Source organism: Carassius carassius, chromosome 9 (assembly GCF_963082965.1).
Source record: "Carassius carassius chromosome 9, fCarCar2.1, whole genome shotgun sequence".
In the NCBI taxonomy this organism is placed as follows: domain Eukaryota; kingdom Metazoa; phylum Chordata; class Actinopteri; order Cypriniformes; family Cyprinidae; genus Carassius; species Carassius carassius.
Window position 1 is genome coordinate 23,419,021 of NC_081763.1, and position 60,948 is coordinate 23,479,968.

At 38.2% G+C, this 60,948-nt stretch overlaps 3 protein-coding genes across 4 annotated transcripts in view; 1 reads left to right on the plus strand and 2 right to left on the minus strand.

Moving 5' to 3' along the window:
* The window catches only part of LOC132149357 (actin, cytoplasmic 1), a 3,651-nt gene extending 805 nt beyond the window's left edge, over window positions 1-2,846 (minus strand). The window contains exons 1-5 of the mRNA XM_059558524.1: window positions 2,694-2,846; window positions 1,354-1,483; window positions 1,012-1,251; window positions 270-708; window positions 1-180 (exon numbers count right to left, since the gene is read on the minus strand). The exon at window positions 1-180 is cut by the window's left edge and continues 2 nt beyond it. Of these exons, the coding sequence (XP_059414507.1) occupies window positions 1-180; window positions 270-708; window positions 1,012-1,251; window positions 1,354-1,476 (982 nt within the window). The 5' untranslated portion in view covers window positions 1,477-1,483; window positions 2,694-2,846. The remainder of the gene's footprint in view (window positions 181-269; window positions 709-1,011; window positions 1,252-1,353; window positions 1,484-2,693) is intronic.
* Window positions 2,847-21,189: 18,343 nt separating this feature from the next.
* LOC132149358 (fascin-like) lies at window positions 21,190-28,171 on the plus strand. The gene is made up of 5 exons (XM_059558525.1): window positions 21,190-22,242; window positions 24,879-25,035; window positions 27,061-27,182; window positions 27,369-27,536; window positions 27,629-28,171. Exons 1-5 carry the CDS (start codon window positions 21,420-21,422, stop codon window positions 27,832-27,834), a joined length of 1,476 nt encoding a protein of 491 aa, XP_059414508.1. The 5' UTR covers window positions 21,190-21,419; the 3' UTR covers window positions 27,835-28,171.
* A 6,421-nt stretch (window positions 28,172-34,592) lies between these two features.
* Window positions 34,593-60,709, minus strand: LOC132149359 (E3 ubiquitin-protein ligase RNF216-like). Of its 2 annotated transcripts, none has more exons than XM_059558527.1 (17): window positions 60,580-60,709; window positions 59,619-59,756; window positions 59,377-59,513; window positions 52,230-52,802; window positions 52,057-52,133; window positions 51,870-51,972; window positions 51,584-51,745; window positions 50,650-50,764; window positions 50,423-50,559; window positions 50,233-50,283; window positions 49,856-49,993; window positions 48,855-49,003; window positions 48,563-48,641; window positions 39,622-39,719; window positions 38,423-38,645; window positions 35,224-35,299; window positions 34,593-35,140 (listed from the first exon to the last, which is right to left on the minus strand). In XM_059558527.1, the coding sequence occupies exons 2-17, from the start codon at window positions 59,680-59,682 to the stop codon at window positions 34,851-34,853; spliced, it is 2,472 nt and encodes an 823-aa protein (XP_059414510.1). In that variant the 5' UTR covers window positions 59,683-59,756; window positions 60,580-60,709; the 3' UTR covers window positions 34,593-34,850. The 2 variants fall into 2 exon arrangements, with proteins under 2 accessions (XP_059414510.1, XP_059414509.1); XM_059558526.1 differs by lacking the exon at window positions 60,580-60,709 and adding an exon at window positions 60,209-60,342.
* Window positions 60,710-60,948: the final 239 nt, after the last annotated feature.

Consider the following 60,948-nt stretch of genomic DNA (forward strand, 5'->3'; position numbering starts at 1 on the left):
TGATTTTCATTGTGCTGGGGGCCAGGGATGTGATCTCTTTCTGCATCCTGTCAGCAATGCCAGGGTACATGGTGGTACCACCAGACAACACTGTGTTGGCATACAGGTCCTTACGGATGTCGACGTCACACTTCATGATGGAGTTGAAGGTGGTCTCATGGATACCGCAAGACTCCATACCTGCAAGAGGAAGATGAATAGTTCTTCAGATGTTCTACTCAAATCTAGAAGAACATACAGACCAGGAAAATGTCGGTCAGGATACCTACCCAAGAAGGATGGCTGGAACAGGGCCTCTGGGCACCTGAACCTCTCATTGCCAATGGTGATGACCTGTCCGTCAGGGAGCTCATAGCTCTTCTCCAGGGAGGAGGAGGAAGCAGCGGTGCCCATCTCCTGCTCAAAGTCAAGAGCCACATAGCAGAGCTTCTCCTTGATATCACGGACAATTTCCCTCTCGGCTGTGGTGGTGAAGCTGTAGCCTCTCTCGGTCAGGATCTTCATGAGGTAGTCAGTCAGGTCACGGCCAGCCAAGTCCAGACGGAGGATGGCATGGGGCAGGGCGTAACCCTCGTAGATGGGCACAGTGTGGGTGACACCATCACCAGAGTCCATCACGATACCAGTGGTACGACCAGAGGCATACAGGGACAGCACAGCCTGGATGGCAACATACATGGCGGGGGTGTTGAAGGTCTCGAACATGATCTGGAAAGAGAGGGAGTTTGAGAAGTTAACTTGATGCTTGGAGACAGCTATAGCACACCACCCACACATCCATGCAGGGGTTAGTTGGATATCTGGAGTAAAGAAATGAGTACAAAAAGATAAGTGTCAGAAAAACTGCAAAACAAGCAGGCAATTTATAGATAACCTGCTGCTTCCAGCAAAAGACGAGAAACTCAGGAGCTCAAAGAACACAAAGCCTGGAAGTGGATGAATGAAAAAGGAGAACTTAGTGAGGTAACAAAAAGAGACTTCAAAAGCACCATTTGGCAGCCAAAAACCAACCTGTGTCATCTTTTCCCTGTTGGCCTTGGGGTTCAAGGGGGCCTCTGTGAGCAGGACGGGGTGCTCCTCTGGGGCAACACGCAGCTCATTGTAGAAGGTGTGATGCCAGATCTTCTCCATATCATCCCAGTTGGTGACAATACCGTGCTCGATGGGGTACTTCAGGGTCAGGATACCTCTCTTGCTCTGAGCCTCATCACCAACGTAGCTGTCCTTCTGTCCCATTCCAACCATGACACCCTGTAGCAAGACAGAAGCATGTTAGGTTAAATAGACATTAAGGAACTAGAAGTAATTAATTCTCATCATTGGGCAGCCTGAAGTTAATCCTCAGTTTCTCACCTGATGTCTGGGGCGACCCACGATGGATGGGAAGACAGCACGGGGAGCATCATCTCCAGCGAATCCGGCTTTGCACATACCGGATCCGTTGTCAACAACCAGTGCGGCAATTTCATCATCCATGGCTGAACTGTAAATTAATAAGAAAACCCGCTTAGAAGTGCACAGCTGTCAGGGGAAGAACACTTCAGTGAGCATGTGACCATGTGGAGTCAACTTCCTGTTTCGTGCTGCATTCTACAGTCTGACCGCTAGTGGGAGCTACAGTGACAATGCGCGCCTCCGATATGCCAGACAAAGGAAGTCCCTCTGCATTCTCATTATTACCATAAAAGGCAATGGTTTGAGACGCTTTGCGGCTGTCGGCGGTGTGGCACTCAGCCAGAAACATAGGGTTCAGTAAAAGGGAACAGATTTCGACATTCATCACACCAGGACCACTCCCTAAATTCTACAGAAATTAAGTTCTAACGTACATCCTCCATCCTCGTCTGGTTTCAATCACTCAACCGAATTTCAACGGGGTGTCTGCCCGAGATTACTGCGTCACAGATCTGCAGTCACTTCAATGACTGCTCCCCAGCAGACTTCACACTAAAGCACCTGTGAATCATCTTCCTCAGCCCATTCGTTTTAGATTTTAGCCTTTATCGATCAGGTTTTCCTCCGACACAATTATAACCACCAGTACTATTAAAACTGACTACCTTACATTTAGTAACGCTTTAAAAATTGAATAAAGGTCTGCACAATACACCATAAAATGCTATTTTTACTACAAGTGCGGAAAGCAAGCTAACGGACTTGTTTCTGATCACTTCACATCAAATGAGAGTATATTAGACCCATCAGGTTAGGGGCAGATGAATGCTGGTTAGCCGGCTAACGTTAGCTGAAGTAGGTCACACCCTGCTGCAGCACTGCCTACATAAAGAGCTTCCCAAGCCGGCTATCCATCAAGTTTGCAACGTGCCTCAATAACAGATTTAAAGATTTAGAACACACTCATAGCCGTTAAAACAGTTAACCAGAGAACATTTGGAGGTTAAAAGGGTTGAAGATTTAAACACCGGTCCATTCAATGTCGTGCCTACAATAGTTAACGTTAAAGCTATTGTCATTTCCACCCAATATATCCAGAACAGTTATAACAAAGCAAACATATATAAAAAATAACCACGTTAATAAAGAACAACTAGAATTTTTAAACAATGTTCGCACGTAACGTTAACTGAAAAAAGACCGGTAACTGAGCCCAATAACGTAATCCAGCTTTATTTAAACATTTGAATTGATATTAGCGAGCTGAAAACAACTGAAAGGCTTCAAAACCAACTCACCTTAGGTTTGGGGAGTTTTGTCGACTTTAGAAAAAGGGTTACAGGCAGATGATATTCCGCACTAGCTGCGTGTGGAGGAGCTCAAAGTGAGGCTCAGAAGCTGGGCGCGCTCTTTTATATGACAGCAGATGCCCGGCTCTAGCCATAAAAGGTAAACTTTCGAAGCTCTACGCTCTGATTGGTTCAGCGTCACACACCCGGCTGTCGCGTGCACATTGCTACACTTGCTTCTTGCAACTTGAGAGTGAAAGAAGGGGAAGCTAGTTTGTTTGAAGAACAAGGCCTAAGCGATTTTGATCAAAATTGCTGTTTTTATTTGCGAAGTTTAATTTTTGCGTATTATTTTTTGCATATTTTGTTTTAATAACGCCAATTAGGTTCTTTTCAGCCTTTCAAAGAGTCTGTGCAAAGGTTACAAGTGCTAGTATTGGTCAAAGTGGTGGACACCTCCTTGATCCTGTGTTGTGTTTACAATCTAACAAAGCAGAGGCTCTCTAGGTCATTTACCTCTTATTGTATTCGCAATAATGTCATAATACTTATCTGTGTTTATCTACCAAGTACCTCTCAATGCAAAATAGGGGTATTTTTTATTGAAATGAGGATAAGTGACATGACTGCATACTTAAGGAGCAACTAGCTGGCATGAGTTCATTAGGTAATGTTTTCAAAGAAAGTGTAGTGAAACTTGGAATGAAGTTTCCAAGTTCCAAGTTAACACGACGTTAACTGTTAACATTCAATCCTAGGACTTGGTCACTGAAATGCTTTCTTGTAGATGTTTCAAGGCAAGTCTGGTTTCTCATTAAAAATATATCACAAAATATTGATATGTCAGCCTTACAGAAAAAATAGCTTTGACTTAATCTGTTGGGGAGATATATAATTATGAATAATCTTGAGAACATTTTTTCTTTGTGAAGTGAAGGCATCCAGGGTCAACTTCATTAAATAAAAATATTTCTGGCATATTTTAGATGGTGCCACAGTTTGAATAATAGATAAGGCTGTGCTTGAACAGCAGTGATGTTGGGAAGCTACATGTGACTTTTTAATGTGTAACTTGGGAGTAATGCACATGGCTTTCAATGGCAGTTATAAACAAAAACAGCTGATTATATCAACATCTCTTGCTGATACCAAGGACAGTGTGATTTAGTGGCTTATATATCAATTTTTTTTATTTTGTCTTCAATACATGTACAACATATTTAGCAGGAAACTTTTTTTTTTACATTTTGAGCACATGAGTTTCTCTGAAACTGAAGTTAAGTTATAGTTTAACAATGCACAACAATTATAAAATTTTAGATTCAACAGTTAAACCCCAGTAAATATGAGATATTTAAAATACTTATATAATCCCAAAAGTAAGAAGGTCCTAAAGCTTTTTATCTACAAGCAGAACACTCATCAATAATGTCTCTTCCTCTCATTCCATCAGGATTTATTCAAAGAATGCCAAATGTCCATTCCTCCTCATAAACACACAAGTTGCTGTGAGATAAGCAAATCTTGCAAGCATTTTTTTACTTCGAACAACCATGCTTCTCTTTGTAAATTTTGTAGATTGGACTGGGGTCTTGTTACAGCAGATGTGCTTTTGGGAATCCATAGCTCCCCTGAGGACCACCACCCTTCCCTGATAGCAGCCTGCCTTCTCCTACTTCAGCGTTCCTATTCATCTCTAAATAAGGTGCCATCCTAATGATCCTCAGCTTTGCCCTATGACATAAGACATCTATAGCAATAAAATTATGTTGTGGGCCATCGCCACGATAATGCCATTGTTAGGGTTGGGAATCGTTAGAAATTCTCCGGTTCCGGTTCCACCTAACGGTTCCAATTCCAGTTCCATTAAAATCTATAAACAACTTTTAAAATTACTTACAACAAGATAAGAAACATATCATCCTCGGAACACAGTTTAAGATATTTTAGATTTAGTCAGCTTAGCAGCTCCACTACAATGTTGTGAATGTGCTCACAACAGACCCAGAAGAAAAGACAATGTTGAATAAAGTGGTATTTTTTTAATTATTTTTGGACCAAAATGTATTTTTGATGCTTCAAAATATTCTAACTGACCCTATGATGTCACATTGACTACTTTGATGATGTTTTTATTACCTTTCTGGACATGGACAGTATACCGTACACACAGGTTCAATGAAGGGACAGAGAGCTCTCAGACTAAATCTAAAATATCTTAAACTGTGTTCCGAAGATGAACGGAGGTCTTACGGGTTTGGAACAACATCAGGGTCATTAATGACATAATTTAAATTTTTGGGTGAACTAACCCTTTAAGATAGAAAGGAAGTCACATTTATACTACCAGCTGACCTCTTAGTCTAGAGACTGGGTTATCACCCCACTTTATGACCCAAATGGATTCATATGTGCTCCTCCATCTTTTTATGCATGTAAACAAATTAGATACTTTTCTGACTCAAGAATTATGCAGTAATGTTTGATTTGAGATGCATCTATGATCAAATAGTGTTCAGAAATTATTCTAAGCTGAACTACTGCAGACAGAGAAATCTTTTGTATCTTCGTTCATGCTGTCAAACCACGTGCAACAGGATTTGATACTGAGCATGAAGAAAAACACTGTTCCTCAATTGTGTTCCTCAGCATAAGAGTCCTTTCTTACCATACCAAAGCTTCACTTCCTCTTTGCTGTAAAAACTGGTAGAGGACCACATGTCCCATTTATGGTTGTTTAGATGTATACAGTTGTCAAACATATAGCTTAGCATATGTGTTGAGTTTAGGTTTGTCACCGTTCATCATATAGTGCAGGGATAGGCCATGAAAAAGAAATTCTGGTATTACCTACATATCATTCTGGTGTTATATATATATATATATATATATATATATATATTTTTTTTTTTTTTTTTTTTACTGTTTTTCTGTAAAATGAAAGTCATTAGGGTTCAAAAAAAAACCTTTTTTTTTTCACAGAAGACAGAAAGTCATATGGGTTTGGGAATTTAAATTATTGGATGAACTATTCTTTTAATGCTGCATTTGTTTTGGCACTTTCTTGTAATGTGTATGTGATGCATTATTTTACCTTCTTGGATCTTTGAATCTCATTCAGGAAAATAAACAAAACTTAATTCAAGTCATGTTGTTTATTTGAGCGGAGGTATTTTTCCCCCAATATCCAGATAACCCGAATATGTCTGTTTTTGCAAATTTTCATCATATTTCGGATTAGAAAAGCATGATAATGCAGCCAAAGGTAAATTAATGAGAAATGATTGATGACTACTTGACCACTCAATTGGGTCTTCGTTCTTTCATCGCATGACAGCCACATATGACGTGTACATTAAACAGAATTGATTAGTTCACCTGGGGCATTTTGTTGAAAGGATTTTACACATGGGTGTTAAGTCTCATACAAAAAAGGAACAAATCACTCTCGAGTCACATAAAAAAATCGATCATGAGATTGACACATCACCCCACTTTGACTATTGCTAACGGACTATTAATGAGTTGTAACATTTTACTGATTCTCTGTTTTATACATTTTCTTATATTGACTGAATTTCTCCAAAGATTGCATATAATACATCTTTACCATTTTAAGTCAAGGTATTATCGCTGCATGCTTATGATCAGACTGGAATGTAGAATTAATTCATTTAGTTCCACTACTGTGTAACCTGCAATTTTCCTCTTCAAATGCATTGGGATTTACCCAGAGCTGAAATGGTACTACCATATTGGTCAGTTTTTAGCAATATCTGCTTTTCTACCAGGACCCTTGGCCTGCTAATCTATCCTTCACCATCTGTCTGCTCATGAGAGGAGGGCTGAGCAGGGATTGGGCCTAGAATGAGTCAGACGTGCATGTCCACACTCCAGACTCATTCAGCCTTTAAACCAGCATGGGAGAGATTATCGTGCCAAGCAGCATCGTCTAAGCCTGCTACAGGAAGTTGAGTAATACTAGCAGGAAAGAGGTCTTGCACCGTATTTGAATTTAACATATCAGAGAGCAGTTTCATCATTCATGACCTCTTTAAACATACACTTAATAAAAGATTAAAATGATCCTTGCAGAATGTTTGCTCATATCAGTATCAGAACCTGAATAGCACATACAAAATGTCATGATTAATGGTGTATACGTACCACTATTGCTCAGAGTGCTCATTTTCAAAACCCTTCAGCCAGTAACTTGTCCTCACAATTAGTTTTCTGGAAATGAAATGATATTTTAAACTGGTGGTGTTTTGTTCTGTTGAATCAGACAATTCTAATAACCACAAAAAATATCATAGAACAATTTCAGCAAGTTCAGCTCATGAAAGCTGTAGATTTTCTTTAGAAGAAATTGCCAGTTTAGTATCTACAAAACATAACAGTCAGGTAGACTACACTGGAACCTTTATCTAAACATTGTAATGAAAGCTTGCTGTCATTTTGTCATTACCCTATTCATCAGACCTTTTATTCTAAAGAGTTTCGAATTAATGTCTCTTGTGCATGAAATATCTGCCATTCCTGAGTGATGTCTGTGTGAAACTGATGAGGTGTGGCACTCTCAACATCTTTGGCTAGACTGACAGAGTTGTAATACGGCCCAGCTCCAGCAATAATATTGGCAGAGATCTATGTTTGGGTCATTTGTGCACAAAACATACACTCAACCTTCCCACCTTTAATACCACTGCCAATCTAACCAATAGCTGAACACTGACCTAATTAACTATTAAACAAATATGTCATTTACACAGATTTTTATTTTCTTTGAGATTCAACAGATTCAAATCTGACCCAGGCAAGTAAATGTTCATTGAAATATAGCTCCTTTCTTAAAATATTAAAATTCCACAGTGTGGAAACCAAAGACCATTGTTAGTTGCCAAATAAGGGAATGATCTAAGCATGTCTTACAGGAAGTGAATTTTTAAGGGATGTCATTTCATCTGCAAGTTTACACAGGAAATCACATTCAAATATTCTGGTGTGGGAGAGAGCCTAGCCAACTCAGGAATGTACAGCTGAGTAGTACATACTTAGTGTTTTCCATCATGCCATGCAAGGCACGCCTCACTCTCAAGGATGTGTAAAAGACAGCATTACAGCACACAAACAGGTTTTTTAAATTAGTTGGTAAACAGCTGCACACCTCATCTGGGTGCTTTATTACTTTTAGTAGAATTGTTGAGGACCTCATAAAGACCATGTTTATTGTCAAATTGTATTGTCTGATTTTTTAATTAATATAATTCCCTTTACCAGAAGGCATTTTATTATTTGATAAGTTGTTTTATATGTACATTTCATTTCATTAGTCATTAATGTAAAGCTGAAAATAGAAGAAAAAAAAATCATTTTGTGACTTAGCTTAACATAACATTTTGTATAAAAAAATGAGAAATTGAAAGGAAATGCATATGACTTCTGTTTGTAACCTTTTGCCACAGTCCTTGCAAGTCTTTTGGCCTTTTTTCAGTGACTTGAGAAGCCCTGATTGTGCATTGAGAAAGAAATAACAAGTCCTTTCTTGTAGAGCAATTTAACACCCTTTTGGCTCAGGTGTGGCCCAAAGCTCAGAATAATACCAAGCAGAAAGAGTTGCTTTTGTAAATGTGCAAAAATGTACACGTTATGTACATTTAACATAGCATAATATAATATCATTTACATTTACTTTTTTGTAAAAGTTAAATATTTTCATTCATAGGCCTGTCAAACTATTTATGACATTTGAGCATGATAGAAACCATTGACATCACCAGATATGTAAAGAATTTACATGCAGAGAGATAAGATAAAATATAACAAGAATTTCTGCTTAGCTTGTGCTGCATTTTTCCTCTAACTTTGTCTGCAAAAGGATTCTTCATATTTATTTCCTCAAGGGCTTTTACTGTAGACGTTTTGTGCACTCTGGCTGTGTAAGGCCTCGCCCTCTGGTCGATGTAACAGCAACCGCCATAAAAGGAAATCTTTAAGTGTGTCACATGGTAGCAATGTCAAGAATTCAAGGCCCTTGTCACATGGGACTTTCTCATGGAAATCAGATTGAAACTTCTAGGCCTAATGAATGAAGCAGTGCTTGGTCAGAGATGCTGGGGAGTTTTAATTAAACAGAAGATTTTTACTTTTTTTGCTGCAGTTTCAGATTGCACAATGTGAGTCTCTTTCCTTCACACATGCTTGCATATTCAAGTTTTTTATGTAAATTCAACCATCACAATATACAGAAACGTTTCTGATATTTGTTTATAGCATGTCCTTTAGGTTACAGTTGGATTTCTGTTATGTTTATTTGAGTTTAAAGCAACAGTGTTCCTCATTCATGTCTTTAGTAAAAAAATTCAAGCTTACCTCCAATCTGCCTCACTATGAGTAAGAAGGAAGTCGTTTTAAATAATGACAGCAAGGTCTTATCCATATATAGTCAGCCTTGGCAAGGCAATGATGACTGATGTTGTCTCAGCTTTAGATAGCTGATTTCATCTCTCAGTGTTTTGCTATGTTCTATCAACATCATTCACTCACATTGCACTTTCACACACTAATGCTTGACATAATCCAGAAAGCCCAGATATACTATCAACAGTTTCTTGTTCTTTTTCAACATCTCTCTCACTTTTACTCTTAATCTAGTGCTCCCAAACACGCACTCATTCTCATACTCGCACTGTCATTCTCATGCTTGGCCCCTCCTTGAAGTGTTTAGACAGCAAACAATTACTAGTACAAGAGCTATTGGGCGGAGCTTAGCTTTATCTCCAACTTCTCAGCCTCCATATATGGAGAGGACTAGCAGGTAGTGATTGCCAAACTTAGTCATCAAAGCATGCGTCTCATTCATTGCACACTCCACTTGTGTTTCGCTTGGGCTCTGAAGACGTGCGACTCTTGCCTTGTAAGCACTGACTTCTTTCTGAGCTCCATTTTTCTCCACAAAATTCCATGACATAATATGCTAATGGATATTCAGCTGCTGAGGTCTCTAAAGGAGTTTGGGGTCACTTCCTTCAGCTGGATTTGCAAGAGGAAATGTCATTGTGCTGTAGCAGAACCATAAATCTTCTGAATTGACTTGTGGATGTGGCCAGAGCAGCTTTTCCTTTGGTTTATGAGGTGGTAAATTCCTCTCAGCAGATTGTTATATGTTGTTTATTGACCGATCCTGTGTCATGTTGATTGAGGGACACAAAAGATTTACCCTCTTCCTTTTACTAAGAAAACAAAAGCGAGTGACCAAATTTGTCAATAAAAAAATCCAGTCTGAATTATGCTTAGATTTCAGTATGTTCATTGCCCAGTGCCACAACTGTTCTTTAGAGAGGAAAATTACACACTGTGCCCATGACTCTTGACTTAAAAGTTTTGTTAGGGGGGGTATGGTTGAGCCCATATGCATGGTAATCATCAACTTGACATTGTGGGATGAAAGTGTTTTTTAGGTGAATTGCTTGCCCATGTCAAAGTCTGCTTTCATGGAGGCACAACAAGACGTTCTCTGAGCACTACTAGAATTACTTGCAGCTCTTATGTAACTAAATCTTATTGGCTCATGGAAAGCTGACCCCGATGACCCTCTAATTAAGAGTTAAGCTCTTGTATCATTCAACAGCCACTCAAATGTACATTAACCATGTAATGTGTGTAAGCAAAGTGTACAGAATTTAGAAACATCTTGGGGAAATTATATATTTTTTAAATCACACGTAGCTGACCAAAAGAACATAAGAAGTATACCTTCATGGATTCAAAAAGATCTCTTTTTTGAAGCCCTCCTAAGGTGACTGAACTGTGTTTAAAAAAGACTGAAAGTGAGCACTGTAGTTTATGACATCCCTCAGTGCAGGCGTTCCCAACATCAACAGGTCAGGAATAACATCCCCCTTTCCTCATGTTACATAATGCAGGTTTTGCACAGCTGGAAGACCCAGGCCTGTTAACCATTTAATGAGGCAGAAAAGTGCATATAAAGGCTGCTGATATTTAGAAAGCTTTAAAATTCACTTGCAATTCAGGAATCATGCATTCAAGTGAGGACTTAGACATTTTAAGCCTACTAATTTGATTCACATCATTCAGGATTTAATGCTATTAATTATTCACATTCAGAATTTGTTAAAGCTGAACCTTGCATATTGTGACCTACTTTTTGACTGTTATGCAACCAGTTTTTTTTTTACACACCTTCTTTGTTAGGCATGGGATCTTTCCTCTTTCCAATGCATGAACAATTAGAAAAGGGGGAGGAACGCCTGCTTTTAGGGGCTCTGCTGTTTTATGGGGTATTGAAACTGAGATGCTTAGTATTCCGGCTGGCACTTTGCCTGGCCTCTCTCTTTTAGCTCTGCCTCTGCACTGGGAATCCTCTCCACCCTGACCGCCTCTCTTTCAGCAGCATTTCATTCTCTCACTCCCTCCCGAAAAACACAGCCAAGCCAACTGCCGCAGGCAACAGAGGGTCAGTCAGGGGCCTTTAAGGGTACCATGACTGCAGCAATAATCTTGCTAACCCATGGAAAAACAATGTTTTTTCCTATAGGCCAAGTCTGGGTGGGTCTGTGTTCATACAGTGTGATCATCCCACCACTACTCTTTATGTCTGTCTGACTGACTGGCTGATACTCTGTTTACTGGATGAGGGCTGATGTCATTTCACTTGCTTTTGAGTCTATTTATTTCTGCCTGTTAGAAAGGAAAAAGAGTATTCTGGAAAACCATTGTCATGTAAAGTCTGGATGGAGGTGATGAATGATTAAATGGAATATTCAAAGTATATTCAAAGGTTTCTTGTTGAATATTGATGAAACATCAAAATTTGTTTACTAATAATACTAATAATAAATATTAATGTCTTTGTGTTTCCATAAGTTTTAGTTCTTCTGTCAAAACAGCTGTTTTCATACAGCGATAGCTGGACGCTGTTGCCCATATTAGGAGTTTCCTGTTATGACTTTCTGCGCGAGAGCGCGCTCTGGCTTCGAGTATAAATGAAACACACACTGCAGGAGTGTTTAGCGCTACGTTAAGTTCATCTTCTTCTGGGTCCGAATAAAATATCAGGTCATGCGCAGACTATCCTGTCTCTTTGAGTTTAAATATTTATTTATTCACACCAGCTCTTGAAAACCTCTATGCGAACACATTTGACTGAAAAAGTGCTGAAAAAGCCCCTTCAAAAGGATGGCCATTTACCCGAACTATCACTTATCTGACATTTACAGAAAAACTGTTGATTTAATCACTTAAAAAAAAAAATACTTTCAGGGACTCCCATATAAAAAAAAAAATATTGCATGTTATATTAAACATTACAAAATGTGTGCTCAGGTATGTTTTTGCTTTTTTATGTTTTTAATACATTGTCTAAAAATGCTGTAAACTGTTATGCTGTAATTGTTGTATATGGTATTGTAATATAGTGCGTTGTTCAATAAATGTTGTAAATGAAACTAGTTTTATTGTAAATAAAAAAAGAAAATGTAATTTCATAAATTTCAACAAATTTAACCTCAACTATGCTGTATCTTCTGTGTCCACTTTCTTATCTCAATGACACAGCCTCATCTCTGAAACTCTGGTCTCAAAGAAAACCCCACTTATAATTGTGACATTTTGGTGGTGTTCATGTGTGTTCAACGTGACCTCAACACACTTTTATTTTGCAGTTCATATGTGTTTCTTTTTTCATTGATGGGGGGTTTTGTTGCTGTTTAGTGTTTTGAAAGAAAAAATGGTCTTCTGATTGTGAGTAAAGCAGTTTAACATGCCAGTATAACAACTTGAATTGAATGTGAATCTGAGAGGGCTTTCAGTCTAAATACAATTCTAAAAACTGCATCAAATGTCATGAATTGTACCTGTTCTAGAATGTGTTTGGTAGCAGGCTTGTTGATAAACAGAAAATTGAATACATTCTGACAGAAAGAGAGAGATGATGAAGGAAACAGGGTGAACTGAATAAAAAGGGGAATGCAGAGCTTGCTTCAGGTCTGTGACAGCTATGTCCTAAAAAGGAAATCAAGTCTGTGGGTATGATGGGAAGGGCACCAAGTGAAGAGAGAGGTGGAAGCTTAGGTAAGGTAATGACAGACAGGTCTCCCTCTTGGTGCCGGTGGTCCCAGCCAATTAGCTGCCACTTTATTTTACTTTATGACTCTGTGAATGAGGCTGGGGGAAGCTACAATCCTCTAATCTTATTAGCTATCCCATGACCATTTACCATATTCAAATATTTGTTTGTTTTTCCAGTGATTAATATCTGTGAGGAACAAGGAAGCTATCTAGAGCATACAGTCAGTTTTTTTATTTTTTCTCTCCCACAAATGGAGTCTGATATAATCTCAGAAAACATTAAACAACTAATCTCTCAACTCTGTGTGTTAAAGTTTACATATTAGCAACAATATTTATTTTCTTTCATAATGTGACGAACGTCCGAAGGGTTTGTTGAAAACTACATTTTCAATATATTTAGACTTTCAAAGTACATAATGCACTTTTTTTTTTTACATTGGTATAGCCAATGAGTTCATTTTAGTGTAGTTACTATGAGTCTCAACTATTAGTCTTTCACCTAAGAAAATAATAATTTTACTTGCTACCATTGTGATGATGGTCAACAGACACTTTTAAAAATGCTTTGGAGCCTTATAGGACACAAATCTCCTCAGCCTCTTGAATATATCACTCTAATACTACAGAAAAGGTTTACTTTTTAATTTAAATGCTTGCACAATTGCACAGTTAAATGTATGAAATAGAAACCCTTTTTTACTTTCAAGTATGTTTTTAGTACTTTGTTTTACTTCAGAGCATTTATTCCATGATTCATCCCAAAATGCCTGTTGGTCCAATCACACACTCACATTTGACCTATATTTCGTAAACCATCAGTTTGTATAGAAGGAGACTGGCTGGGCTCATGTTTTTTAGTAATCAGGTCTTCCCTTCAACCAAATATTGCTTCTCTGATGGGATGCGATGAGAACACAAGTGGATTGCAGCCAGGTAGATGTGTGCCATGGCAAACAGAAAACTGTTTGACTAATGAATGAGAGAATGTATGTTGTTGGGAGCTGGACAGATGGGCAGTGGTGAGGCAGGATCTCAGAACACAAAGACTTGGCTCAGCATGAGTTGAGAGGGTGGTGCCTGCAGGCCCCTTTCCTCCACCAGCTTCAACCTAAATGACTACAGCTGGCCTGTGGTCACCCCACTGATTTCTGATACATGTGGAAAACATGGATGGGCTGCACAAAGACATTCTGGGCTATTAATAATACACTTTCAAAAACAAAGGTTCCAGAAGGGGTCTTTTGGAGCAATTCCATAGAAGATCTATTTTGGGCAATGAAAAGTTTCCATGGAATTTTAAAGGTTCTATTTGGAACCATCAATACCGATAAATAACCCATAGAGAAAGGAATTTTGGAACAGTTTCACAGTACTTCTCTAAAATGAGACAATGGACATGACCCTTACAGATTGTACTCTGACATCAGTAGTGTATGTGTGTGTTGGGCCATCTGTGCCAGATGTTAATGAAACATTACTCTGAACAGATGGTATGTGTTTGTCCCCACATATAAAGGATATGACACTTTTATAAGTTAAGTTATATTTATTATCATTTAGACAGGACAGAGGAGAGATGACAGGAGAGTACTGGGTAGAGAGGGGAAGGTTATGACGCTTCATGAGAGAATCCGGCTGGTATCAGTTTCAATGATAATATAATTCAAATCATGACAGTGAGTTAAAACATCATGCTTTTTTTAAAATACCATCGCCATGGAATCTCCTCTAGAAGTGCTATAATCTGGTTCTTAAATATTTAATTTAATTTAATTTCTCTGGCCCAATATGTGTGGAGAAAGCGAGCAAACAGCTGGTTCTGAATGGTGTAAAGAAACTGACCCACATGAGAGCAGAAGCTCTTTGTTGGACCAGAGCATATCATTAGCATATAAAATACCTTATTTACCCTGTGGAGACTGAGAGCTGAGTGAAGACAGAGAGGGAAGGAATCCAGCGGAAATCTTCAGACGAGCACATGATTTGAAAGCTTTTAGTTAGACCTCAAATAGTAGATACGTCATTCACAGACCAAATTCACAGCATGAGTGACAGACGATGCTGTAGGGCTTGATATTTAACATGCGGTAATGAACGTACTTATTATGCAAAACATAGCATGCAAAGCAGTATTTTAGTATGATTATCCAAAAATAGTTTCAAAAGGTTTTATATATGTATTTACAGCTTTTCCAGGAAGTGCCACACTTTAAACATGGTTATGACATTACATAACATTTCACAACAAACGGCATATGAAATAAATAATTCTAGACCTTTTCCTCAGAACTAACTACTTTATATATATATATATATATATATATATATATATATATATATATATATATATGACTTTGCATCAACTTGTGTCAGTGACGTTTTAGTACATGTAAGAAACCATTTCCACTCAAGTTCACACAGATGCACAGATTTTCACAGTAATCGTGGACATTTCAAAACCAGGATGTTTTCGAATTATTTTGTCTATATATCAAACATATCAAATGTTTCTTATTGATAACTAAACATTATGAATTGTGGAATGTTTTGCTTGATAAGTGTGCTTGTGCTTTAATAAATTCACTTGGTTTGATATTTTGATATATTACATTTTTGCATGTCTAAGTGTGACTTAAATTTCCCAAAATCCTTCTTGGGTCCCTTGTATTCAGAGTCCGACGTGTGTTGCCATGCAGTGGTTATGATAAGTGATGCAGTTGAGCTAAAGAGTCAGTAGATGGCGCAGCGGAGCCCCAAACTGCAACAAAATCCACGTAATGCTGCACCCAAAAAGACTGGTTCAGTCAGACTTTGTGTTTGCACTGGAATTTACTGTAAATAATGGAGCTTAGCCTACTGTTTTTTAATAATAACTTCTTAATGATGACACATCATGTATTAACTGACTGTTAAAAGTTATTGTTTGTGCTTCACTGCCACCCTGACCTTGAGCTCTAATATCTAAATATCAGCAACTTCAAGGACTTGCAGATCCTGTTCCCTATCTATCCGACACGCTCTGCACATGAAGACCAGTGGAGCCAAGGGCCGTGTGTAAGCGGATCCAGGGCCAAGAAGGAGAGCACATCTGTGTTTTATTTGTTCTGTGGTGCAGCGCCGTTTTTGATATGACCCTCTCCCATTTCATTCATCCAAAAAATGTATGAGTGTAAACTGGTGGAGTGGGTCTCACTAAATACTCCGATGTAATGAGGCACTCCCAGTCATGTTAAAGGGACAGTTCACCCAAAAATGTAAATTCTGTCATCATTCACTCACACTTTCTTTCTTCTGTGGAACATAGAAGATTTTTTGAGAAATGTCTGCCTGTTTTCCGTCAGGGTCATCTTACAGTTCCAACTGTGTAAATATTGCTATCTTTATAAAGGTGATGATGTGTGTAATTTTCCTCACGTTTTTCTAAATTTCATATGCTTAGACTTAGACTTAATTTTATTTAGCCCTCAACACAGCAACACTGACTCAACCAAAAGTGTGACTCTTTTGTAGACCAGTGGCGGACAACCTTTTGCACTTTGTGATGTTAGTTTTGCATAAATAGCACAGAAATCTCACACTTTTTAAGTTTCTATGGAAATAGACAACTCCATAAAACAAACAAAAAGAAAATGAGTTTGGGGTCTCCAAAAGCATTGTAGTGTGCATTGCTCATTTAGACATGACAGAGATATGACTGTAGTCCAGTCTTTTGTAATTAACCCCCAAGCTTTCCTGTGTGCTCCTAATTACTCATAAACAATGTGGGCTCAGTGCTAATAAATTCAGTATCACATTAAACAAACTGGTTCGAGACAAACTTGCTCGGGTGCTTTCATGAAAACAAAAAAAGGGGCAAATTAGAGAAAAGCAAAATAAAAGCATCTTTTTGGCAGGTGGCGCAGATGTTTGGATCACAGTATATCTTAGAAATGTGTGGTGAAACTAAATACTGTAGTAGACATGGCATTGTTTTCCTCTTCTTTTCTATGGTAATGTTTTCTCTGCCATCAGTTGTTTATTTTGACACAGGATGATCACCTTCTCTTTTACATCATGAGATCTATTTTATTTTTCTATAAAGAGCATGTAATCAGCAGCTGAGAGGACATTCATTCATTAAATTCATTAAAATTCATTAAATCATAAGTGGACATATTTCTTTTTTTTTTTACAAAGTCACAACACCCTGGACCAGGAATGTAAAAATATTTTTTACCCATTTTTGGGTAAACTATTTCTTTAGGAATAGTTATAGTATAATATGTGAGAACTGAGACTGTACTAAAAAAAATGTTTAAACAAGCACAATTTTTAAAAACAAACACTTTTGACATTTTCATGTAAGACAGCGGGGAAAATAATAAATGCATTTCAGTGCATTTACAATCTCCTGCATCACACACCACACTATCAGAATCCTTGTATAGTTTTAACTGATCAAGTGATGTCCGCTCTGTAATCCAGCACCCCTTTTTGTGTGTCATGAAATTTACTGAACTGGAGCAGGGTTAGTAAATGTGATTATGATGCTCGACATCATAAAGAAATGTCTGCATGCTGAGTCTTGACATTGAGGAATACCTGCATCTGCAGGTACAGAAGCTTCCTTTCGACTGACTCGTGCATTTACTGGTTCATGCGGTCAGTGGCGCATACACTGCAGTCACCCCACCCCACATGTCTCTGCCTCACCGCCGCGCCGCCCTGTCTCAGGGTCTGACTGACCTATATCTGCCTGCTCGGAGTGTAATCTCTAGCACTCTCATGGCACTCTCTGCTGCCTGCTGTCTCATCCCTGACGGGCTCAGGCTCACTCACGCCACACTCTGAGCCCATGCAGAAGCCCCTGCTGCAGATGTAGGGCAGCCCCGTCAGTTATTCAGTACTTCAGAGCACTGCAGTCTGGGTGGAGGGGCTAACCCGCCGCTGCCGGACTGATTAATTAACAGGACACTCACTCCCTGATGCTCTCTTTGAAGAGGCTTTGCTACTTTTGCCTCAGGCTGAGCAAATGTTTTCCTGTCAGCATGACAATGGCGGGAGGGAAGGAGGAAGCAAGCACTCTAGCATACTTGGGGACTTCTCTAGTGCCCGGGAGTTAAATGTGCTGTTGAAATTATAAATTGCTCATCATGGTGAACACAAAGAAGCTCTGTAATGCAGACTCTGATGGTTTCACTTCAAGGGAGGGGCTACACAAGGCTGTGTCTGTCAGCAGCTCTGTCTGACTGGCTGGGCTCCAGAGGGGTGAGTGTGTCAAAGATGTGGGCACTGAAGGAGTCTGAATCTGCTCAGAGCGCTGCCAGGTCGCATACTGACACAGTACTGCAGCATGGCATCAAAATGCCGGGTACTGCACCTTTTCCTCATATTCTACAGATGAAAGAGGGGTGATGCAAAATTTTTCTAAAGTTTTCTATGCGCACATCTGCTGTTTGGAGAGAGAGTGATCGAGCATTCAGCCACTCAAGGGTTTGTGTGCTGTTGCCATGCCACGTGGCTTCAGGCATCAGCAAAGTCAGTCTCACATCACCAGCCGCCACCACGTCATGCCCACCCTGCTATGTCTCTCTCAGCAACACAATCTTAGCACACAAAAGACTCTTTTTGGATTGGACAGAACATTATGCACAACAGGGCCACAGTCATTGCTTTGAGTTGCTGTGCTTACTTGATATATTTGTTTTTTCCAGTGTGCTTATTGGGGCTTTTCTTAAAGGAATAGTTCAATCAAAAAATAACATTTGCTGAAAATGTACTCCCCATCAAGGCACAAAAGATGTAGATGAGTTTATTTCTTCATGCAACAGATTTGGAGAAATCAATTGCTCACCAGTGAATCTGCTGCAGTGAATGGGTGCCACCATAATGAGAGTCAGACAGTTGATAAAAACATCACAATAATCCAAACAACTCCAGTTAACTTCTTGTGAAGCAAAAAGCTGTGTGAAGCAAAAAGCATTAAAAAATATAGTAATTCCCTGTTATCCTCTCACAAAAAAACCCACCGACATGCTTCTTTAGAAACTGTTTTGGACTGTTTTCACTTTGAAACAGTGCTTGGTCTGTGTCTATTTCTCTCCTGATTTGGCAGCCATTCACTACAGGGGATCCATTGGTGAGAAAGTGATCTGATGCTACATTTCTCCAAATCTGTTGAAGAAACTAACTCATCTACATCTTGGATAGCCAGAGGGTGAGTACATTTTCAGCAAAACTTTCTAGTGTGGTTTTGAGGATTTTATTAAGGTTTAAATGTCCTCCTTGCCCGAAAATGACAGAACATGGTGTGAACTGCCCTTTAAAACACCATATGTTGGTGCAAGAATCATTTCTGATAAGATGTTTTGACCAATATGCGATTGCTTTCTACAGATTGTGTGTCTGAAAGTCCTGTTGTGTCTGCTTTGCTGTGATCAGCTTTCATTGTGCTAACACTGCAGACCTTGGTTTTTTGTCTTAGCACATCAGATTGGAATATCGTCTCCATGGCAACTGATTTGGCTACACACAAAGATAGCTTTCACTTAGAAAAGCAGATAGATTCCTACCCATTCAGAATCCAGCACTATGGGTGTAGCTTTAACCTCAGCATCTTTTGAAGGATTCTGTGTGGTAGACATAAAATGATTTACACTTTCTCTCTTTAGGCAAACATCAGTGTAGACAAATGCACAACTGTCTGGCATTATGTATGAGGATCAAAAAGGGAGATGGCTTTGCTAAATGGTCATTTACGCTTACATTTGTGTAAAGCAGACAGCCATTCTCAACTCGTTAATCATCCCAGATAAGTAATGGAGGCTAGATTGCATATGACTTGAAGCTTTTGTTGTCATTTGGAATATTCCATTTATCTTTCTTACACTCTATAGTTGTGTCCCAGATGTACTATATACTGTGCACTTATGCTATGCACTATGTACTCAACTGTCTGTGTATGCGCATTATTCGATTATTTTGTCATCCAGCATCAGAACCTGATAGCCTTACAGTATGTAATAAAGCTGCACCAGTTGAGTGCACAAGATCAACATGTCTCATTTTTTAAAGGTTTTAAGTTAATTAAGTGCATTATCCACATATTTGAAGTGCACTTATTCTTTTTCGAATTTTCAATGTCAACACAATATACCAAATAAATTTTTTTTGAAAAAAGCATTATGTAATAAAACATAAATATTCAACATGACATTAATGATTTTTAATATTTTTTATGTTATATGTTTACAGCAGTGAATATGGTGATCAAAGCCTTCATTGGTTTCTAAAGGGTGTGCAACACTTTAATTTGTCTAACTAATTTTCCACAGTTTCTGAAAAACTCTTATAATTATACACAAAGATCCACGACTTTCTAGAGATGAACTGTCTTATTTGTATACCTGTTTATACTTTGAACTGCTCCAAATATGAATAAGCATAAATTACTCTTGAAATTCCCTTTCAAACAGCCTTATATTCACCTATTAACAGAGTCTCTGATAAATATCTAATCTGATATGTAAATGAAACTGGTGGCTCATGGTCTGTTCCAGTTACTCTACACAAAATGCATTTGTTTCATTAATCTTATATTAGCATTTGTTCTTTTATGAAAATTGTTTTGTATTGAAATATCTATATGATTTTTTAAACAAGCTCTAATGTGCTTTCATGTTTACACTAATGCATTTTGCATAGTTCCTGTAGTAAATGTATGCCAATAAAGACATTTCAAGCATTTTAAAGGAATGTGTGATGAAGTTATATGAAAGAATCAAAAGAACTACAAAGACAGACACAAGTTCATTTTCACAAATCATTTTCTCATGCCTGTGCGCTGCTGTTGAAACGGTGCCAGTGGTATTTGGATGAAGCTGCTGTTTATTTGACTAGACCTTCCTGAACCCATTGAACAACATGTGCAGCCTGTGAATATATCTGTGTGCAGAATAAACACTGCATTGTGTTTCCTCATCCTCTCTCTGGCCAGTGAAGTGGTATTTGTCCTGGAGTAAAACAACTGCTGAGAGATCATGGAGAATGAACATTATATGCATGGTTTATGTAAAACGTTTACCAAGATCTGTTATGTGATTTGCCAACATTTAGCGATTGTGTCATTAACTCATTAACCCTCATGTTTAAAAAAAAAAAAAATATATATATATATATCTGTGGAACATAAAACAAGATCTTGTACCTTTTTTTGTCCATACAGTTTAAATACAATCGATTTTGGTTTGGACAGGTTTGGAACAACTTGAGGCCAGCGTGAGTCAGTTTTCGGAATTCTTTCAAGTGCACGCGAGAGTTCGACATCTCTCAAACGCGCATGGATCCTCACGTCTATTTTACGCAATAGCTCAGTGTATTTGGAAAAGCAGTAGTTCGTTAAACTCTTTCACTAAGGGGAATATTATCAAATTCTGTGTTTCCCAACTCATTTTGGGATGTGTGAGTGTGCTGAAGGAAGGCGGGACAGGCGCGTGACATCACTCATCTCATCTGTATAAAAGCCCCAGCTGTGTCCGTGCGCTCGCGCTCTGAGGCTGCAGAGAGAGAGAGGCGCGCGCACGCTCGCTCATTCAAACAAAGAGACCCGTCAACATCATCCACAGGGCACCAGCAGAACCCATTCCAGCAAGGCCTAGAAGAATCATGACTGCAAACGGAACCAGCGACATGCTCAAAATCCAATTCGGATTGATCAACTGTGGGAACAAATATCTCACGGCTGAAATGTTCGGCTTCAAGATCAATGCATCAGCCACCAGCATGAAGAAGAAACAGATCTGGACCTTGGAGCAGAACGGCGACGACTCGAGCACGTTCTACCTGAAGAGCCATCTGGGGAGATACATCGCGGCTGACAAAGACGGCAACGTGACGGGTGACAGCGAGACCCCGAGCGAGGACTGTCGGTTCGTGATCACTGCACATGATGATGGGCGCTGGTCGCTGCAGTCTGAGCCTCACAAGCGCTACCTGGGCGGCACCGAGGACAGAATCACCTGCTTCGCGCAGACCATCTCCATCGCAGAGAAATGGAGCGTGCACATTGCCATGCACCCCCAGGTCAACATCTTCAGCGTCACCAGGAAAAGATACGCGCACCTGAACTCCGAGCAGAACGAGATCGCCATTGACCGAGACGTTCCGTGGGGCGTGGATTCCCTCATTACCTTGGTCTTCCAGGACCAGAGGTACCACTTACAGACGTCTGACAACCGGTTCCTGAAGAACGACGGAAGCCTGTCCCAAAACCCTGACAAGAACACTGGGTACACGCTGGAGTTCAGGTCCGGGAAGGTTGCCTTCAGAGACTGCACTGGAAAGTACCTGGCTCCCTCTGGTCCCAGTGGAACCATGAAGTCCGGCAAGAGCTCGAAGGTTGGCAAAGACGAGCTTTTTGTTCTGGAGCAGAGCCACCCTCAAGTGGTCCTCACCGCTGGCAACGACAGGAATGTGTCCACCAGGCAAGGTAAACGATGCTGCTTTATTGTCAGTTACTAATGTGTTCATCTATCCAAGGGTAGCCTACATCAGTCCTCCATAATTATACAGCTCATTCTTTATTATAGATATTCAGCTCTTTTTCTTTTTTTGTGGTTGTGTGGAAATGGGCAGAGCACAGGGGTATGGGGGGAAAGCCACATGCTTTACTTTGATCCTAAAATTTGGTCTATTCGCAGATGTTTCCTGGAAGTATAATTTTTAATGATTAGTCTGGTCGTGCATCCAAGTGGGGCTCCATTTTGCTTCCAGTTTTCTGTCTGATTACGTCCTGTGGGTTACAGTACTCTGGTTATTGTCACAACAGAAACCTGTTAGCTGAGAATGAAATCAATATTCAAGCCGTTGTCTGGAGTTTTGCACAATCGTTCTTCTGTAAATTTCATAACAACTGTATTTTGGAGAGGTCATTGTACTGTAATTAAGTTAAGAGTGAAGGCAATCATTACTGTAAACGCTCAGAAGAATTGACCTGAGACTGGCAGACTGAAATAATATCAAATTATATAGTGGATTGGTGAAATATTGCGCTTTTTAAGCGTCACCATTACAACTCCACTAGCCTATTACTGCTAAAAAAAAATGAAATGAGATGATCTGCTATATTTTAATAACTGCTAAATTGAAACAAATAAATTGAAAGACCTAAATGGCATCATTAAAAAGGATGTCTGGGATTTGCTTTGCAATCCCAGCTAAATGAGGCAGTACAGACTGGTGTGTTGGGCCTGTGCCAGGAGACACGTGGTTTCTTCAGGTCATGATTGGCTCTTCTGTTTTGCCATTGTTTCTTAGACTTTGCTGATTTTATGTTTGTGATTAATTTAGCCTTGTGGTAGTGCAAGATTTCATCTGTCCTCAAAAAGCAGTTCATGTGATTTGCTTACAGCAATCTGGACTTTATTATGATGCACAACATCCAAATCACATGTGATTCATCTTGCATCCAGACCCCACCAGTGCTCATGCTTGCCTAGTTCAAATATTTGCCTTCAGGGATACATTCCGTAGAGGAATAAGGTTCATTGTTTGTGTCATGTTCCTTTTAGAGAATTTGTGAGGGGCCGAGATTTCAGGCGTGTGTTGAGGATAGAAGGAGAACAAAGACAGCGTGCTCTGGGCCCCAGCTCACCATGCAGCCCAACTGCTGAGAGTCTTTAGGCAGCCCAGCACACAGAACAATGGAGCCTCGCTATGCATAAGTTTAGCCATTTCAACACACACAAAAAACACTGATGTACTCCCGCTTAAATGCATCTGACTAAAAAGATGAAATCTCTCTGCTTGCTTGCCTGCTTTTCCTTACTTTGGGGCAAGTACATCAGATGTTTGTCATTTAATAAATGCAAACATGGTTTCCCAACAGTGTCTTGCATTTTATTTTGTATTCATTTGAATTGTTTGTTTGTGTTGCTATATGATAACAGCTGGTTGACTCTGTTGGCCGATGAGCTCGTTTGAGTGTTTGACGCTATTGACTTAAAACATTTTAAATGCAAGTCCCTACAATATTTTGCTGCCAAGGTTAAAGGCTTTTCACTTGGGAATATAAGCCCTGCAGTTGTCTTGTGGATGGATCGACAATTCACAGTCAGCCGTCGACAGCTGGGGGTTGGGGGTGTGTCTGTTGGTGGCTTAAAAGATCCTCCCAAACCATTTAAATGCCGGGTGAGGATACATACCTCCCTAGAATGATTGATCCCCACCCCCGCATCCTCCCCGAGACTGATTTAGAGCAAGTCTCTGGGAGTCTTAGTCATTCTCCATTGCAGATCTTCCATTTGCAGGCATGGGTTTCTCATCTTGGTCACTTATTGTCCTTCCCCATTCTGGCACACATTTTTTTAGGCGAAACTCCGTCTGCTTTCCAGAGGCCAGGCCGTGTCGGTGCTAATACGCAATTTCGTGTAGCTGTATTATGAGCTTTGTGAAACTGGAACATGAAAGCAATCATGGTGAATTGCAGATTAAAAATATAGATGACGTGTTTGATCATGTATATTCCAAGAGATTCTTGATTTCACCAAACAATTCATTCTTGGAGTCGATGTTAATACAATTATAGCTGTAACATCATCTTCTAGATGTTTGTCTTAATGTAGCTTTAATATTTCCTTTCAAAAACCTGTCTGTTTTCCTCTCCAAAGAAGTTTAGACCATAACGCTAGATTTATCTGATGACTGTTTTTCTAAATGCACACAATGGAGTTTAATTAGATTTCCTGCAGTAGAGGACTGATGGTCTGGTCTTTCATTGAGCTCCATGAATCTAAACTACAAACCTGATGCATTGACTGTTGTTGTCCTGAAGCCTTCCATTAAGCATCCTGGCATATATGCCAGTCCAAAATTCTTAAGGGGATTAACTTTCTGCCTCTCTCACACACACACACAAAGCAATTGCCAGATTGATAGTCCATGGCATTCAACACTCTTTAGTCAAGTAATCTCAAAGATCAGCATCCCAAAACTGCCTGGCTCTCTGCTCACTCAGCATGGCTGATCCAGATCTAAGATGTGTTGTGAGCTCATGCTGATGAAAGCCAAGTGTTTGGTGGTTTTTATAGTGTGGTTTACAGAATGCTGTGTTTTTGTGTTTGACAGGCATGGACCTCTCTGCCAACCAGGATGAAGAAGGTGACCAGGAGACTTTCCAGATGGAAATCAGTAAAGACACGAAGAAGTGTGCATTCAGGACCTGCACTGGCAAATACTGGACCCTCACAGCTAATGGTGGCCTTCAGTGCACTGCCTCGACTAAGTGAGTGTAATTCACAGTAACATGCCATAATGAAGATGGCTTCGTATTGTCAGTATTTTCATACTAGCACTCTTTAGATGTACGGCTGTGTACAATATAAATTTAATTAGATTGTAAAAGGCATCTTACATGCTTTGTGTTGAGTTAAAATTTTAAAACCGAAAATTAGCTCCAATTACCCTAAACCAGTTTTCTTCAACATCAGAATTAACACATTTTCATTAATAATCACATTAAATACCCTTTTGACCTTTTGAGAAAAGACTGACTACATTCAGTTTTAGACTTTTTAATCGAAGACATGTTTACACTGCTGTTCAAAAGTTTGAGGTTTAAGTTTTTAAAGGGGTCTGTGCACTTTTGAGTCCATTCTTTTTCACTTTTTAACCCAGAAATCAAATCCAAAAAATGTTTTTTTTTCTTCAGTGGTTCCAACACTGATGAATAAAATAAGCAGACACAAATTAATTTTCAATATTAAAAAATTGTATTTAGATAAAAATAAAAAATGATATAAAGTTTGTTTTTTCCATTTATAATAATGCTAAATTTAGTTTGTAGTTTGTTTTTTGTTTTTTTTACCGTCTCCATACATATACCCCAAGCGCCCTCTCGCGGTACTGACGTGGCTACCAGTAACCTAAGCCTTAATCAAAACCCTTGACTTAGATATTTTTATGATCATGTATTGTTCATGCCTAAAAACATGTATGAAATACATATTTCTTTGCATTTAAATGTATGCAGGACAAGTTCTACGGGAGTGCTAGAGGGAACGAAATGAAAGCAAGAGCACCTTACTTGTAGCTATAGAAATGTATACTGATGAAACCGATTTTCCAGACGCCCCAGTCTGTGTGTATTTGTGTTTACACTCTGGAGAGCTTTAAAGGTTTCTATTTTCAGCGTGTTTTTGTAGCATTTTTATGATGCTAATAAGAGGACCAGTGACCCCATTGCAATGATAGTGATAACCATAAAAATGGACCGGGCAAAACTGTCAAGAGATGTGCATTAAGGCTAGAGCACCCTCACATATTTCAGAAGCACCCTCAGTAATTTGATTCAGGAACTGGGCAAACCTGAATCTGGAAATGTAGGAGAAATTATTATTTTATATTTGTTATATTTATACATTTACCCCGTATATTAAAGCCTTGTGTGTAGTGCTCACAGTGAACGTGCTTTAAGTGACCATGCATGGTCCTCTCCGATACCACGACCCAGATAGCACACAAAAGTATGACCAAATTGTACCCCAATATTTAATATTTATAAATATTTTTAAATAATTTTTTAAAGTAATGTATTAGGTCTCTGCATTGTTCCAGAGACGGCTCTTTTTTTATGTTTGTTAAAGGTGAAAAAATTCATAATCAAAACTCTGAAAAGAAGTCAATATTTTTTTTTTTTTGGGCAGCATTTTGGTGTATACAGTTCTAATTTTAATTTTGGTTTTCAGCATAGCATTTAAAAACACAACAACCGTTCTTTTTTTGTTATGGTTAAAAAAACTAAAACAAATGGACGCAAAAGCACATGGACCAAAAAAAAGCCTCTTCTGCTCCCGAGACTACATTTGCAAAATTCTTAAAAATTATTACAATTTACAGGGTGTCCGTGGGGTCTTAAAAATCATTAAAAGTTGTTGTGCATCAAAAAAAAAGGCCCTTAAAAGGTATTAAAATGTCTTAATCCCAGTTTTATGAGGTATGAAATTTTGTTCAAGCTTGCTTACTGTACATAATGTAAACAAATATATAAAAATTGGCGTAGCCTCGATGGGCATCAATGCTGTCAAGTCTCATGTGCACCGTGCAAGCCACAAGTTTTTAGTGGCTCATGATCCTACAGAAATCCTTCTTATATACTGATTTGCTGCTCAAGAAACCTTTATCAACGTTGAAAACAGTTTTGTTTTTGGATTATTTGAAAAGAATGGATTCATTTGAAATAGAAATCTTTTGCAACATTATTAAAAAAAATTATAATGTGTTATTGTACATGTATCATTTCTTCGACCAGGTCTGCTAACTGCCACTTTGACATTGAGTGGCGTGGGAAGAAGATAACCCTGCGTGCCAACAATGGAAAATATGTGGCTGCCAAAAAGAACGGACAGCTGGCTGCCACGATTGACACGGCAGGTGGGGTGTGGGGTTATACACCATTTCCGCTGTTTCAACCTTTTGTTTGGAAACCCTGCTGTGATTTAGTAAACTTGATGGCAGATTGCCCCTCAATCTGTGGTCAGGTTGAGTGGAGCATTTCAATAGTGCAATCATATTCTCGCTTGGCTATTGTGGCTCAATTCTGAAAAACTGCTTTTTCAGGAGAGACTGAGGAGTTCCTGATGAAGCTCATCAATAGGCCCCTCATTGTGCTGAGAGGGGAGCATGGCTTCATTGGCTGCAGGAAGGTCACCGGCACCCTGGACTCCAACCGCTCCTCATATGATGTCTTCGGGTTGGAGTTTAGAGATGGAGCCTATAGCTTGCGAGGTTTGTTTACACTTTAATAATGTTTTTAGTTTTCTTGTTGTAAAGGAAATTTTCGCATAAGACTTTTCTTGATACCTTGAATCCCTTCTCAGACTCCACCGGGAAATACTGGATGGTGGGCAGTGAATCGAACGTGCTCAGCAGTAGCGACACCCCGGTGGACTTCTTCCTCGAGTTTTGTGACTACAACAAAGTGGCCATCAAGTCAACTGAGGGGAAGTATCTGAAGGGCGATCACGCAGGTGTTCTGAAGGCCAACGCCGATGATCTGGACACCTCCACTATGTGGGAGTACTAAAAGAACTTAAGTAACCACTGTGGCTTTTTCTTTCCATTATTTTCCCTTTCTGTTATCCATTTTGAATATGGTTTTTGAATACGAGTGAGCACACAGGCCAACAGCAGAGAGAAACCCAAAGGTGGAGGGTCATACTTCTAGTCATGTTTACTCGATTCTGTCTAAATACTTCAGAGGTTGTGTGCCACAGTATTACCAGTTTCACTGACGACGACTGGCCAAAACTGGGACTTAACTGGCATCCATATTTGTTTTGTGTAGTTAAGCACATCTAATGTCATCTCTTAATCTGTCATAATAATTGACTTGCATTCAAGTCAGTTCGCTCTCTGGAAGATCGACTATGCGGGCGCCACACGTCGAGCAACAGGATTTTGATTTTTTACCAGATTGTAGTTTGATCCTTCCTAGTCTTTGCACAGTCCTGTATGAGCCACAAACTCTTAATGTTAACACGTAGCGAAACATTAAAGAAAACCTTGTGACTGTGAGCCATTGATGTAATGCCTCCCACTATATTGCCAGTCATATGCACCTACCCTCATGATCTGAGGACTAAGGCAATATTTACAGGTAAATGTATGAATGTTGTTTTATTTTTTCTTTCCAAGTAAGCTCTCAGACCACTGAAACTAGCGAACTACACAGTTTTGTTTTCTTGTTTGAAGTTTGGCTTTGATTGTGTACTGCCCCACTGTCTGCGCCATTAGAATAAATTTTAATGTTTAAAAAGAGGAAAAACCTAGAGAATTGGGTTTGTACCATACAGTCCCTCATTTCAAAATTAGGGTTACACCTGGAATTGCGAATGGGCGGAAAAAAAAAACTCAAAAGTGATGTTTATCATAACGTTGTGTGATGTAGCTGTGCGTGTGAAGATACCGACGTTAGGTATGTTGTTGCAGGTTCAACAAAGTATTTATGCTGAATTACACCACTTTTCCTTCTTAAACCTGACAAATCTCAAAGGAATGGTGGGTTCACTGGACTTCTGCAGTGGTCTAATCTGGAAAGGTGTCTAAAGTCAACTAACATATATATAGTTTTTTTTTTTTTTAATTGTTGAAGGCACAGACATTATCATAAACCTTATTCCTTCATACACATTACAGTACATAAGGAAGACATTAACACCAAACATCAGATTGATTGAAGATTTAAACCTGAGGATAGACTGGGTCTTGATTACGTTTCTGGTGTCCATCAAACTAACAGAGCCACTCTGAGCTGAACGCATTAATAACTTTAAGAAAAAAATATTTAAGAGCTATCATTTCACATGATGATGATCCTTCTAAGTGAATGATAATGACTGTGTCTTAAAAGGTCATTATGGGGGGAAAAGACATTCCACATTATACTTTGTAAAGTCTTTACAGATGTCTTTTTATATTGTTTTGATATTATGTTTCCTCATGTGCCATGGGTACAAATGAAATCCGGAAATTAAATATGGTTTGAATATGAAACTGTCAGTGTTTTTTTTGATGTTGTATAAGCATCAACCTGTCCGTACATACATGCATGCAACTGTCATAGCTAATTGTCACCAAACTTGAGCAGAGTTTGGTGAATTATGACCACAGCTCACGGAGTTTATTTTGAAAGCTTACCCCGCTGCAGCAGAATGAGAAAATAGTTTTCTCCCGAGACCGCTACCCAACTTTCTTTTTTTTTTTTACTTTTGGCGCTTCATCAATGAGGCTTTTGTTCTGTTGTTGCTGGAGCAGCAGAATGATGTAGATCCTATCTGCTAAGTTATTAAAACCACAAAAAGGTTGTTTATTGAAGTGAAAGAAGCCTAAAATTGTAAATGAATGGACAGTGTACAATGAAGAGCTTCAGTATCTAAAATGCAGATAGAAATACAAATTGAAAGCATGTGTTCTTTTCTATAAAAAGATTCAAAATCCTCAATATTTCAGTAAGATCCTCAGAGAAGCCACTCAATGAAAATAGAAAAAATAAAACCCTTTTTTTTAAATGACTACCCAGATCACATACTATGTAAAAAAACAAAACAAAAAAACAATGCAAGTACCACAGTGAAATATGATTTTTCTAGTCAAAATCATACATATGATCTGATACATAATCTGATAACTTTGCAACTGTAGACTGACCCCTTGGGTATATACACCCATCCCAAAGATAAAGAGTGTGCATCATATTCTTTAAGATGGAAAATTAGGTTTATTGAAGTGTAATAATTTATTACCTAATTTAAGTTTATTGAAGTTTAATAAATAGGCATGCACCAGATTGACTGGTAGACTAATTAATCTTCGTGTGTTATATAATATAAGATTACAAATACAGCCTAAATGTGAGCATTGAAGACCAAACCATGAGCTTTTTCATTCTGGCTTTCAAGCAAAAGAGACTGAAAGGGTTAACTGATCTGGTCTGGCTGACAGGAGGACCACTGTTTCTATGGTAACTCCGAGCATGTAACTTGAAGGGGCTCTACTGTGGGGGTTGATGGTGGGGCTGGAACTGCAGTTTTTCAGGTGGGCAGACAGGGATTTTTTTCTTTTAGTCATTATTTTCATGAGACATGTGCAGGTTGACATCACAGAAGGTGAATTCAGATTCATATGATAGACCGGTGTACAACATTTGAATACACACATCAGAGCAGAAAAAGAGCTTTTGCACAGATGTGACAGTAACAATCGGTGGGAAAAGAACAATGTTTGCATTGTGACAAATGTCAGGACATTTCTCTTAATTATGCATGTGGTTTCTAAGTTTTCCATGTATTTGCATTTTTGTGATATGCATAGAAAGGAACATGACCTACTCACAAGGTACACTGCTAATATTTTTTAACAACAGTTACTGAAACAGAAGACTTCTATCCATGACTAACATTTCAAACTGCAGTAGTCACCCGAACTTATCTTACAACATTTTAGCTTGAAAATGCTTATTTTGCATTTCAAAGTTTCAGTTTTTATTTTCATTGATAAAAATAAAACAAAACAATAATAAATATTACCATTTTTAATTACATTTTTGTATGTTCAAATTGAAAACCGTTGTTTATTCTTGTGATGATAAAGCTGAATTTTTAGCATTACCCCAGTCATCAGTGTCATATGATCATTCAGAAATCATTTGAATATGCTGATTTGTCATTCGAGAAACATTTCTTATCAATGGTAAAAAAATTGCTTAATATTTTTGTGAAATCATTTTCTCCCAATATTCTTTGATGAAAAGAAATGTCAAAATATTTGAAATTCATCCAAAGACGATGCACTGTGAAGAAAAGCTGAAGAAACACCAGAGTTTCCCAAATGTGAGATAGTTATAGCTTAGTTATTCTATAAGAATAAGAGAGCAACAACGGTCATTTTGAGTTTATTCAGAGCTCAGTAGCCAAAAACAATGTACTTGTATAGAAAGTAGTCACATGTCACAATGTTTTCATAGTCACATGACCATCACTGATTCTGTGTGACCAGCGTCTACATCGCCACGGGGGGTGATGATACTCTCATGATTGCAAGTCCAGCCCTTCACGCCATCAGCACTTCAACAAACTCAAAAGGAGGAAATCTTAACATTACTTTCCTTCAGGGTGAATATTAGATACACTGACCATCCCTCTGTAAATTATTTGTACATTATCATTACGATGATGAATTTTAATCTATCTTCAGGTAGACCTGACCATATCTACAAACCCCAATGTCATTGTTAAAATTCAAGGTTCCAAAAGGAGTTTTTTGCAACGGCACAGAAGCAGGATTTTTGGTTCCCCAAAAAACCTTTCAGTTATTAAAATAAGAATTCGGTTATTACTGAAATGTTCTTCAACACAAAGACAAAGCGGTTCTTTTAAGAACTGTAACTGTTCACTGAAAGGTACTTTGGGGAACCCAGAATGGATCTTCTATGGGATCACTGCAAAAATTCCCCTTTTAAAACCTTTTTTTATGAGTGTTCCAAAAGTGGGAAGAACAATTTTGGGCTCCCCAAAAACATTTTAGTGAACACTTATTTAAATAACCACTTTTTCTTCATGTGAAGAACATTTTAATAATAACAAATTTTCTCTATAAACAATGTTTTGTCCAATGGAAAGGTTCCATGGATGTTAAAGGTTCTTCAAGGAACCGTCAATGCCAACAAATAACTTTTATTTTTAAGAGTGAGAGACTTGATGAAACATGAGGAAGAAGATTCAGGGGCACAGATCCATTTTCAGGAAGCTCTTAAGCTGTGGGTGCATTGAGCACAAGCTGCCAGGGTTGACCCTTCACACCTGAAGGCCTACGGGCTTAAAGACTGTCCATCTGCTGACCCATTAGGAGGTTACAATGTCAAACTGAGACACTTCATTTACATGCACCGTGTCAGGTGTGGTACACTGGTGCTCAAATACACCACTGACAACAGATGGTAGAAGATGGCCAGATTACTCTGATCTTCTCAGGATTGTGTTACACTTCAGCACTGACTTGCTGCTGGTCATTCCTTCTAGTTTGACTGACACCACCAAATTTCACCAAAAAAAGGGGGACTATTGTAAGAGCCTCGCACTCTCTGTGAGGATGAGTTATATGCTTTAGGAGGTGTCAGGGGTCTGAATAAAGCCCGGGGCAGAAGGGCTGATGCCAGCGGGTAGGAGAGCAGGAGCTGTGTGGATCCTGCGGGCTCCATTAGTGAGCAAGAGCTGTGGCTCTTTTTTAAAGTGCTGGGCAAAAGAACTGGAGTCTCACTGCACTGCAGTCAAGCCAATGGACGAGTCACGCAATACAGCACAATAAACAACCCACTTCACAGGCATTATGGGTCTACATGCTGAATAACAACAGCTTCATGTTTGACAATATATTGATCTTTGGTACTGAAAGCCTACATTTTTTAGCAGCTCTACTTTATAAATCAAAAGAGCCAGTTCCTGTATGATTTTGTCAGATTAGCAGGTCCACATAGATTATGTGCCAAAAGGACTGCAAAAGTGGCATTGTCATTCACACGTTTTACCGTCACCTTTGCATTTTCATTTATTGAAAAATAATGATGCTTTTAGCTACCGGTAAGACTGTAACACTCTCTGCATAAAGGTGTGATCACATTTAGCTTTCTAAGAAAAAATTTCTGCCTGGCGAAGTGCATTCACCTCATTAGGAATCTGTGTGTTTGGACATTTTTGTTTAACTTTGAACAAAATTGACCAACATAAAACTGCTTAGTTTGGAAATAACCTCTGAGTAAGTGGTGCTTCTTGCATCGCTACACTGACAATTAATCATCTTTGCCCATGACATTTTGCTGAAGTTTAGCTGATGTGACCACACTGTAACACATTGGATCATGTTTAAATCAATCCAGCAGATTGCCCCCCAAATCAGTGTAGAAACTATATTTGGAATATTTCATCTGGTCTTGCTGCTGCTTGGTATAAGAATTAAACAAATGTGGACACAAGTCTTTTTTTCCATACATGAAAAGGGAAAGCAGGAGATTGTAATTACAAGTATATAAAAACTCAACAGATCTAAATTTTAAAACTAAAACATCAATTAGAGAGACTGTCAAGTTCACAATGAGTATGTACCAGAACAAAGAACTTTCTATTTTCTAATTAAAGGGGTCATATGATGCAATTTAAAGTTTTCTTTCTCTTTGGAGTGTTACAAGCTGTTCATGAATAGATAAGATCCCTAAAGTTGCAAAGACTAAAGTCTCAAACCCAAAGAAATATTCTTTATAAAAGTTTAGACTCGTTCAAACACACCCCCACATGTCTACGTCATGATGTGGGAAGATTTGCAATTCTCACTGTTGCCGCCGGCGCCATGTCGTGAAGACGCTGTGTTCCGTTGTGAAAGCAAAACTACTTTGTTCGGTCTTCCAAAAGAGGACATGACTAGAAATCGGCCAATCACAACGCACTGGACAGCTGGCCAATCAGAGCACCTCGCTTTTCAGACTGATGAGCTTTGTAAAAAAACAACACGACAGAAAGGCAGGGCATAGAGGATAAACAATAATGTAAAGTATGTGGAAAGTAATGTTTTTTTAACCTTAAACCGCATAAACATTGCATTACACCGAATACCCAAAATAATGTTCTTTTTTAGCAACGTCATATGACCCCTTTAAATCTGAATATTGTCCACTATCACATTTACATCTGTTTACAGTTCATGTTTCATTTTCCTTTGTGATGCAAACCAGTTAAGTACCCTAATATAAAATTGTGAATATTGCAATGATTTTTCAGAAATCCTTCTAATATGCTAATTTGCTGATCAAGAAACATACCTTACTGTAATTTTGTTGAAAACCGTTGTGCGGTGTAATATTTTTGTGAAAATGTAGATTTTATTTTTTTGACAAAGTTCAAAAGAACAGCATTTATTTATTAACAGTAAGCTTTTTTAACATTTTCTTTTCTGTGACTTTCGATCAATTTAATGCATCCTTGCTGAATAAAGGTATTAATTTCTTAATGTCTTTCTGATTCCAATCTTTTGAACAGTAGTGTAAACATCAGTAGCAAAACTGGTCCTACAGTTTGATTTACAGATCTGAAATGACATCAATATCCATCTCAACTAATAATTTAGGCATTTACATGAGGAAAGATGTTGAATAAGAAAAACCCTGGAAGAAAAACAAACTTTAAATTTGTTTACTGACTGCAATTGATTTTTTTGATGACATCATGGGGAAAGTCATTGGAAATCCCTGCTGAACCAACATATATTTAGAATATTAGACTGATACCACAAACAACCTTTACATTTCAAACAAGTTCTTTGTTTTATTGAACTGAAAACTAACAGGCGTTCCTATTATTCACTCTGTGTGCTGTTCAAAAAATGCCTTTCAACAAAGAAGCAAATCCAACAGGCATCCTTAAAACTCTCCAGAAAATCAGTTTGGGTCCTGTTACAAAATACGTAGAAAAAAAACAGCAAGGGCTAACAGTTAAGACACAGAAGCCTGGATTTTTTTTTTGTAGTTCAAATGTGGAGCTTTGTACCATGGTGTCCTCAAAGAGGTCTGAAGAAGCGATGTGGTGGTCCATAGTGCATAGGCATATTGAAGTCAAAGTTCAGGTTATGTGGGTTGTAATTTACTGGGGGGAGGTTGGGCAATGGGGGCACGTAGGGGGCTGGAATGGGCTGAAGGAAAACACGTTGTGGCCCGGGCAGCATGACCTGGGGGATGAGCAGTGGGGCACGGACGGCCTGAGGAGCTACATTAGGGGCCTGCAGTGTTACCCGAGGGCGCTTCGCTGGGATGGGCTCAGGGGGAGGTCCAACTCTCTTCCCTGTGGTTTCTGAGGGAAACATTACAAAATATCATTAGAAACCACTTGAGTTTAGTTGGCCCACTAAATTTATCTAGCTGAAGAACACTGACCTGACTGATTGATCTTCTTATTTAGCTCAGCTTCACCCTCTTTCTGAATCTCCTGAATGATTCGCTCATCATCTTGCTGTGGATTGAAAAAGACACAGAAAGTGAAAGGGGGAGAAGAAATACAAAATGATAGTAAACAAAAAGCCTTTCAAAAAGCATGGAGGACCAAAGCCACAGCTAGGAGCAAAATGGGACATCAGATGAACTTGGCAGGAGCCCACTTCATCGGTCAAACACAAAAAAGCTCAAGTTCACCAGTCACTCTGGAGTATGCTGCCAGATGATTAGGCACGGCTCTGAATGGAGGGGTAATTGCAGCCCCCCGGCTGCCAGCAGGACGGCCCCCTGACTGTGCTCTTCACACAGAAATACCATTCAAATGCCATAACCGGATGATTAGTGGAACTTCTGGATTAACCGGAAAAGGATTTCTCAATCATGCTCACTGCTTACGGATAGTTTCCCCAAAAATGACAATTCCATCATCATCTACTCATCCTCAAGTTGTGCCAAACCCAAAATGCTTTGTTCCCACAGAACAACAAAGGAAGAGAGCGAGCAGAATGTCCCGTCACATTCATGTTAACCTATGTTCAAACTTAGCATGTTCATGGTACATATAAGTTTGAATCAATTAAGTTTTCCTTGTCATCCTTCTTTTATAGTGTAGAGTAGGGCTGGGCAAAAATTTATTTTCAATTATGTGTTTGGTTTCCAACAAGTATGAAAACAAGATGACTGATAAAAAAAAAAATCATTATTTGGTCATTCAACTTCACAATGATGCTTTTGATGCTTTCGTCCCTATATATATATATATATATATATATATATATATATATATATATATATATATATATATATATATATATATATATATAGTAGGGGTGTAACGGTTCACAAAATTCACGGTTCGGTTCGATACAATACACTGGTGTCACGGTTCGGTTCAGTACGGTTTAGATACAGCAAAAAGAAAAACTTGGCAGATAAATTTCCTTGATTTTTAAAAAATGTTTTATTTATTAAAACTAACAAAGTATGATTTTTTTTTTTTACATTGAACAATGATGGAGCTATTCTTTACCCATCTTCTATGGTGTTTTCTAGCAGCATACTGTATAAAACAAAAACAGCTCCTTATAAAAAAAAAATGAAAATGTTATATTAGTTATGAACAAATACAAAGATGTAACTTTTTATATGGAACTCTATTACTCTTTATATTGAGTGTGTTTTTATTCAATTGGTTCTCTATAGGGCTTATGTTTTTTGGAACAAAGCAGGAATTACGGTCTGTCTGAATTGGCTGAATTGGCGTGAAGGAATATTGTAACGGGGCTCAATTACATTAAGCATGTTCTTAAAACCTACGTTTTCCACTACAGAGTAAGGCGCTCGCTCACTCAGTATGCGCTGAAGGCTCGTTGCAAAATGGCTAATGCAAAATGGCTAATGCGTTTAACAGACCAGAAATAGAAGATCCTCCAATAACCAACAGGTCTGGTGTTTGGGTGCACTTTGGATTCCCTGTAAGCTATAATGGTGATGATAGAATGAATGGTAAATAGTAAGGTCTCATATCCGTGGCTATAACGTAAATGTAGCCTACCAATCGCCGTGGTGATGTCTTTTGCCCTGTTTGAATCCGTTGGAAATGTCTGTCTAAATGTTGCGGGGATAGTTTGTTTCGTGTATGTTTCTCCTTTTTTTCATCTTTTCCCAGATACTGACACACTAAGGTGATGTCGGCGTAAATGAGTTGACATGTTTCAAGTATTCCCGCTGGTGGTTTTTTTTTTTTTGTATTCCCGCTGGTGTACCCTAGATGCGACATATCGTTGTTTTTTTTATCCACCACTCTCTTGCCATCACCATTATAGCTTACAGGAAATCCAAAGTGTACCCAAAAACCAGACCTGTTGGTTATTGGAGGATCTTCTATTTCTGGTCTATTAAACGCATTGGACCTTTTGCAACGAGCCTTCAGCGCGTACTGAGTGAGCGAGCGCCTGACTGAGTAGCCTAACATAAACATATAAGTTGGTGTTTTTTTCTTCTTCGGGGGTGTCAGGGACGTTGCCTGTTACATCGTTTGGGTTATTGGGCTACCTTGTTGAACGCATATCATTATATTTCACAATTCTTTTTTTTTCCAAATATAATTAATTAGTCCAACGAACCGTTCGGTCCATAATGCGTACCGCGTACCGAACCGAAAGCCTCGTACCGAACAGTTCAATACGAATACGCGTATCGTTACACCCCTAATATATAGTTGTTTTTCATTTGAATTATATTTAAAAATCCACTGTTAAAAGGTTAGTTCCTAAAAGTATATAAATAAATGATGTTTCCAAGGCCAAATTCCAATTCCAATTTTTATTTTTACCATAAACATTTATTATTATTTTTCTATCTACCAAGAAGGTATCTATAACAACCTTTTATGATTAATAAATGAAAAAAATTATCGGCATGTTGTGAATAATGAATGAGCTCTTTGTGCTTTAGACATAGCAAACTGAGTGCTAAAGATGTAGCTCTCAGCAGTCTATTATATAATATGAGGCTAATGCATGACGGTTGACTGTGGTAACTGCAGTAGAGACCTCTCAGCACTCCTAATCCATCAACACACATGAGAAGCAGCATGCTCCACTAAAGTACCTCTCATATGTTATACTCTCAAAGAGTCCTGTATACAAAATCAACACAAAGCCATTACAACATATATCACCTGGTGTTTATGCTAAGACTGAATCACTCTTATAACGAACGATCTATCAATCCATCACATCACGCCTCTCCAATGTGTTAATGAATTGCAATTTATTATCTAAAATATAATATAAATTACATTTTTTTTAAGTTTTATTTTTGGTCTGTTAATTATAAAACAAATAAAAAAAAATAAAAAAAATAAATGCAAATCATGTAACAGCTTCAAACACATTACAAACTGAGGGTCAGAAAGAAGCAGCAGCAAGCACCTCATGTTCAATCAACAGGAGTGATCAGCGGAGTACAAACACCCTCAAGGTTAGTGAACAAAAGACTTGAACATGTTTTACACTAAACCTGTTGTAAACCGAGCAGATGTATAGAGAGTAAAGGTGTTTGCTGCTTTTCAAGGATGATTGCACACTATCATTGAGCATGAAAGGAAATCTGATCTGAAGTGTAGTGTGTCATTTACCGTGGGGTCCGTCCACAGCGAGCACTTTTTGCAGTGTCGGCAGGGGGCACCAGGCGAGCGAGCGTGCTGGCAGAAGTGGTTGTAGCCGTTAATAGGATCCCTGCAGAGGTAGCACATGAAAGCGCCGCAGCGACACGACATCCGGTTGCAGCCCTCCGACTTCACTAGACCTGTTGCACACTTGTGGCACTTCCTGACACGGGCAGCGGTCATCTTTTCCTCACTGGCCATGAAACAAAAGACAGTTGGGTTCAGTTTACATGCAAACTTCCAGGAAAAAAACTAAGTGCTGCCTACCTAGACTGCATTTTAAGTAGTGGTCAACAGATGCTGATATCTTGGAGAACTGGGGGGTCGATCGTTACACACTATTTGAATATAGATTTGTTTTAATAGCAAATAATGCAAGGATAACAATTAAATATATTTATTTGACGTAATACTTACTAAAACAGAAATTTATCATTATAATATGAAACAGACAAAAAAAAAAAAAGATTTAAAAAAATGTGCTTATCAGGATCAACTAAACGCTGGATTTTCAAAAGTATAAAAAATAGTAAGTAAAAATATTTTAAGTTCACGGCATAGAATCATTAAAATATGTCAGAGTTTTACAAGGGAAAAAAAGCCAATATTTTAATTTTAGCATCAGTTATTTTGGGCTTTTTAACATATAGAAAGCATACTGGTATTGAGATATATTATCTTGCATTTGTGAGACCATGTTTAATTCATATCTCAGTCAGGGTCCCTTTCCTTTCTCTATAAATGTAAGCAACAAAAAAGGTTCGGGGTAAACAGGATGCACAGTCTTTGATTCATGAGTATGACAGGAAGGAAGTCAGGCGATCACATCCTGTCCAGTCCAGAGACTGAGCAGCAGTGATAGGCTGCTTTCACACTGCGTCAGTTTACACAGACACCCACGCTCCAGTACACTTCCTCATGAACGCTCGCTGTGCACAGGGGCAGCTCTGGATGCCATGTATTTGCAAACATAACACTCAAGGGAATCCATCAAATACAGCGAGTGTTTTAGCCTGCCATGAGAAAGGCCTGGGGAAACCGCTGACTCAGCTTTAGGGATGCTAATGATCTCCCAGGTGCTTCGCTATACTATCGAGTACCCTCAATAGTGCACGGATGAATTATTAACAAGCTTGCTCTATGCTAAGAGTTTTCAGTCGGGCACTTACAAGGCCACGCGCAGTCGGATCTCGTCCCTCTCCAGCACCTGCTCGCAGGTCTTTCCCACGTGCTCCTTCCACACCACATGGCACTTCCTGCAACTCTCCTGAGGAAGGGGACATGAATAAGCATCTGTGTTATTGATCACAATTGCAATGCACACTGGAAAGAGAAACACCTGGACCAAATTTCATTCATCCAGTGGGAAAAGTTTCTGTTGTTCAGTCCCAGCATTGTTTCAGAGGTGCACATTGCTTCCTACCCCACATAATGCACTAGTATCGTTAATATGACACGTCAGGAAATATTCAGTTTCTATAAATTATATCAGCTACCAGTACTATTGTACACAATATAACTGCACATACATCAACATGACAATATATAGCTGCTTTTAAATACCTAGCAATAGGATGATGCAAGGCTATGTGATTTCTTTTGGCTATTTTACTGTCCAAGAGCTGAAAATAGCAAGTCTGCTTCCTTAAAAAACGGCATGATTTGAGTAATTAATCAAAAGCCTAGAATAAACAGTGTGACATGCCTGTAAGTCTAATGCTTCAGGTTAGAGGTTTATTCACTTTCCTAAAGGGAAGTATGTTTAACAGCTTGCCTTTGCAAACAACTAACTAATAAAGGATGAGCATGGCCAAAAATATGACTGTCTACAACAAAAGGCTATAGAATTGTAAATTATAATGATGAAGTCATCTAAACTGGTTTCTTTTATAAAGTAGCACAGACTGAGGGTGAACTGCTCCCTGCCCTTCACTCTGGATGCGACTCGTCATCAGTCTGGCTGCCTAGGAACAACATTTTTCATCTGTTCTGTTTTAGCCATGCCTGCCCACAATGCTTTGCCTTTCAGCTGACTGGAAAGGACATCCGAGTTCAGCCTGTGAAGACCATGTTAACGCCTACGCATTTCACAGCCACATAAATGGCTATTAAATTAGGATGTACTGGACACTTCTACATTTGCTATAGTTCTTCCTCACATCTGACAGTCTGTTAAAGACTGTAGCCAAGTAATATTGTCAGATTCATGAAAAATATTAGTCTGTAATGCAGCTGCTATAGAAGATTTAGCCCCTTCCTCCTCAGTCTGGAAGCCAGAGTAAGAGAGATCCAGCTATCCACAGAGAGCTCTCTAACCTCTAAGCCACTGATGCTTGGTAACAGCCCCAATGGTAAATACCATTAGCATAAATAATTAAAGATAAAGCTGAATATTAATGACAGTGACAGATGATAAATGACAACTAATGTGCAACTTTCTAGGATAATGACAACTCATCTTAAATAGGAAACGTACCAACATGACGAACAACACTAGTGGCTTCCTCAGAAATATATTTATGAAATCCAGCCTCAGGCCGCATGTTGTAGAAAACATAAATCACCATTCATCAGTATCTTTGTGAAAAAGCTGTACCAGAAAACTATAGAAGAAATGGTGAATGATGCAAAGATCAGGCCAGACAATAGCCAAGAGGCATAAAGCATGCCATGGAAACATGAGGAGGTGTGACCTAGAGTCATGTAGTAATGTACTGCCCCCTGGTGAAGCACAACAGCATAGCATGGGAGGGCCAACACCACTGAACTGACAAGACACTTCCAGATATCATTCTCACAAATGAAATACAACATGGACAGACTTGTTTTTGCGAAAACAAAATAAAATGCATTTAATAATAAATCAAGTTACATTTATTTAATAATCAACACTGAAATAAATTCAGAGTTTCATATAAACATTTAAATTGCACATATGGCAGGTTTTTATATCAACGTTTTGATGATATAATTCTATTTCTACTCCAATTGGTTACTGAAATGTAAACATTTAAATGGTGGCTGTAATAAAAATTATGTTCATGATTTTAAGATTAATTGAAACATACATTAAATAATTTAGTATATAAAGTAAAGATATAATGATTTATATAGTAGTGCCTACATAAAAAAATGATAGTTATTTTTTTCAAGCTAACTGTGAGGACATAAGCATCTCAAAACAAAAAAACAAAAAAAGGTTTTAAAGTGATTCTGAAACTTTAAAACTAAAATTAAACAGGCTAAATGATCTTTTCTTGACAATAATTCTAGAGTTTGTGTCACTAAATGGCATGTTTGGCATGAGTTAACAGGAAGTGACTGTGGCTCTCAAGTAAGGTGATTCTCACAGTCAAGAGTGTGCCTCTGTTTATATACATGACTAAAAATACAGCGGTGACATCACACTGACATCACTTTAAACATCGTTTCCTGGTACAAAGAATACCTTGCAAGGCCAGGCTGACACTTCCTGATCAGCAGGGTGCACACTCTGGAAACTGTTATGCAGCAGTTCTTATCTGTTCTGGCAAACATTCATTCAAAGCAAAAGTATGATTTATGGAACCTATGAGCAACCAAAGCCCAGTTAACATTGCTTTTCATGATTTCTAAGCGGTCATCTGACCATTTTAGCAAAAAGTACTACGGGACTGAAGAGAAATAAGTTTTCTTCCAGAGAAAGTCATCAGACAGACTGGAGTGCCATCAATCGGAATACATCCATGTACATGATCTATGTTCATGATACATCTTAATTTGTAGAAGAAATGTGACTTTGCAAACTTCATTTAATCACTAAAACACTGTTCCACGTGAGCTACAGGAACCTTTAAACCACACAGGATGCATGTAACGTTCGTCCGCACACGCGTAAGGGTCTGTTTTGTGTAACAAAGATAGAAAATGGTTGACATCTAGCATAGCGATCAAAGTACCACAACAAACTGGAAAAACAGCTTGTGTGACAAGAGGAAAACGGCTTTAACGGCAAGTCTTTATCTCAACAAAACAAGCCCAAGGTGACAGCTGTGGTCATGCTACATATTCTTCTAACATAAATCTGATTCACCAAAATGAACAACCCCCTTTTCCTGTTAATCGCTGTGTGCATACCTCTCATTTAAGCTGAAACCTTATAAACCTGAAACCACAGCTCTAGGTAGTCACGCTAGTTTTATCTTGACTGAACATATTTTTGTGTAAATTCAGTCCATTTATCTGCTGGAGTCAGCTTTCATATCACTGCCACATCCCCTCAGATGGAAAAGCCACCAGCATTCATAATTTCTTACTTTTTTGCAGTGGCTGAGAATTGTATCCAATCATAAATACGCCAGTTCTGCATATGAATGTATGAAGAAATCAGAGACTTCTAAAATAGACAATAGGCCTGTTCTAATGTGAGAGCGACCCAACAAAACTAAAAAGCTCCCATTATAATCAATAAACATAGTGAAAATAAGAGATTTCTTTATTCTCCAGTCTATAGACAGTTTCATTGATTCTATGAGCACATTCTTGAACAAATCTCTTAATGCTCTCATCTGCAAGACAAAAAAAGATGATATTGGTAACCTAACCTAACTGGTAACCAAGATGGTTGGTAACCTAACACTTTTGTAAATTCTAATAATCTCAATGGTCATAAAGGAAACAAATAATATAATGATTTCTGTCATAATCATGCAGCTACCATGACACATTCCACTGCATATGTGGCTAGTTCTCTAAAATAAAGCAGCATACACTAGTACAAAATGTGAAGTGTTGCAACATCTGTTCATTGCTTCTCTCCTGATCAGGCGTGCACAGCAGCAGGCCTTATAAGGAAGAAGAGGAGATTTGCTGAGCATCTGATTGGGGGGCTGCTTGTTGAGGAGAAACACGGGCCTGAATGAGCCTCACACACCCACAGACATCCCTCAGCAACAGCTACATATCATAAAACTAGAACACAAACGTGTTTTTGATGAAACACTCAAGATCTTAGGCTTTGGCTCATGATAAGTGCTGTGACGCAGGGCTAAACAAACACTGCTTCCTATAAGCTCAATAATGGTCGAGAATGCAGCATGTCTAAACCAGATCGGGTCGATGGAATGCAATCCAAAGCACGTGACACTGAAGACTGGAGTAATGATGCTGAAAATTCAGTGTTATCATCATTGGAATACATCATTTGAAAATATATTAAAATGGAACAGATATTTCAAATTATCTTAAAAAAAAAAATTTACACACTAATGTTTTACTATATTTTTTATCAAATATACCCAGCCTTGATGAGTATAAGAAACTTACCAACAAATCTCACCAAGCCCAAACTTTTGAACAGAAGAGCATGTTGGATAATATGAAAGTTACAGTATGAATTCTTAAATAGGGCGCTTTCGAGAAATCTTGGACTCGCATGATGAAGCTGCTGCTGTCTATAAAAACCAATATGAGAAACCTTCCATGGTTACATGGAAAATAAACAGTGCAAACCAGAAAGCAGGGAATGTTGGCATATCTGCTAACATCCAATCACTGAGGAAAAACGGCATTTTTTGAAATGTGCAAACCTAAGAAGAAAAAAAAAGAAAGAAAAATCTGGGTCAAATAAGAACTGTACTACATTTCAAATTTGAATGATCTGGCTCTAGCCAATAAAGGTCCTCGATCCACAACAAGGGGTGGAGCCACAGAGGCAGCGGAGAGGGGAAAGTGTGTCAGTTATACAACTTGCATCTTCACCGAGGGAAAAGAGTGAAGGGAAGGGCAGAGGAGAGGACATCTCACCACTAAAGACAGGAACCTGAGGGCACACACCACCACAGACGAATGGGACATCAGACACAAGAGACAGAAGAGGAAAAAAGATGAGTACTGAAGTAATTAACTCGGCACTGGGATTCCAGAGTTTTCCACAGCCGACTGCATTTACCACAAACAAATGTGGGCAAGACAGATGCAAATATTTCCATACACAATGATCAGAAATGAGAAAAAGTCACCCTCAATATTTACAATAGAGATGGCATTATTTTGGGGTCAGTAATGGGGTCAGCTTGGTTTGAAAGGGACTTCTGTGTCAGCTGTGCTTCATACATGGTTCACTACTGACAAATTTACCCATACATTTTTTGCCAAATTTCACTAATGGGAGTGCACCTTAACAATAACAGACCCTCGATAATGTAAGTGATGTGAAACCGTCAACTAAGAACAACAACCACTTATACTTAAGCAGAAAACAGAAGTTTCTATTTCTACAGAACTGTAATGTTCCGTCATATGGAGTTCTAGAGAAAATGCAAAACAAAACAAAAAATACATAATAATATTGCGTAAAAACAGCTATTTTTATAGATCACAAATTGTTGAAACTTTGTACACTTAACTTTATATACTAAATTTGTAATTGTATGTACTATTTTACCTAGAGATCATAGACATAGACCAGCAGAACGTCTTGTTAATTAGTTAATGGTTCATATTCCAACCCTTTGAAACACACATCTTTTCAGATGTTTAACCACTGAGCCTCAGCTTTTATTATAACAGACCGTTAATCAGGTGGCTGTGATTTGATACAGATTATCTACCCAAGAAATTTGTTCCCTAGAAGCGAGGCTTCGGAAAAGTCCTCATAATGCCGGCCAAGTAAAGCACTGCTGTGCACGGGAGCCCAGTTCTCCATTTTGATAGGAATGCCATGCTGAGAGCCAGAAAGAGGAAATGAAAGTGGGTCACATTATGAAATCATACCACACAACCATTCTCAATTTCCCCTCGCCCAGTCCTGTGACTCCACCAGGAGAAAGACGGATAGGAGGAGAAAATGGAGGTCTTGTCTGATGGCACACTTAAGCTATCGGCTGTGCCAAGAGGAAGGCCAAAGATGTGGCCATTTTGAGCAGTTCCCTGCCCCCCCATCCGCCCTGCTGGGAGCTGCTGCAGAAGTGTGAGGCGGGGTTTAGCAGTGTAATCAGCAGCAGATGTGTGGCAGAATAAAACTGCACTGGCATCACAGAACAAGAGCGCCATCCAGTGGACAACTGGACCGTAAACACAAAAGTACTGTTTTACTTAATGGCAGGATATTAAAGTCTTTTAAAGGGCAAATGGCAACCATCATCTTCCCTTTGACATTAATAAGACTTGCCCAGACTGTAATCAACAAAGTTATTTTGAGAATAATTGCTGATGGACTACTGAATGATTAAAAATTCAATAAATTAATGTACCATTGCATCTCTGGTATGCAGTAATTTTCAATAATTCAATGGTCCAGGTACCATTGCTTCACTTACATGGCATTTACATACGCGCACAAAAACATACAAACACAAATACAAAGTCTGATCTCACACTACAGCAGTGGTTCTAAACCAGGGAGCCGGAGAACAGCTTAATTGAAATGCTAAACACACACACACACACACACACACACACACACAACAGCAATTGTTTTCTAAGAAATACAGAATATTGTGGAATCACAAAAACTATATACATTTAATATAATAAAGGTCAACAAGAAACCTTTTCTCTTGACAGTCTAAGACTCAAAGTGATGTGGGAAATGTTCTGCCTCAAAATGACAGGAACTCAAAACATACTTTATATTTAATTACAAAGTATGTGTACACACACCCTCAGCTTTCATGATGTTTGAAGGGCACTCAGGATAGCTCACAGCCCTCCCACATGTGTTTATTCCTTTAAAAGTGATGGAGGGACAAACAGAGATAGAGAGGGGAACAGAGATTGACAGATGAATGGAAAGATAGCCCTGACAAACTGCAGGCGGCTCTAAAATTCCTCTCAGGAAACTAGCTGTGAGTTCAGAGTCCTTGACATGTTCCGCCTGCCAGCTGAAATCCACTAACACAGAGACGTGTCCTGGCACTGCCTGATACATTCCTCACAGCCCAACACTGATAAGACTCAAGACAAAACATCAAACATACTTGAATCCAGTGTTGGAGAAACTAGTGTGAAACTTGTCAAGCAAACTACTCTTGAAAATCCTACAAGCTACTAACAAAAAGCAGGTGACCACATTAAACCTGCCTAAGGTGACATCCTCTGTCTCAGATATAAATCTATCCCATTATTATTTATAATTAAATTAAGCTTTTGTTCATCTCTGTGATGTAAAGCTGGATTTTAGTCTTCAGTGTCACATGATCCTTCAGAAATCTTTCAAATATGCTGATTTGTTGCTAAAAAAACATTGTATTATTATTATCATCAATGTTGAAAAGTGATAAATATTTTTGTTGGAACCGTGATACATTTTTTTAGCATTATTTTACCAAATATCGGCCGATATATCAGCCTTGGCAATATATCGATCGAGCACTAGTTCTCAACCAGGAAGCTGGGGACCAGAAACTTAATTTAGATGCTAGAAACACACTAGTGTACACGTTAACAGTTTACAGTACATGAGTTTACCATGCCTTAAGATTTTTGTAAGTTTATTGACTTTTCCAGAATGCTGGAAAAAAAATTCCTAATATTCCTAATATTCCCAGGTTTTCCATGGCAAAAGAAACCATTCCCAGGGTTTAACTAGTAGGCTGACACTTTTTATGTTCCATGAAACTTAAATAAGTCAAGTCAGGAAAGTCATGGCCTAATGGTTAGAGAGTTTGACTCCTAACTATAAGGTTGTGGGTTCGAGTCTCGGGCAAGGCACCGAACCCCCAGCATAAATGGCTGACCTCTGTTTCTGGTGTGTGTGTGTGTGTGTGTGTACTTTGGATGGGATAAATGCAGAGCACAAATTCTGAGTATGGGTCACCATACTTGGCTGTATGTCACGTCACTTAAATATAAATACAACTAGAACACACCCTATTTTAAAACAAAGTCAAATTCGTTAAATTAGCTTTCTGTGCATGCATAAAGCCTAAAAAAAAGTTCACTGCAGATGATACACAAGGAACAGACATGAGACGTTTTCTTGCAGTTTTTCTGACAGGATTATTTTATTTACAAAAATAACTCACCATTCACTGAAGCGTCAAGGTCGCAAACACTCACAATTGTATGTCTGAACTAAAACGCAACTGACCTAGAGTTTTGCCACAAATAGTGATCGTGTAAATCTGCTTTCATCTTTGCAGGACTGTGATATGAAGAGTGTACAAAGTAACACATCTATAGCAATCGTGTGAAAGTGCAAAATACCAGTATTAACAAGGATTGGTATAATATGCGTCACATGACTAAACTTGTGTCATCTTTTTCAAATTTATCCACACTGTAGAGCGTTTTCATAAAGCTCAGTTTTCCTTGATTAAAACGCTGTCTGAGTGTGGACGGAAGGCCAAAATGGAGATAAAAAGATGCATTTTCAAACAAAACCGTATTAGTGTGGACAAGTCCTAAGTATATTAATTTACTATTAAGAAGCACGACCAGTGAATCTTTTTTCAGTTGTTGGTTATTACTAGAAACGTTTCTCATTTTAAAAACAGCTAAGCTACTATCATCACACTACTGAAAAATGTAATGTAGTATCTCCTTTCAGCAGCCACTTGTAACGAACACGATACAATTGAATTAGTTTTCTGAAACCTTGCTTCTCAAAGGCACAACAGGTTGTCATTTGTGATTCATATCCCAAGGTATAAGCCACGTTTTTCCTGTTTTCATTGCCAAAAAATCATGAGACAGTGGTATACCGGAATGCTGATTCATCTAGTTCTGCTAAACTTCCCTGACCCTGGTTAATCTCTGTTTAGGGTTCGGAGTGCTGAATATTTATAGCAGACATGATGAATGGCTGTCTCTGTTCTTGCCCTGACCCGACTAATTCCAGCTGAGTAAACCCTGCCAATGATAAAATACCATTAGTTTCACATACACTCGCATGGTTCATTATGGGGCCTCAGACTGTAAACCACAGACACTGCTGACCTTTTCCTCAGGCCTATGGTGCCACCAAGTGACCACTGCAGGGCTCAGAAATAGAAGTGGACAGAGGAAGAGAGAACCGATCCAGATCATGACAGTCCTTTCATAAAGAGATCACTACAATGACTGAATTACACACACACACACAAACACACACACACACACACACAGGTATATCCAGGGACACAAACTTACCTTTCTGCAGCGTGGGTTTGGGCAACTGAACAGAGAAATGTCTTTATCCAACAATGCTGGGAAGTTACAAAATGGACACCTTGCAAGGAAAGTGAGGAAAACATTGTTGATAAATCTCAGAACACTATAAGGATTACTTATGTTGATTACTTTTTTGTCCTTTTTGGAGTTTGTTAGATCTAGTTACTGTTCACTTTCATTGTATGGAAATTAGCAGTCTGGACATTCTACAAAACATCTCCTTTTGTGCTCTACATTTGCATATAGCAGTCTATCAACACGTTTAACTCACCTGACCAGTTCATCAGCACAGGTGGCGGCTACGGCCTCCTCTGCCTGTCGCTCGTAATATTTGTACAGAATGTTTTCAGGTAAAACTTTCTCCAGCTCACTCGTAGGGAAGGAACAGGTGCAGCTCCCTTCCATACAACTCAACTCCGACTGTACACAAACACAAAGAACCATTTGTACTTAATCTGAAGCCAAAATACACTGTAACTGTAAAAATCAGTGAGCTCTTGAGTTGAGTACCTACACTACCATGGAAAGGTTTGAGGTCAGTAAGATGCGTTTTTTTATTTTTAAGACGCATTTAGTTGATCGAAAGTGATTTCTATTTTAAATAAATACAGTTCTATTCATTAAGGAATCCTGAAAAAATATATCATGGTTTCCACAAAAATCTTAAGCAGCTCTATTGTTTTAAACAATAATGAGAAATGTTTCTTGAGCAGCAAATCAGCACATCAGAATGGTTTGTGAAGGAACATGTTACACTAAAGCAATGACTGCTGAAAATTTTACTTGGCCATCACAGAAATACATTTAATGAGAAAACAGTTATTTTAAAATGTTAAACTTTTTATTAAATAAATGCAATCTTGGTGAGCATTTCTTTCAAAAACACTTACCAACCATATACTTTTGAATGGTAGTGAATGTCTAAACACTATAAATTTCACTTCCTTAGGCATTAATTTTATATAACATGAAAAACAAATGATGCCAGAGCATCAGTAATCAATGTGAATCTAAATAGTATACCTTTTGTTTATGTTTACTAGACTGAAAACGAAACTAAGATGGGAGATAAACTGGGAAGCACCTAAGAAAGCACTGGGAAGATTACAGGGGAATTTTACAAATATGAGAACAAAACATGAACACTGTGCATAATGCCTGAAAACATAATGACATAATAATAGTCGTGACCGCACATACAGTTTCCAGTAATACAATTTAAAAGACATAAAGGTAACCTTAGAGACCGAACAGTCTAAACAGATGACTTACCCGTCCTGAGCCAAAAACTGCCTCCTGGGCGTATTTCACCAGACACTCCTTGCAGAACAAATGGCCATCTGTACATTGGGTCATCTCCTCGAAGGCGAACTCCCCACAGCAGCAGCCACACTCAATCAACTGGCCGTCCTGAGAGCACAGGTCAAAAGTGTCACATGCTCTCAATACAAAGTTTAGTATTATAATCTACGACACATTACAGGGCTGAATGAGGTCCCTCTAATCTGCTTTAACAGCTGGAGCTGTCTATTTTATACAATAATTTACAGCTGTGGAAAGGGACAAAATAACTCTCACACTCTAAATTAAGTTTCTTTTTTTATATTAACTTGACATAAAAAGAACATAAACTGGCTTTTCACACCGACCTTTTGATACTGCTCTTCATTCACTTGCAAAGCCAACAGGAAATCTTCATGCTGAAAGCGGAGAAAAAAACCTCGTCATTATTTCAACAATTAACAGCCTGTCAGCTCAGTTCACCACAACCCTATTTCTTTGGGTTATTGCAGGCAGAACCATCAGAAATAAATTGAAGAAGTGAGCCGTGCCAAGTACCTCAGCCATTTCCTTGGCTTTCTGCTCATAAAACTGCAGCTCTTTCATGAGCGACGGCTCCAGTGTAGTCTCGTTTCCGCGGCTCCATCTGCGATTCTTCTCCAAAAAGTACATCTTTCTCTCCAGTTTAAAAGAACCTGAGATGAACGAGATGCAGTGAGCATTTCACTGTGTACCTGGTTTTATTACTCTAAAGGCATGCAAAAAGCAAAGACATATGTAGTCACCCTGCTCAAACTTGAAGTCTATGAAGGCGCGTTCATTTGGCTCTCTCCTTCTCTTCTTCTTCCCTGAGGGGTCAGTGGAGTTCTCTTGCCACTTCTTGAGGGCTTCGAATAAGGCCTTCGAGAGTTACCAGAAAGATTAATGCCACACAAATGACTAGTGGTCAAACAATATGGGATGCCAGTTTCTGGAGAGTGACATTTACAGCTGCTCTGTGAAATTTCTCAGGTGAAAGAAAATATGAACTACTGATGCTACTGATGATAATGATATATCTGAAGCTATTCTACCAACTAGCAAACCAACCAACCCTTAAACAACTGCTTTTCTAACAGCCTTTTTATTATGTATTTAAACATGGAAGTATAATGTTATACAAATCTCACTGAGAATGAGTGAGCAGTTCATCCCTCTGTTTTGCGCGGTTGGAAAGTTAAGAATCTCCGCCCACACAGAGGTCACTGTCACACCCAGAGGCTTGCTATTGGTCAGCACTGTGCATTTGTGTGTCCAGTTCACCAAACTTAAACTAGACGCAAAATTCACATTGGGAAATTTCTCCGCCACTTATAATCTATCAGGCAAAACTGTTCATTGTGCGGGTGTCGCTCACGAAATTTTGCAGAGGAATAGTAAATGTAATTTAATGTAATAAATTGCTTGCATATTTAAAGGTATTAGTGTATTAATCTTATACTGCAGGTTACAGCCAAAGGATTTAGTTCATCACAGTCATTTGTAACATTTAAAGGTAGCGCACAAAAAAGTATGACAATTATTCAACATAATCATCAAGACCCTTAAATTAATCTTATCTAAATTCATCGCCATAATCGTAGTTACAATTAAACACCAGCTAAAATTTGTTTAACAATTGTGTCAACCAATATTTACAATTTTCCATAAAATACATACTTAAAACAGAATATTTTTCACCTTTCGGGTGATTGCATAGTGTCCTTTGAGGCAATTCAGGGCCCACTTGATATCCTGACAGCTCAACATTCTGAAGTCACCCATCAGCATGTCTGCAGCTTGAATAACAACCTCTGGGCCAACAGTCTTTAGTTTGACATAATCAAAATAATTTTCACTTTCCTGCATGGCAGAGAAAAAGTAAGTAAATTAAACCATATTAGTTCAGTTTTTACATTAAATACATTCATAGTAACCAAATATATTACGAAAAAAACTATGGATCTGATGAAAATGCTGTGCAAACCTGCGTCTCAGAATCATTTGTCTCGAGGAGAACACTGGTTTGTGTCACAACTGAGTTTGCTTTCTTCGGATAATCAGGGTTTTCCAACAATATATTGCATATTCTGTGATAAAGAACCCAAACAATGTCTCAAACACGAACAAAATAAATAAGAGCAAGAAATTAGCAGAAAAAGATTTGTGCTTACACATTTAAATCTTTCAGGTCACCTCTCTCTATCAGTTCTGCTACATATGCGTCTTGCACATCAGGGAAAAGGTCCATCTGAAAATGACAAAACAAATCAAAATATACCCCACCTTAAAAGTGCAATATGAACAGTGGGGTACTGTAAAATGAGGTGCTAATCAGAAAACTCACCACCCCCTTCACCATTATATCAAGGGATGTTCGGCCAGGTTTTTGCTGTATTACAGGTTCTCTGGGTGCTGACGGTCCAGGCCTCTCATTGTCAGCCGGTGCAGGAGAGAGAGGGGCTGCTGGCTGCTCATCTCGCCTGACCTCTACTAGCACAGTCTCCAGTGGTGTCCGAGGCCTTATTGTGGTCCTTTCAGTTCTCGGCCAGACAACCACTTCAATTTTGTTGCCCAAGTCTAATTGACCTGATTCAGTGGTGGGTAGGGCTGAAAAAACAGAATTGGCCTGATTCGCTGAGTGTGCACTAGCTGAAGGGTCATTAGGAAGGGGCAGTGAGTCCTTAACAGGCATTGGAGGTCTGTGCAAGGCATTTTCTCTAGACGTCGAGGGTACAGCATTCTGGTCCGTGGTTAAGACACCTATGGCTTGGTTTCCTAATGCAGGATGTGCGGTGACTACAGAAGGATGATGAGCGTGTGTGCTGGTAGAATGGCTGTTGGATCCAGATGCCTGACTTGGAAAGGTGCTCGCACACCACTTGGCAGCTGGTCGGATCAGCTCACGATGAGTTGAGGGCTGTGGGATACAAACATTTCAGAAGCTGTGTGGAGAAGCAGTGAAAGTTTCATGTCATGGTTTCATCTTGAAAGGGTGTTTATTGTGAATAATTAGATGAGGTGGCTTTTGTTTCTCCATTCTTTGTTTAGCTCACGGGCAGCATTTAAACCTGCATGGCCACCTGTAGTGAGAAATCTACTCACCCTCCGATAAAAGTTGGTCTAGTTCATATATTTACACATGCAGGAGGGGACTTACCTATTTAAAAAGCTGTTGTGCAGCATTAGCTTATTAGGTGTACACTGAAATTTTATAAATTAAATGCTTATTTTCTCTACAAGTTTGTATCTCAGGGGATACCTTGCCCTTTTAGGCGGTATAAATAAATATATAAAACATACATATATACTGTGTGACTTTGTGGCTTGTGAAAAGAAAATCAAATCTTTTTGTACTCTTGACAAAAACACATATCGTTGAAAAGGTCTGACAGTCAAGATTCCATATTGGGAGACTGTTTTGTAACAGAGGTCATATTGTGATAGAAAATGATTCATTTGTGACAGAAAACTGCATTAGAAAAAATCAGTAGGGGTTGGGTGTAACCCAATGGCTGTTTTTGGAATAGCACCTAAACTAAATCTCACAGGAACCACAATTTTTGTGATATCAACTTCAAATTTGGAACATAAATTGGCTAGACATTTTCATTTGATTTCATAGCAATTTTAGAGTGCAATATTTTATAAAATATTTATTTTATATAAAATAAAAACAATTAGTATACTACATTAATCAAATATACGAGTCAAGTTTTGAAAAAAACTCATGAAATTGTATTATTTGAGTCCCACTAAATGGTATTGAAAATAGCATTAAATTAATTTTCTGATGTCTCTTTATGGGTTTGCCCTCTTTAGGGTTAAGCACTGAGCAGAAAGATCATTTCTCTCAACTCTTTCTATGTAGTTGTCACTTTTCTTGAGAAAAAAAAGATGCTTTTGACTTTTGACTGAAAATTTCTCCTCAGCCAAACCTCATTCCTCATTCCACAGACATACCCGTCACACCCCCAGTTTAGGAGCAGTTTATTCTTCTTGTAATATGGAGCACTTGTCCTCATAATTAAATATTTTTTCGAAAAATTTGCCTTACTAATATGAAGTGAAATTTGACTAAAATTGATTTCGAGGGGCATTTTCTTTTTACCTTTGTAATGCCATTTTTCTAACTTTATTAAATGTATGCAGTGTTTCCTAGGATTTTTCCTAGATTTTTTTCCAGCTGTTGTGGAAGAACTATTTCCCATGGACCATGCACCCTCCCCACCCAAGAATCACCTGCACTCAAAATTAAATTTATTTTAACTAAAAAAGCCAAGTAAATAGTAAATAATAAAATGAGAACAAATAAATGAATAACAATCAATAGCTCAAACAAAATCAATAAGATACAAATTAAATTAACAGTACTTCCGGTTTTTTTTCAGTTAGGTCTAACTATAATCTATTCAACTGTAAAGTAACACTGGGTAGTCTTCATTGTATAATGAAAGACAGCAGGAGGTTTATTTAGGCTGCTGTCTCTTTAAGACCTCATGCACGGATCTAATATACTGATATGTTTACTTTTCTTTTAGTAGCGCTTGTCCTCCGAATTAAAAAAATTAAGGAATGTATCCTTCCTAACACGAGGAGACATTTAACTCCTTAAAATGACTTACAAGGGGTATTTTCTTTTTACCCTTTGTAATGGCATCATTTTCATCTGTCGAATTAAAAAATGTGTCTTCATAAGGTTTTTAAAATTTCTAATTAAAACAATATAATAAGATGCAGAATAAGACAAATAAGTTACCAATCATACGAAATTAGTATTAATAAAAAATCATTTGTACTAAATAGATGCCACAGAAGAACACAAAAGTGGCTTCTAGTAACCTTTTCAGACGTTTAATGAGGCTCAGAGATGGCGCGTGCACTTAAATTCATACATTCATGTGGAGATTGTTTTAAATATGTTGTTATTATTATTATTAAATGTTGTAATTCCTGAAATTGTATACAAAAAATTTAACTAAATCTCACTAAAGTCACTGATTTTATCACTGAATCATTTATTCAACTGATTAATTCAAAGGGCTGATTCATTCAGAAATGAAGCGATTGTCTTTATGAATGGTTCATGAATCACTAGTCTCAGACGTCACGTCCACGGACCGTTGGCTAAACATTAGGGATGCACCGGTTGACTGGACATAAATCGGAAATCGTTTTTTTTCCGAAAGTGCACCCGCGTGCACATACTACATTGTAATCATTCGCTATCATGTCATTTGTGTGGAAGTATTTCAAAATCTGTGCGCAGGACACGGGCAGCCGTTCAACACTGGAAGTGCAGAGCTACACGAGGCACAGATAGCAGGAAGCAAACAGCCATTGTTGTACTGGCGCATAAATAAGAGCCTCTTCTGCGCGAGCGTACTGTACCTGTCCCTGCACAAGCACAGATAGTGAAGGGATGTTGAGCTCAACTTCTCACGTGTTGGATGAGAAATGAAACAGACTAAACTGTCACAAAACTGTACTGTTAAACAATACATGCATACACGTTTGAAAAGCCAGAAGTAAATGTCAGTTCTGTATAGGATGATTATTTTTATTTTACCTTAAAATTACATCAACTTAATTTGATTTAAAAATCACCTGCTGTAGCACACTGAAAAAGTGTTTTATTCATCCAATTAAAAAAATTTAGGGTAATGATTTACATCTACATTTTTTAACTTGACAATAGTTATTTATTTTTCATTGGCTAGAGTAAAAAAATATAGATGTGAATCATTACCCTAATTTTTTAAATTTCTTTTATTTAAAACCAAACTAAAACAAAAACTAAATGCTGATTAAGAACCTTCTTATTGAATGTGTGTTGACTGTGGTGTTTGGACTGTAGAACTATGCAGTTGTTGCCTTTTAATTTCACATGGTTACAGTTAATGTTTTCATTTAAGGCCAGTTTTATGAAGTTTCAACCCAATTCAAAAACAAAAGCTAAATGCTGATGTCTGTACCATCTATGTTTGTATTGGATGTAGGCTACTTACTGTGCAGTTACTGCTGTTAATTTCAGATGGTTATGGTTATTGTTTTCAATAGCCAAAAGCCAGTTTGGCCTATTAAATAACAAATAAACATCTTGTTTATGTATACTTCTTTCTTGTTTGTTGCTTAAAGATTAAAAAATAAATAAAAAAATCGGAAATCGGTATCGGACAGTTTGCTTGTAAAAAATCGGTATCGGAATTGGCCATGAAAAATCATGATCGTGCATCCCTAGTTTTAATATCACATTAGCAAACTCTCTTAGCTATTAAAAGCTGTCACTCTCCTTATCGCGATCGAAATTAAAGTGCGCGAGTGAGTTACATTTCTTCATCTGTCATCGCATTATAAATGCGGAAAATTATTATTAATTGCTGCAATCCTGCGCCGAAATTCAAGTTCTGCTCTGTGTTATCTGCTAATAACCCGACTGTGAATGATGCGAGCAGCATCACTATGTTGTCAGTGAGAAGCTGCAGCCATGGAGGGGATGATTTTTGGTGTGCCGGCAGAACGACAACAACAATGCGCCACATGTTTCTTTTCCCCTCATTTTTTCCCAACTGATGTAAATCCGTCGTAGACTCACTGCAATTAATGGAAATCCGTCGTAGCGACGGAGAACTTTAATCCCTGTGAAAAGTAAATGAAATTAAAGTATTAATTTACACGCTTAAAGATCAGTTTACCAAAAATTAAAGAAATGTGTAGCGGAGTGCCAGAGTGCCTATATGGAAAGATCAAAGAACTGCGAATGTGTCCCCAACCTTGGTCCTTCACAGAAACGAGAGGGAATATGCGTGATCTAAAACAAAATGTAGAAAAATATAATATGCACTGCTCTTTTTGTTTTTTTTTCTCATTATTATTTAGTGATATCCTCAGATGCAGAACATTTTCACTGCCAAGCAGGAATCATATTAGTTGTTACCACAGCAACTGCTTGCATGTCCACGTTGAACACAATAAAAAGTTTACTTTTGTAAAAAGTACAAAAAACAAACAAACAAACAAACCTCACAGATCTTAAAGGCAGGGTAGGTAATACATGTATAAACAACTTTCTTCCAAATTTGTTTAAACTTTCTTTATATATCAATGCATAATTAAAATGTAAGTACTCTGATAAAAAGAGTATAAAAATCGAGTGACTCTAGACCGTTTAATCTGTATTAAACACAGCTCATTATTTCCATTTCGGGACAAAACATAGGATTGGCTTAGGCGACTGTCACTCTCTCGCAACCATGGCAACCACCCTTTTGCCACACATGACCTGCCCACTTGCGCGTGCACGTTTGATTTGAGGAATTCAACAGGCACGGATCCTAGGAATACCAAAACAATGGCAGAGAAACAGCAAGCAAAATTTACAGTACCAGCCTATGCAGTTAGTGAAGGCAAACCAGGCAAAAAAAAGGAAGACAGTAACAGTACAAGAAAAGGCAATGAACAAAAAGTCTTTGGATAAACAAAGAAATAAAACGCGAGTTAATATCAGTGTGGCTTTCCAGCGATGGCGAGAACTGAGGGAACTCAAGGGGCTGAAAAGTGACTCCTTGATGGCTTTATTTCTGCTGGACAGGTAAATCTTTCTTTTTGTATTTTGATCATACATATTTTTTTCATGAAGCATGTGTCATTAGCACACGTAGCTGCGTAATATAGCTAACATAACATTACTTAGCGAGCCGTAGTAGAGGCTTTGGAAGGAGCCCAGAAGGGAGGGGGTGGAGTGAATGGAAATAATGAGCTGTCTTTAAAACAGTCGTGAGAGGTCTACAGTCACTCGATTTTTATACTTTCTTTTTCAGAGTACTTACATTTTAATTATGTATTGATATATAAATAAAGTTTAAACAAATTTGGAAAAAAAGTTTTTTATACATTTTTTACCTACCCTGCCTTTAATGCAGCTCCATGAGTAAACTAGACGATTGTAAACAGTTTCAGTGGTCAAAAAACAAAACTGGGATATTTTTCACACAGCTTTTTACTTTTTTTTTTCATTTAAAGAGGAGTATCTGAAGAACACATAAGTAGAAATGTATCTTGTGATTTTATATCAACACAGTTGCATAGATCATACTTGTCTGAGTGCCATAAACAATCTTTTTCTGCTAACAATTTACTATAAGGTTCTTTAGTTAACATTAGTTAACTATTTCAGTTAACATGAACTAAGAATGAACATCTTAAGTTAACATCTTAGTTAGTTAATTTCAGCATTTACTAATGCATTATTAAAATCAAAGGTTTTTCTTGTTAACATTAACTAATGCACTGTAAACTAACAAACTATCAGTAAAAAACTATTTTCATTAAATACATACATTATCAAATAAATAATAAATACTGTAACAAATGTTTTGTTCATTGTTTGTTCATGTTAGTTAATACATTAACTAACATGAATTAATGGAACGTTATTGTAAAGTGTTACCATTTTTCCAAAGTTTGCATGCCTGGAAATCTAGAAATATTCAAGATATTTTAATATCCTTCTAGATTCTTATTCTTTATAAACTTTCCTTTTGAAATTTAAGATACGTTTTACACTTCTTGAATTATAGACTTGTAAACTTAGGAAAAATTATTCTTTTTTTGGCACTCAGAGAAGTGTATTGTATTCAGTTGTTTTGATAAAAGGGAAACAAGATACATTTATATTTTCAGTATTATTTGTTCTTCAGACATTCCTTTTTAAACACAATTTAAACAACTATAAGCTGTTTAAAAAGTGACCTACATTTGGCTATTGGCCATTGAAAATGGGTAGATTAAACATTTTTGGACAAAATGTTTGAAAAAAAGTATCAGCTGTATGCAAAGAGACCCACATTTGGTTTTTGACTGAAAATGTAAAGTATTTACCAATTTACTCATGGAGCTGCATTGAGATCTCCATATTTTTGGTATTTAACCATCAAGGGCTTTTAAAAAGAAGAAACCAAAAGGAAAGTTTGTTAAGAGAACAAGAATCTAAAAGGATATTAAGATATCTTTAATACTTCTTGGGTTACAGGCAAGCAAACTTGAGACAAAAAACAAAACAGAGTTGTTGTTAGCATATTTGCAATATACAAAATTTACAAAGGTGAAATGCAGAGAATTTTTTTACTGTAAGTGTGGTGGTTTGTCTAAGTGTGTCTTCAGCTGCTTCTTTAAAGATGTGATATCTGACAAAATTCAAATCAAATTTACCAGTAAACAAAATTCAAACCAAACAGGAATAACAACTGTGCAAAGTACCAAAGTCAAATGCAGATGCAATCTTTACACAAGTTTTTCAATGTATTCACAGTTTTAAACGACTATCATGCAATATCATTACACTGGTAACTATATACGGTTATAAAACCATATCGCCAGGTCCCTGTTGACTCTTACAACAAGGCTATATTATCAAATTCATGAATTCCTCAGATATGCATGACTAAGTGAATACTACACAGGGACCCTGTGAATCGGAAAGCATCTCCAGTTACCTCTAAAATGTGCACATCCTCCTCCTCTTCATCATCCTTCACCACGACAGGGACATTTGGTACAAATCTGACAGGTTCATCAGAATCCGACGATGAGGATATGGTTATGTAGGCCGTCTTCGCCCTAACTCTTTTAGCTAACAAAGTAACACAACAAAGTGTTATGTATGACATCCAAAATACCACCATTACTTATAAAAAAAGATGAAAGTAACAGCAAAATAAAGGCTTGGTGACAGTACCTCGACTGCGATGGGTGAAACTAGCCAGGTGGATGACATCATCATCACTGGACTCGTCAGCCATGATAAGACACACAGACTCCCTGAGTCGTCCACCTTCTCGCTCTCACACAAACACCCATGCACACACACAGGAACCTGAAATGAGACAAGCATAGCTGTACATTAATGACTCCACATGGTGAATTCGTCATGCTTATGATATCAATACAGTCATAGTTTCTTCATGATGCACTTAGATTGGATGCATCTCTGCGTGTGCTCGTAAGATTTCACTTCCCATTTCCCACGAAATGATGCAGTTTCCAAACATGACTGACGTTTTTAAAGCATGCAAGTAAGACAGATTCATAACAATATATTCACGACCACTATTCAGCTAGAGTTAATGTACAACACAAAAAATCGAAAGTAAAACATTCAGAAGAGTTAATGATCTTTATGAATTAGTGCATTTATATTTAAAATGAGTGCTGTCAATAAGTATCTATGTGTGCTTAGACTTAAGAGTGTTTATTTATTTTTTAATCAAAGATTATTTAAATCAAACGCGCCTATGACATGCTGTGTAAGTATCTTAGTCTGCTCACTAGGTTTTGAAACACAGCCTGTTAATTCCAGTAGACTGGCAGAACAGACTAGCTGATCTCGCATAGCAATGCTTAGAAACCCTGTTGATGTTATGATCATTCGTTTCCCTTGCTCCTTTTAAACATGTGGACACTGCCAAAGAGGAAAAATATACAGTAGGACAGAAGAAACAAACAAATCTGTACTCGCTCAAGTCCCTAGCCAGGCTCAGCTAGCTGTTTGGCGTTAACCCCCCCACGTCAGCTGACATCAGTTAAACAAGGCAGATTTTCATTATCAGCCAGGTATTTCATCCCAACTTAATGGTGAGGACAGTCGAACTCTAATAAGGCTACAACACACGAAGACTGCTTAATTAATTTGCACGTACCTCTCAGTCACAATCTCCAGCACATCGAAAACGTATGATCGCCGGATATCGAAACAAACGGCCAAAACAAGCCAGCGTGTGACGTCAGACGCACATGCGTTTTGCTGTAGGAGGAACCGCGAAGTATCATGGGGGTTGTAGTTCTTCTCTGTTGTCTATTTCTGGATGCCCTCTAGGTGTCTCTGTTTTCCTTAATACAGTTTTACAATCACTTTGATGAAATGTCGATGTAAATCTCTAGATTTATCACTATCAAAGTGCATGTTTTTCAACAGTCCAGACCCCCCACCCCCAGTTGTTTGGATATAATACACAGTTTTTATTAAAAAAATTTTTTATTGAAAGTCATCCCAACCCAACATCAAAGTA

Bases quoted from the DNA above. Each gene is read 5' to 3' on its own strand.
- LOC132149358 (XM_059558525.1), top strand. From the start codon at position 21,420: ATGACTGCAAACGGAACCAGCGACATGCTCAAAATCCAATTCGGATTG. The intron at 22,243-24,878 runs GTAAACGATGCT...TGTGTTTGACAG, and splicing joins GAATGTGTCCACCAGGCAAG to GCATGGACCTCTCTGCCAAC. The intron at 27,183-27,368 runs GTGGGGTGTGGG...CTGCTTTTTCAG, and splicing joins TGCCACGATTGACACGGCAG to GAGAGACTGAGGAGTTCCTG.
- LOC132149359 (XM_059558527.1), bottom strand. From the start codon at position 59,682: ATGGCTGACGAGTCCAGTGATGATGATGTCATCCACCTGGCTAGTTTC. The intron at 52,134-52,229 runs GTGAGTTTTCTG...TGTCATTTTCAG, and splicing joins ATATAATGGTGAAGGGGGTG to ATGGACCTTTTCCCTGATGT. The intron at 38,646-39,621 runs GTAAGTGCCCGA...TTTCATGGCCAG, and splicing joins ATCCGACTGCGCGTGGCCTT to TGAGGAAAAGATGACCGCTG.